This window comes from Impatiens glandulifera, chromosome 9 (assembly GCF_907164915.1).
Source record: "Impatiens glandulifera chromosome 9, dImpGla2.1, whole genome shotgun sequence".
Classification (NCBI taxonomy): domain Eukaryota; kingdom Viridiplantae; phylum Streptophyta; class Magnoliopsida; order Ericales; family Balsaminaceae; genus Impatiens; species Impatiens glandulifera.
The window spans coordinates 21,543,357-21,612,705 of NC_061870.1; the positions used below are offsets into that span (position 1 = coordinate 21,543,357).

At 30.5% G+C, this 69,349-nt stretch overlaps 7 protein-coding genes across 7 annotated transcripts; 4 read left to right on the plus strand and 3 right to left on the minus strand.

Annotated features, from left to right (window-relative positions):
* Positions 1 to 10,188: 10,188 nt before the first annotated feature.
* On the minus strand, positions 10,189 to 13,523 carry LOC124916006 (protein ROOT HAIR SPECIFIC 17-like). The gene is made up of 10 exons (XM_047456743.1): positions 13,423 to 13,523; positions 13,235 to 13,364; positions 13,106 to 13,150; positions 12,765 to 12,887; positions 12,182 to 12,270; positions 11,896 to 12,079; positions 11,627 to 11,808; positions 11,337 to 11,439; positions 10,707 to 11,038; positions 10,189 to 10,618 (listed from the first exon to the last, which is right to left on the minus strand). Exons 1-10 carry the CDS (start codon positions 13,521 to 13,523, stop codon positions 10,189 to 10,191), a joined length of 1,719 nt encoding a protein of 572 aa, XP_047312699.1.
* Positions 13,524 to 22,235: 8,712 nt separating this feature from the next.
* LOC124915201 (glycerol-3-phosphate acyltransferase 9) lies at positions 22,236 to 28,392 on the plus strand. The gene is made up of 12 exons (XM_047455876.1): positions 22,236 to 22,448; positions 22,566 to 22,623; positions 23,207 to 23,325; positions 23,546 to 23,639; positions 24,417 to 24,512; positions 24,592 to 24,688; positions 25,295 to 25,382; positions 25,455 to 25,551; positions 25,650 to 25,735; positions 26,333 to 26,452; positions 26,535 to 26,633; positions 27,992 to 28,392. The coding sequence occupies exons 1-12, from the start codon at positions 22,339 to 22,341 to the stop codon at positions 28,041 to 28,043; spliced, it is 1,116 nt and encodes a 371-aa protein (XP_047311832.1). The 5' UTR covers positions 22,236 to 22,338; the 3' UTR covers positions 28,044 to 28,392.
* Positions 28,393 to 29,670: 1,278 nt separating this feature from the next.
* LOC124915455 (isocitrate dehydrogenase [NAD] regulatory subunit 1, mitochondrial) lies at positions 29,671 to 32,209 on the plus strand. The gene is made up of 4 exons (XM_047456169.1): positions 29,671 to 30,362; positions 30,447 to 30,686; positions 31,523 to 31,601; positions 31,688 to 32,209. The coding sequence occupies exons 1-4, from the start codon at positions 29,865 to 29,867 to the stop codon at positions 31,960 to 31,962; spliced, it is 1,092 nt and encodes a 363-aa protein (XP_047312125.1). The 5' UTR covers positions 29,671 to 29,864; the 3' UTR covers positions 31,963 to 32,209.
* A 1,370-nt stretch (positions 32,210 to 33,579) lies between these two features.
* On the plus strand, positions 33,580 to 35,848 carry LOC124915217 (small nuclear ribonucleoprotein SmD3b-like). Its single transcript, XM_047455893.1, has 5 exons — positions 33,580 to 33,848; positions 34,957 to 35,009; positions 35,114 to 35,180; positions 35,344 to 35,400; positions 35,494 to 35,848. The coding sequence occupies exons 1-5, from the start codon at positions 33,690 to 33,692 to the stop codon at positions 35,563 to 35,565; spliced, it is 408 nt and encodes a 135-aa protein (XP_047311849.1). The 5' UTR covers positions 33,580 to 33,689; the 3' UTR covers positions 35,566 to 35,848.
* A 13-nt stretch (positions 35,849 to 35,861) lies between these two features.
* On the minus strand, positions 35,862 to 38,701 carry LOC124915216 (sorcin-like). The gene is made up of 10 exons (XM_047455892.1): positions 38,560 to 38,701; positions 38,405 to 38,463; positions 38,293 to 38,333; positions 38,179 to 38,210; positions 37,793 to 37,821; positions 36,998 to 37,034; positions 36,640 to 36,696; positions 36,484 to 36,560; positions 36,166 to 36,239; positions 35,862 to 36,092 (listed from the first exon to the last, which is right to left on the minus strand). Exons 1-10 carry the CDS (start codon positions 38,665 to 38,667, stop codon positions 36,073 to 36,075), a joined length of 534 nt encoding a protein of 177 aa, XP_047311848.1. The 5' UTR covers positions 38,668 to 38,701; the 3' UTR covers positions 35,862 to 36,072.
* A 15,944-nt stretch (positions 38,702 to 54,645) lies between these two features.
* Positions 54,646 to 57,960, plus strand: LOC124915378 (protein NLP4-like). Its single transcript, XM_047456084.1, has 4 exons — positions 54,646 to 54,800; positions 55,032 to 55,984; positions 56,068 to 56,115; positions 56,195 to 57,960. Exons 2-4 carry the CDS (start codon positions 55,193 to 55,195, stop codon positions 57,800 to 57,802), a joined length of 2,448 nt encoding a protein of 815 aa, XP_047312040.1. The 5' UTR covers positions 54,646 to 54,800; positions 55,032 to 55,192; the 3' UTR covers positions 57,803 to 57,960.
* Positions 57,961 to 62,125: 4,165 nt separating this feature from the next.
* Positions 62,126 to 63,346, minus strand: LOC124916007 (amino acid transporter AVT3C-like). The gene has a single exon (XM_047456745.1). It carries the CDS (start codon positions 63,344 to 63,346, stop codon positions 62,126 to 62,128), a length of 1,221 nt encoding a protein of 406 aa, XP_047312701.1.
* Positions 63,347 to 69,349: the final 6,003 nt, after the last annotated feature.

Consider the following 69,349-nt stretch of genomic DNA (forward strand, 5'->3'; position numbering starts at 1 on the left):
TTCAAAACATAGTTACATGCATATAGATCCCACAAATTTAATGGTTTTTTAGGGCATTCAATTAAAAAAACAGTAAATCTTATAAAGTAAAATTTACTAAAGCAAAATATGATTTTTATTCCATTAGAGGGAGTAAGAGGCCCGAATATGCTACGAAATCCCTATTCCCCTACCATAGAAGTAAAAAAAAAATTAAATTTTTTTTTAAAATATAATTGTTTTACCATTCCCTTTCCTGTGAGGGGAACAAAGAGAATCCCGTAACCAATCATCCTTTTTAAAAGAAGCTTCTAAGACTTGATTATCTTTGGGTTATTTTGAATAATATTAAATGAATCACTATATTTTTTTTATCATATATTATGATAAATTATAATATTAAAATATTTTTAAAATAAAAAATTATATATTTTTTTATTATATATTATTATTATTTAAGACTTTTAATTTCATCAAATAGTTTATTTTTATAATCTCAATCTAAACTAAATTATTTTAAAAAAATTGTTATTTTTGGCTGTCTTAGTAGACACAAAATGGATTGAAAATTTTGACCAAGTTAAGAATAAAAATGAACAAATAAAGGTTTGGGGTGAAAAATCATAAAAGTACTTAAAGTTTAAGGGTAAATTTGAGCATATATATATATATATATATTATTATTATTATTATTATTATTTTGTGAAAGCTCAATATATATAAACAAAAATGAAAAAAACCGTTTAAGTGCACAACAACGCATGACATAAATAAAACGGTACTTAATAAGATATTGAGCTCGTAAATTATCAAGAAGAACGATTAACTCCCCGACAAACTCTATTGGATTTTCTGAATGAATATCAGAAAGAATCATAATAATAACATTATGAATGATACGCATCGAACGATTACGATCATTGAAAGTTTGACGATTTCTCTCCAACTAGATAGTCCACCAAAAAATAATTAGGATGGTAACTCAAATATGTAGGCTTGTTATATCAACCACATCAATCCAAACTTTTTATCAACTACCAAAAGACTCGGGCATCACTCAATGAATCCTAGTAATACATCACAAAACACTACAAATACTAGTTACCCATCGACAATACAAAAGTAAGTGAGTTGTCGATTCAACCTCTTCGTGACAAATATGATTAGACATAATATAACATTTTTTTTATGCACATATCATCATTAAAAATTTCACTATAAATAACGCTTTATCCAAAAACGAGATATTGAATAAATCTTTAACTCTCAAAGTTTTTCCCAACAAAATTATATGTAATCATTTTAGCGAATAACTTGTAACAATTCTTCACATGAAACTATCTATATATTACCAATGCATAACATCTTGTTCAGACGCGGACGTTTGATTGTCATACCAAAAGTAAAACTCTATTATGGGAAGAAGTCTCCATAATGTTTAATATTCTTTTATATCATTTCGGCTAGCAAAACCACTAGACCGATGATCAAACATTTCCTTAATTGTGGCGGTAAGCATGAAAATTTGACTTACCCTCATTTTCAAATAATATTATTATTTTTGTAATAATATTAAAATAATATTTTGAATTTTTATATTCAAAATAACTTAAAAGAATTAAAACCTAATTAAGGGTTAATTATTATGATAATTAAACCATAATTAAGAAAATTGATAAAAATTCCAAAAATTAATTTGAGGATAAAATATTGTATTTATTTTACCCAAAGTAGACCAAAGAAGAGGTTAAAAATATTTAATTGTGATTTAATCATGAATTATGTTTAATTTATGACTTAAAACAATTAAATAAATACCCAAACAATTCTCAAAAATACCCCAAAAAATAAATTATGTTCATAATTTTTATTATGATTCTATAAATATTTTTTCTGAAATTTTTGATGAAGAAAAACATAAAAAAGGGAATTAAAATCGATTTTAAATAACTTTTTTATAAAAAAATAAAATAAAACTGATGATCATATGTAGCAGAAATTATTCTAATCTTTGCAGCAAGATCTTGGACTATCAGATGAGCGCTCATGCTTCATCCAACAGCCTAGACGCTCCCACGCAGCCCGCTGCAACGAATCAAGCGCGCGCCTACCGCACCGCATTAATTAACGAGATTGTTAACCCCGTTAGTTTAATCACTAACAGACCCAACGGAACCCCGCGTTCCGTCACACCAAGCGACGTCGTTTCGATCATCGTCTTCACGAAGGTAGGGGAGATCGTCGGAATCGTGATATCGCTAGACATTTCTTCTAGAAGGGATACCGAGGTCATTTTTATGCCTTATCCTCCCAAAATTCATTCATGTGCTCTCCTTATCATCGCCAGTAAGACGCCCTTATTCTCCAACCTTATCATATCATGGATAAGGCTGATAGCGAAATGGATAGAATTTAAGGATAAGCTCGTCGGAGTTCAAATTCGACTTGGATTGTATTCCTTGATCGACCTACCTGTAGTATAAATACTCCATTACTCTTCCACAAGCAAATTATCAAACATTTACAAAACAATACCCACTAAATCAAAGTTTGAAGAATCAGCCAAGAACTGGTTTTTGTCAAAACCTCCTCTAGCGGCTCCTACTTCGATCCAGGCTTTTGAATAGCTTCCAACACACATAGGGAGTGTTCTCCAAGTGTTGGTATGTATCCAGAACTCATGTATATCAATCTATAATTGAAAATTTTGAATTTGTTCAAATTTTCTTGTTTGATTGGGTTTGATCTGTTCTTGAGCTTGATCATGTAATTTCTTTATTTAGAATCATTCTATATATCATGTATGAACTTTCTGTTGAAAGAAATCAGATCAAATCAACCTAAATCAAGGATTTCTAAAATTTGAATTTGAAAACTAAATTTTTTAAATTTTGTGTTCTTGGTTTTGGGGTTTAATTTGGAGTTTTTTTATCTAGTTAGTTGTTATACATGTTTGTTGATATGTTATGATGGTTTTTAAGCAAGTGTAACAACGTTTTGATCACGTTTGATTAAACTGCATTTTTTAAAATTTAAGTTTAAGAATTGGATTTTTGAAATCTTGTGTTCTTGGTTTTAATCCGTATTTTTTTATGTAGTTAGTTTCTATACATGTTTGTTGATATGTTAGGATGATTTCCAAGCAACTATAATAACGTTTTGATCATGTTTGATCAAACTGTGTTTTTAAAAATTTTGGAGTTTGACTCAATCTTCAAAAAACTATTTTAATGTTTGAATGATGTTCTTGTTTTGTTGTGTTCAACTACATTTATCATTTTAAAGCCAAGAACAAAAATCAGACATTGAAATGGCCTAATTTGAAAATTCCCAAAACTTGACCTAGAAATGGTGTTTTGAAATTGATCTTTATAGAGATCTTAAAATCGTGACTTATGTTAGTGTTTTTGTTCTTCATGATCATATGAACTAAGTGTAACTTACAGATCATGATTTCATGATCTGAATCAAAAGTTAGGGACTTCTGAAATTTTGAGCAAAACAAGAACACTCGGTCCTAAGGCTTTAGCCTAGGACCAGTGGCTCTCGGTCCTGTTCTTCAGTCGTGACTGGGAAAATGAACCCAAGCCAAAACTCAGGACCGAGAAAACGAACCTGGAACCGAGAATCCTAGGATTGATGTTCTTCAACTAAGACTGTGGATTAGGATCGGTGTTCTTCAACTAAGACTGAGCACTCCCTTTAAATTATGACCGATGTTTCTAACCCTAGGACTGCACTCCCCTTAGCCTAGGACCTATATTTCTAAGCTTAAGACCGAGCCCTCACTTAGCCTAAGATCGGTAAACCTAACTCTAACCCTAGACCTAGGACTGAGAATTACTTAACCCTAGGACCGAGAACCTAGACCGGTAGACTTGACTTGGGATCGAGTCTCTTAGGTCTAGGACCGAGCATCTTGAGTTTGAGACTAAGCCTCCCGAATTCAGGACTGAGCTCTCTGGTCCCTTGACTCATACGACCTGAGCCTTAGCCTAGACCACCCCGGTCTTGATCGAGCCCGACCGAGCCTATATCGGCTAAACTGAACCCAGATCTGAGGACCGACTTTGGTCCTAAGGCCTATTTGGTTCCACTTTTCAAAATTCAATTTTTTTGTAATTTTGGAACCCGTATCCATTTTTAAATTATCCCAAAAGGTCGGAAAATGTTATCTTAATAGTTACATGATACTTCCTAAACCAATGTTTTGGTTAAGGTCCTGTTTGAAATTTATTTTTAAATTCTAACACTTTGCTTTGACATTTTTAGGTTTTGTTAACTTGATACCAGCACAACAAGTACACAACCCTTTTTTAATAATTTTGTATAATTATTTACGTATTCTAAATATATCATTGTTTAGAACCCATGGACTACTAAAATTGAATAAAGTGTTATAAATAAAAGTTTTATAATTGTTATAGTATTTTCTTTTAAAAATAAATGTTGTCATTTGAAGGGCGCGAATGACATGGCGTGAAAGCCATTTCCCGAGCATAACTAAGACACAAATCCTTACATAAATTCTGGTATAAATACATTTATACACGTATCATTTTATTAATTTTTCATAAAATTACTTGGTGACTCTGATTCTCAAATAAATAATCTTTTAAATTAATTATGTTTAATTAATTTAAACCGGGTTTTGGCCAAATTATTTATTTCTCCTAGATTATTAAAATTTGAACGAAGGATTAATTATTTTTACATAATTGATTTCCTACCGCTCTAGATATTTTCAAAATATTTTAAAAACTAAATGTTTGATTTTAAAATATGCCTAACACACAAACCAATGTTGAAATCATTGAACCTAAGCAAAGACTTCGGGCCCTCTCCTTATATTGTCATGTGTCCACAAGACACATGCTAAGTTATGTGGGATCCACGCTTGGACCTAACACAAGTGTCTGAGCCTACATGGGCAATGTTCTCTTCCCTTTATTTTTCGACGCCCATAGTGACATTTCTATATATAGTAATGGAAGCAAGCTCATGATACGTCGTAACTAGACTTTTGACACTAAACCAAATATCGTCCCAAAATCTAATCGAAATATCATTCCCCACAATAAATTTAGACTGCTCGCGAAAACTTTTTTCACATGGAATAATTTTCCTCCAAATATTACACCCCGCTGGATAAATAGACATTTTGGTGAACCAACCAGACCAATCATGACTATACTTATATCTAATTATTGATGCTCAAAGACTATTTGGCTCCGTTGAAAATATATATACCATTTGGATATAAGAGCCTTATTAAAATAAATAAGATCTCAAATATCCTAATCTCCTTGATCTCTAAAACATTTACCCTTATCCTAACTAACTAGATGACAAAACGATGACTTAGAAGATCACCATAGAAATTTACACATTATTCTCTTTATTTTCACCACCACACTCTTGGGAGAATGAATAACATCATATATGTGACCATAGATAACAATACACTCTTAATGAGGATAAACCAATCCCCTTTCGAGATTATTTTAATTTTACATCTAGATAGTTTATATTCCATTTTAATTGTCCTGCACAGAATAAGTAGTGGGAACAATATTTACTTACGTGACATTCATTCATTTGATGCAATTAGCTGGCTGTCAGACTGCACAGGAGAGAGTGAAGCAGAGTAGCAGACAGCTAGTTGATCATGGGTAGACGTATGCTAACTTCAAACAACGGCTGAAACGAGGCATTAGACGTGCTCCATTAGAATGCCAAGTCTAATGAAAGTTAGACGTCGACGTCTAATAGCGTGTTCCATTAGACCATCAAGTCTAATGGAGTTAGACTGCCAAGTCTAACTATATATCACTTCAGACTAATCTGAAAGAGTTAGATTGCCAAGTCTAACTTTACATCTCATTAGACCACCAAGTCTAATGGAGTTAGACCACCAAGTCTAATGGAGTTAGACCACCAAGTCTAATGGAGTTAGACTGCCAAGTCTAACTTTACATCCCATTAGACCACAAAGTCTAATGGAGTTAGACTGCCAAGTATAACTTTACATCCCATTAGACCACCAAGTCTAATAGAGTTAGATTCCCTCGTCTAATATCAGGATTCATTATACCACCAAGTCTAATGGAGTTAGACGACACGTCTAACTACGTGTCCCTTCAGACTAGTCTAAAGTAGTTAGACTTTCTGCGTCTAACTTTCATCTGTTAGACTGCACGTCTAACTACGTAGGTTAGACTGCACGTCTAACTACGTCTGTTAGACTGCACGTCTAACTACGTCTGTTAGACTACACGTCTAACTACGTCTGTTAGACTGCACGTCTAATTACGTATCCGTTAGACTGCACGTCTAACTACGTCTGTTAGACTGCACATCTAACTACGTATCCGTTAAACTGCACGTCTAACTACGTCTGTTAAACTGCACGTCTAACTACGTCTGTTAGACTGCACGTCTAACTACGTATCTGCTAGACTGCACGTCTAACTACGTCTGTTAAATTGCACATCTAACTACGTATCTGTTAGACTGCATGTCTAACTACGTCTGTTAGATTGCACGTCTAACTACGTATCCGTTAGACTGCACGTTTAACTACGTCTATTAGACTGCACGTCTAACTATGTATCTGTTAGACTGCACGTCTAACTACGTATCTATTAAACTACATGTTTAACTACATCTGTTAGACTGCACGTCTCACTACGTATCCGTTAGACTGCACGTCTAACTACGTCTGTTAGACTGTACGTCTAATTACGTATTTGTTAGACTGCACGTCTAACTACGTCTGTTAGACTACACGTCTAACTACGTCTAACTGCGTCTAATAACCAATACGTTTAATGAACCTGATTCAGGTTAAGTCTAACTTAGCACGTTTTGATGCACCTGCACAAAAACAATTAGACGGCTTAGTTTCATTCTTATTTAAGTTTTACACAAGTTCATCATCAAAATACCGTTAGTCAAAATGATTTGACCCTTAGTCAAAATAATTTGACCCAACAAAATTACTAACCATCAATGAGTCGTTGAATTCCTTCCTCGACTAAAGGTCTAATACTTTTATCAATTGACATAATAAATGTTGTTTTAAATTATTTCCATAGAGCCACATATCTTTCGTGAGAATTGAATCCATACCAAAATACGCTCTCATTAGGTTTGATTCCAAGACGCCCTTGATTCCACGCCGACGTCTAAAGGGCCCAACGTAACAACTTTAATTGAATCAAATCAACCTCAATCGCTCTTTTTTAGTTCTTAATTTCCGATGTATCCACAACTCTAGGGCGCACCTCCAATGTTTGAAATTTAAAAGATTTAGATCTGACATTAACCGATTTCATCTAGTTGACCCAAATAGACTATTTCCTAACGTCTACCACTACTGCATAGGTCTGAGCTTCAGCCTTACGAGTATCTAGTTATACCGCTTCGAGCCTAGTTTGTTATATAGATTGTGTGTTAAGTAGAGACATATTCTTTCTTTGATTGTTAACACGGAGTCTAGTCGATGGTCGATCCTTTTCTAGAATCCTCCATCTACCACTAATGACATTCATGGTACAACGCATAGCCTTCCTGGAACTAAATGCGGGAGACACCTTTAAGGGTTGCTGAAAAAGTCGATTGAAGACTAGTGTCCGATTTAAAAGAAAGTGAAAAGTCATTTTATCTTCATGGCTCCTCTAGTAGCTTTTTTAGCATCAAATGGTGTCTTGGTTCTATTTTCACCACTCAAATTTGAGTTGGTGTTGTATTTGTTCAATTTGGCATTATGTTTTACCAAATCGGATTTATCGTCTCGGATTTTTATAATCCAAATAATACAATCAGCTTTTGGTGGGTCTTTTGCTGCTCATATCAATCGAATATTTTAGTGATCTTTTCTATAGTCTATGTCCATCCTCTTCTTAGCAAAAAAATGGGATGAAGTTGTCAGATCTAGAGTTATTTCTCATTTGTTCAATAATGAGTTATCTAAACTAATCTTCTATTTGAGGACCTCTTACAGGTATCCTCACTTGTTTTTTTATGAGTTTCTCATTATTTTGACAATATATGTAGATGATCAGTTATCACTTGACAGAACATTTTTTGGCGTTGTTTATCAACCCACGGGCAATGATAATTTCCATTATCGTCCAGAATATTTGGTAGAGATTCTTCTAACATTGCTAAATTGATTTGTTCGACTTGCTCTATTTCCTTACTCATCCTTACGAAATTCAAACGAGATCGTCTTTGGAGTCACTCTAAAAAAATGCAAGATTAATTGATATCTTTGTTGTAATTTTAATTTTTTTTCAAATTTGATATATTATTTCATGTCTAGATTATTATTTAAACGTGTTGATTGTTTAAATGTTATATTGTATTAATTATTTGCAAATTAATTTTGTATATATAACTCCTCTTTAAATCAATGAACTCCTTATTCAAAAATAAAAATAAAAACTCATCCAAGACTATTAATAACATTAATGTTTATGTTTGCAATGTAAGAAAATTGAACCATGCACACCAAACAAGGCATATGATTTTTTAGGGTTAGTGGTTGAGTAGTGGGTTGGCTAAGTAACATCAACTTTTGTTTATATTCGACCTAAAACAACTCAGCTAAGTTTGATCTAAAAAGCACTATTAAATTTATTAATATATATTTTAAAATATTATTTCATTTAAATTAATATTATAATTAAATATTTATATAAAATAATATTTTTTAAAAATAACCCAAATTCCGTACCTGGTCTAAGTGTCCAAACAAGGTCATTATTTGTTTCTGAAATTCCCGAGCTCCTTTGGCTTTTGCAGCAGGTTTCAATTATTTTCTGTAATTAATAACTTATTTTTCTGTCAAATATTTAGTGATTGATTTTCGCTTGTGGCCAAGCGGATTTAAGCAATGTGTCGTGAATTTTATGGACAACAAGTACAAATTTGCTTTCTGAAAGTCGATTAAAGTTTTATTTGACTTGTTTCAAGTGGGGTTATTTCATCACAGGTTTCATCAATCTATAATATCCTAAACTAAAATATCACAATACATTTTTTTTTATATCTTGGTTCAAATCATTCACTTTTAACCATTATTTTTTTAAAAAAAGAACATACTTCAATTTAAACGTTTTTATTGATAATCGTTACCCCGTAATTTAATCTCATAGTCTTGACTCTTGTCATTAAATTACTTTTAACAAATAATTATTTTCAAATAACCCCTCCCCTGCAAGTCCTTTGGAGGTACATTATAATAGAGAATCTAAAATGAAAACTTATGTTCATCTTCTTTAACTTTTTTTTTCAAATATCTTATATAAATGTTGATTTAGATAATGTAATATTATATAAGAATTCCGATTAATGAAGACAATTGTAAGCTCAGTCAAAGATGGAATATCCCCTATAAAATTATTACAAAGAAAAGAATGTTCAAATAATTCTTGTTTGATGACTTGTTTGTAATTCAATTGTTTGTTATTTTATTTGTTCTGTAATTCAGTTGTTTAAAATTCTGTTTGAAATTCAATTGGTTTTTTCAACAAAGTTAGAGTATGTCTAGTTTTGTTTCTTGAAACTCATTTTTCATCTTTTGGAGTTTTTAATGAAATGGCAATAAGCGGTTTTTCAAAAAAATATATATAAATACTTTAATTTATTTTTTTTTGTTTTACTAATGTATATAAATCATTTAAAAACTTAACTAATGTCAAAAATCAAATCAAACAAGCTTTTGATGTAAGTTGAGAAAATAAAATGAATTAATTAAATTAAACATATATTCATAAATTGTAACAATTTTTCTTTTATTAAGGCCTAAAAGTATTTTCAAAAGTGGCATTATTCTAACTCATTAATATTACCCTTAAATTAATAAGCTAAAGAATAATATGGATTGAATTCCAATCCATTAACAAATATAAATTGGGATAGAATTCAATCCATACTAACCATGATTTGTATTTGGACCCCTATTTAGAATATAGAAACTAGCCAATGTTTGATAAGTATGAAAATAAAACTAATGTACATGTCCAAATATGCTCAAACTTTATATCCTATCTGTATATCCAAATCCAATGTCAATGCCTGTAAAGAATGAAACTCAATATATGGTATGAAATGAAAAGCATAAACCTTTACATCTTTTTCTCTACTACCTTTTGCTATATAGTAAATCTTGAATTTATGCCAAAAACCCAATCATATATACAATTAATCTGAAAACATTAACTCCGGTTCTGATTGATCGAGTTTCGGCACAATTTCCGTTTCCAACTCTGTTATATTGGAAGTTCCTTTCCCTTGATAATCATCATCATAATCTGTAAAAATCTCATCAATTGTTGCTTCACTATTATTGTTTTTCACTCTAATGTGGCTGGTAATGGCCTGCCTAGCCATATCTAATAATCGCGCATCCTTATCGCTCTCTGTTTCTCCTCCTCCGCATATACATGTTGTCGGGTTTTCATGAAATTCACCTCGTCCTACTTTAATCTCGTTTGGTTCACCCATGAAACCAATCTGATGAGTTTGTATTCTTGTTGAGAATTCTTCCCACGAAGTGTTGTGTTTAGCCATGAAAAGCTTGTAAAGCTTTTTAGCATTTGGACGAATAGTTGGCTTGTGCCCAAAATACCTCCTGCAGTTATGATTTTGGTATTCAAATGAATGATTTTATTTCATTTATACAGAATGAAAGCTAATATGTAACTATGTATGTATGTTACCTTCTACCAGCTAATATTCTTGCCATGTTGCCATTGTTATTTGTGACAAAGACATCGCTTTTATCGCAAACAATGAAGTCAAGTGCAGCCATTCGAGAGGAAAACGATAGAAATGGTTCCAATTCTTCCTTGCTGGCAATAGTTACTTTTGTATGAAAATTTGGGAAGAGTGCTTTCAGAGGTGCCAATGTTTCTTCACCGCCATACACTTCTCCTGATGCGACATACATATGGACATCCTTCCTGTATCCTAGAGCTCTAAGCATAAGACCAACTTCCTCTGGTGTTAGAGGGCATTTTCCATGCCTTCTTTCCTTTTCAGGGTTTTTATTCTGTAAACACATCAAGATAAAGAATTCAGAAAATGCTAGACACATACAGGGACTTTTGAATTTGGTATAAAAAGTATGATTGAACTTTTTTAGTGAAAATTTGTGTGATTGTGCTACAGATTTTTGTAATATCACACATTTTCAACCAAATGGATTTTATTTGGATTTTGTATCAATGTGACAAATACCAAAAAGGCTAAAGTTTCTGTATTTGGATCTGCAAATTCCAAATACAAAAACAAATTAAATCTTTCAATGTCTCTCACAAAATTTAGTTTTCAAAAGTTTTGGTCCTCACATGTAATGTTTTCCATCGCTTCCTTATAGTGCCCAATTCACTCCTTTCCTTTTCTCCCCCACCATAATAGCACCCAGAAAATGCAAGCATATCAGGTTCGAACCTACCATAACAAAAACAAATATATAATCTGCATAAAGAAGCTATGGGAGAAACTCTAGTTGCAAGTTGCACTAGAGGGAAAGGAAACAACATATTCAATCTTCAAAGAATATACATTCTTGAACATAGCCATAGAATTGGCCAAACTTTTTTTTTTATCATAAGCAGGTAGGTGAGAACAGGCTTACCGTAAATGGAGAGCGATGAAATGCTTGCTTTTCATCCTCATTCTTTCAACCAATTTCTGACCCATTAAAATAATAGGATCAGTGAACTGTAGAGCATGATAGTTAACCCTGCATCTCATTTTCTGTAAATCAGCATCCAAATGATTTGAAAGCCTGTAATCAAATTTACCAAGCTGTATAACCTACACGAAAGGAAACTAACACACATCAATATCCAACTCAGGAAAAAATTAACATTGAAAAAATAAAAATTATTGAACAATTCTTACTTGCTTCTTCTTAAGGATAGGTAATACACGTTTTTCATAGCATTCGGGTGTGCATTTCCTTGGAACACGCATTCTGTATGGTGTTATATTCTTCCCCTCTTCAAAAGGAAGCTCTTTGATGATCTTGACATCTTTGGATAGGTAAGATATAAACCAGTCAACATCAAAAATTTCTGAAAAGTTGCTACAGGTAGAAAATATGAAATATTAAGTGAATGGTATAAACTATAAGCATCAATTCAATCATAGAGAAAGATTAATATGTCATAGAAATATCATGAATGACCTTGCATCCTTCCAGAAAGAGTTCTGATCTAGCTTCGGGACAACAAGTGTGGCATTTAAGATGTAAGCAACAACAACTGCATCAGTGATCTGCATCAAAAGGTTAAAATGCTTCCAAATTTAGCTAATTGGAAATCTAGATTGCCTATCCAAAATTACATGCCATACAAGAACACAAAGCAACTTGGGGAAAACAGGTGAAAGGACCAATGTAAAAGATCTGTCTGCTAGAGAGATTAAACAACAAGAGGGAAATAGAAAATCTGATACAAAAAGTGTACCAAGAATAACCAATTCATTAGTATCCCCACGAAAATAGGATCTGTCAGGTGTCTTTGTACATGCCTATAACTGTCAGTAGATAGTTCATTCATGAATTAGATCAATCAATAAGTTGTTACTATCCAATGATGTTTACTTTGGGAAGGAGATGCAAATTGAAACCACACAAGAACATCCAGTTTGATAGAAAGTCCTAATTTTACACTACTTTTATCTTTCTTTCAGTATCAGCTCCAGAAAATTGAAATTGAAAGGAACCATTTGTTTTCATTGTAATTTTGTCAAATGATGAAAGTTGTTACCCCTGTACGTTGTTGATTTAAGCCACCACTAGTCGCAATCATCAAATATCGATTCGGATCTGTTTTAACTTCAGCAGCTGCAGATAACATATATATAGTTTCATTCAGATTCATACACTTACTCTGAAAACAAATAATCCAATACAGTCATATCAATTTATATATACACTTACTCGGAAAGTTATCGCTAGCATTGGAGCAACCATGAAACAAATGCGATCGACTCGTACTCCATATATCCCTCCCTAGTATCCCACTCTTCGTCTACACATCCAATACACGCAATCAGAGCCGATCAACTTCAACAGAAAAGAAGAAGAACAAGTTATGATAACACTAACCAAACGACTCTCCTGTCTCCGATCAACCTCAAATCTGTTATGCAACTGAATAAACATAGACGATAAATCATAAATCAATCAAAAAAACCGCAAACAGCAATGAATTACAAACGGAGAGATAAAAATTACCGAATAAGAACGGTGTAGGAATCGACGAGTTGAAATCGGAGGTGATAGAAACGATAGAATAGCGAATACAAAGAGAACTATACAACCGACTATAGCAGATATAAGCGGAAGGAGGTGACGAATACGGCGACTGCGAGGGAAGAATACAGTGCCATGCAAGATTCTAAAGTGACGAGAGAAACGGTTACCTTGCCAGCTCCGCTTCGATTTCTTCATGGAAATAGTCATCGATGAAGACATTGAAGCATTCTTGGCTGTAGTTGAAGAAGACGAAGAAGACGACGGACATGGCCTGGCCAGCAGCTATTATGCCTCCTCTGATATCATATTTTTGACCTTTTTCAAATTACGAAACCGTGCATTTATAAACGGATTTGGTAAAATGTATCCGATCCTAATAAATTTACCTACATCCCATAAATGGGATTCAGCCACGTCATATTTAAATCATCTTTACAGCTATGAAATTGTTCAACCGTAATATGACACGAATTTTACATGCTCAGTACATTCCTTGCCACGTCAGCATTGTCCACGTGGCAAGAATATATTAGCGTGGGGAGATGATTGGTCTAAATGTAAAGCGACTATTTGTAAGCTAGTGGAGGCTATATTACACGATCATTTTTTATATTTATTTATTTGTTGTAGATTATTTAAAAGAAATAAAAAAAAATTATAAATTTTATTGATGTTTAATTAACTTATAAAATATATATTAAAATTGAATTATTTAAAACTAATATGTTTTAACAAATAATAAAATTATGAATCATTATATTATTTTAAGATTATTGATTTATATTTATAATTTATAATTTATGTATAAATATATTAGTTAGGACTTTATTAATATATATTCCTATTATAGAAATTATAGAAAAAAATCTTTCTTGATTCAATTCCATTTATGAAATAGAGATGCATTTAGTTGGATTGGATAATATACTATTTATATCTTTATAAGTATTTAATGACTAATATTAAATATTATAATATATATATATATATATATATATATATAATTAGAGTCAAAGATTTTTTAAAATATAATTAGAGTCAAAGATTTTTAAACGTTAAAGTGAAAAAATAATTATCTTACATCATTTTTTTGATTTAATTAGTCTTACATAGGATAAATGAGTCAAGCTTCTTCTTTTGAATATCTCGATCAAAACTCGACTCGATCTCGGTTTAACAAACTCGAATTGAGTTAGAGTAGCTCGATTTTGTAACTCGTTTTATAAATATTATAAACATTTATATATATATATATATATATATATATATATATAAAAAAAAAAAAAAAACCGGTGGCTCACTTTTTCTAAGTAATGGGGAGGATCGAAACATACCACTGAAACCTTAAATATTTGTTTCATATATTCCTCTTTTTTACGTGAGTATCTTCCCTCAAGTTCTTCATCTTCTCCTTACTCTTTTTTTTCCTTACAATCAAAGTAGCAAATCGATCTTACGCAGGCTCGATCATCCACATTTCAGACAACTGAGTAATTCGTTCTCGAGTAAAATATATAATTTTAATTAATAAATTTAATTTTTGAATTTTCGAGTTTAAGTTCGAGTAGCTCAAATTATACCGAGCTGAATTCGAGTATAAATTTTGATACTTAATCGAGTTCGAATATATAATGCAAATCGAGTCGAGATGGAATAATACTTTAATCATGGATAATTATTGGTATTTCCTTTTCATTCTTCTTATTATTATTTGTAATTTTGGTGTATATCATAATTCATTTGACTAATTCAATAATTCATAGACAAACCTTACATTTCATTTTAGTCATCTTCTACCATAATCATTTAGACATGATCTTATATTTTATTTAAGAAGTTAGAATAATTGTATAGTCATATCTTTCATAAATTTTTAATTTCTTAGATAATACTATTTTCATTTACAATATCCTACTAATTAAGTTGTTATTTCATTATAATATATTATGGAAAATTGAGAGAATTAGATGTCAAATATACATTTCATTATAGTGTATTATGGTCTCTTTATAGAATTAGATGTCAAATATTGAGATACTACTAATAGTGAAGTTATATATTTTCAATTAATATATAATAATAAATTCTTAATAATTTATTAATCTCCTTGAATTAAAAATATTCTTGTGATAACAAAGTTACAACTTTTTTTTTTCATTTGATTGTCTTAAAACTTTTAAACTAGTGGTCTTTGTTTAAGTACTCTTAATTAATTAATATTACAAGCCTTTTTGCTATCTAAATTTGATAAAAGTGAAAAAAAAAATCATTTGGCAAAGAGTTTTAATCACAATAAAATTATGCAGCACAAATTTTATTTTATTTTATAAAATTCACATATTTTCCATTAAAAATTATTTGCACTTTTTATATTAAATGCAAATAAATTCACATTAGCTTTTTATTTTATTTTGACATTCTTCAAAATAATTGTAATTATGATGATGATTAATATAATTACTAAGATTACATTAACCTGTTTTTGTGAAAGGTGCTATCTTTTGGAAATATTCAATAAATATTCTCTATAAATTGTGCAAGGAATGTTACTTTATAATATAGCTAATTTTTTTCTTGTGATATAGCTAAGATCTTCTTGGTTATAATTACTATTGCTTAATATTTATTGATGAATTATTGAATTAATTAAAGAGATGTTATGTAAGTGTGAATATGTGATACCTTATTATGTATTAAAATCAATGTGATAACATTTTTATTTTACTCTTATATATATATTTATTTTACTCTTATATATATATATATATATCAGCCCGGACACTTTGAAAATTAAGCTTAATTAGTTAAAAAGTTGAATTTATATTGTTAAAATGTCTCGCGTTAATCGAATTTGGTGTTGAATTTAAAATATAAAGTTTTTACTTGTTTTATTAGGTTACAAATTCAAAACATACTTATAGAATTTTTAATTTTATTTTTAACCGTTTTAAGTTTATAGGCGGGTCAACCCACAATCTGACCCAAATATCCATTTATTCTCAAATATATATCCAAATTAACCACAACTTTCGACCCGGAAATCTAGACACTTTAAAAATTAAGCATCATTTTATTTGTATATATATAAAAAATTATTTGAATTTATTTTTTTTAATATCTTATTTGAATATTGATTTAGATAAGATAATTTATAAATTTAATTTCGAGTGTTTTCTAACAAAGTCTATTTTTAACTCATAAATTACAATTTTACAAATGTATTTAATTGTATTTATCAATAATAATTATTTACTATTTATATATTTTTCTTAGTTATAATTAGGAATGATTGCGGCTAGAATTCATGCAATTTTTTTTAATAAATTTAATTTAAACATATTACTTAGGTTATATTATATAAAAACCATACATCTGGATATATTCGTCATTGAAACTTAGGTTATATTCTTTAGATATCTGACTATATTCATCTTAATTATAATTCATATTCAAACATATATATTTGTAAGCTTATTTTAATCAGTTATTAATGAAACAAGATTAATTACAAAAGTACTAATATAATAATGGTTTAAAACATTTATTTTATCAAACAAATATGAAAAGATTAAGTTGTTAATATTTATTAAAAAAATAGTAATATATATCAGATTGGTTTGGTTATTTAAATAGAGCATATATCTAATGATAGTATATCAATTTTTAATATATCAAAACTCTATATTCGACTCTTATTTCTTATGGATTGAATGTTTTTTTGGTTCGATATCTATCCTAATTAAAATAATAAATGTAACTCGTTAAGAAAAAATATATTTACAATAAAAATAATGTTTAGCAAGAATTTTTTGAAATCAATAATTGTGTAGTTGGTAGAGATATAAACTTCTCATGAATGAACATGACAAGGACATGAACACCATTCAACCTCATTATCATCTCTAGAGTCAACTCTTAATTTGTTTTCTAATTTATCTAAAAAATTTTGTAAGATTCTACACTTAAGTTAATGAATGAATGTTTTTCTCATATTTTTTTTTATTTTTTGTTGGTATTAATTAATGATGATGATATTTTTATGGTTGTTGGTGTGGTAGCTTGGTTAGTTAGTTGTTAACATGTCTACTCAACATATAATTTATTCAGTTTGGGATTAGTCAAAATATTAATTAAGCTTTTTTTTTAATAATTGAGGGTCAAAGTCTATCAATTTTTCCTTTTTTCTTTTTAATTAGGTGATTGGATTAGTTTGTAACTCTTCAAAACAAATAATATAAGTCTTTATAATATTTCACTTCAATGTAATATTTTAAATGAAAATCGACATTAAAACCCTTTAGATCACGGTTCTTGTTATTCAACAACTTAGGGTAGGCTCAATGTCTTTGTCACACATGTCTTTAAAGATTATAAATTGTTAATATTAATTTAAAATTTAAATTGAATATGTTGATTAGGATCGTTCAATTAAAATTTATGTTATCAACTAAATTAGGTAAATTTTGAAATTCATAAAATTTTCAAATTAAGTAAATTTCAATGAAAATGTCCACATACCACCTAAGTTTTCCTAATATGAAATTTTCAAATTGAGACATAAGATTTAGTAAAGTGTTAAAATTCAATCATGAAACCTTAAAAAGAAGTCAGTTTGAGACTCAACCAAAATTTGGTTATACATTCAACATTTAATACTGAAATATGTTTATAATATGTTTATATGAATTTATATATTCATACTATGTTAGGTAAAGTATAGTTGACAATGATATTATGCAATTATTTTTAAGGTTGGATTCATGGTTCATGAATTAGTTAGGAAATAAATCATGTACACAAATTAGTTAAGAATACAGCTAGTAATATGTATAAATAGATGATAACTAGGCTTATATAGCAATTTTTATGTAAGTCTACATTATTTCATCCTCAAATTTCTCTACTTCCAAAATATAGAATTCATAATTAATTGTGAATTTGGGTACTAACATTTATATTAGAGTTTAATTAATCATCTGATTGCACAAATTTATAAAACACAATCATTACATCCACACAATTAGATGTGCTTGTAAATATTTGCATCAATAAAGAAAAAAACATGTTCAATGTGTAAAAGCTTGGATTTCGGATGTGCATGCATTTAATCATAAGTTGAGACGAATTCTCGTGATTCCAAATAATTGAGACATATATCAAAATTGGGTATAAATTTAAAAAAATTACGAAAATCACTAACTTTAAACCATTAATCTTTTTTGTTTCTTTATTTTCTATTTCGATATCTTTCTCAATTTCAACTTGTTTTTTACTCAATTCAAAAAAAAAAATCATGTAATCTTCTCTTTGGGGCTTTTTTAATAAGCTTAACATTTTTTGTAAAAGCTAATATTGAACTATGGAATATTCACAAGGACAATTAGCCCAATATGAAGAAAGACACAATAACCACCCATAATAGCCCAAACAAGGACAAATATTACAATAACTAGCACTAAAATTAGTAAATTTTATATTGTTTAATTGTTATAAGTAAATTTTCAAATTCTCTTTAGTTGAAAAGTGTAGAAATAGATTTGTAAAGGTTAGAGCTCGTTTTACAAAGAGTTAGTAGTTAAATAGTAAGTGATATTGTAATTTTATTGGGAATATTATGTATACTATTTGAGAAAACATTTTTTATTTGGAAGTTGAAATGCTATTTGGACTTGTAATTCCAATTAGAATGTCTGAAAGGAACATTTTTAATTATGATGTAAATTAATTATAATTTAATTTAAAATAAAATAGCTCAATATATTATACAAATACATGGTCGGCATATAGGTTGGGTCGACCTTGGAGTAAGTCTAACAAGCCTCGGGCTAGAGCAACGCATTTAATAAAAATCTAAGATAGTTAGTTAAATTTATTGTATATTTATATAAAAATATTCTAGTACAGTGGTTCAGTCTAAACTAAGAACTTTTATTTGGTTATGGATTCAAATTTCACTAAAACAATTTTTTTATCAATTTTTTTAACTGTTGGCTGGGGAAGCCCAAAACTCAGGACCGACTCTATATAGGGATGGCAATTGGGCGATTCGGAGTGGAGAATGCATTTACCACCCCCGTCCCGTTTTTTATTTTAGAGATTTTTTTAATACCATCCCCATCCCTTTCGGTTTTGAGGAATCCATGCGGGCACCGTTTATAATTTTTTTTTTAAATTAAAAATTATACAATAAAATTATATAAACGAATTTTTTAATATATTAAAATTTTATATTATTATAAATAAATAAACTTATAACTCTTATAAAATATAATAAATAAATATATTAATGATTTTATATATTTAATTGTGTTTATATTGTTTGGAGCAGAATCGGGATGAGATCGTGGCGAGTCGGGATGGGAGACACAAATATCATCCCGCCCCATCCCCGTTCAGTTTTGGGGAAAAACCACCCCAAACGGGATAATTCAGTTTGGTTATTGCGGGACGGTTTCAAATTGTCATCCTTACATTATATGGATGGTCAAGTGACAATAAATTGTTCTATGTTAAATTTAATCCCATAAAACATTTGGGAAGAATTTATTTTATTCTTGTAAGTGAAGAAAAACAAAGATACTCAAGAAAACAAATGGAGTGTTTGAAGATGCTAGTAACTTTTAAAACTTGGTTCAAAAGTTTTAAACATGAATAACATCCCTTATTATTTTTTTTTTTTTTTGTAAATGGTTAAGGTGTGAAGATAAATAAAAAAATATATTCTTCATTTTTCTTTAAAATAAAGATCAACCCATTTTAGAATATAGATGAATACATGATTTCCTTTCCACAACAAATGAAGAATTGCCACAAAGGAACAATCTTCCAATTTTTAGGCCCATGAGAAATTTTTGCACTCCAAAGATGTAATTCATGTGGACTTCTAGAGCTAGTTTCATGTGGGCTTTTTTATTTGAATTTTTTTAAACTATTTTATCCATTTTTTTTTATATAAATTCTTTATATGTTACATTATTGCCATTCTAATCTTCTAATTAATTTATCAATTAAAATATTTTACTTTATTTTTATTAAATTTAAGTTGTAAATATAAAAGGGCATTTTAGTAATTAAAAAAATTAAAAAATCTAAATAACCTATTTTTTATCAAACAAGAATTTTGGAAAAAAATTTAAAAAATCCTAAAAGAAACCAACATCAAACAAACTCCTGCTTCATATGAAAAATGTTCTATTGGGCTTCTTGGAATGGAAATATAAAGTAGTAATATATTTACATATGTTCAGACAAACATCATGTGCAAATTGTCAGGAGGTTATGGATAGAGAGTTATATTGACTTCAATTTTGTAAACTGAAGCATCAACCTCATTTAATAAGGAAATTAAATTGATGAAAGGATAATATTGTTATTTTATTTTCTTGAGATAGTTTATTCACTATTAAAAATATTGAATTCAAATAGGCAGCCAACATATTAACAAACACTATAAATTAAAACATGGATTATAAGTTGTCATGTTATTTAATGCCACATCTTCTTGTTGTGGACAATGCAAATGAACAATAACAACATATGATTCTAATCATGTCTCTTCATTAATCTACCCTACATGTCTCTTCTTTCTTTCAATCTAACATTGTCTAATATTCAATCAATTCCTCGCCCATTATATACAAACTTATTCCATTTGTTTTTGTACTAGAGTTTTCCTTCGTTTATGTGTAATTTATACTCTAAATCTCCCGATAAAGAAACATTTCATCTCTTATATACAATACAAATTAGTTGAAGTGTTATAAATTTTTAGGTGAAAATCTTCACTAGTTTGATATTTTACAAGTGTTTTTACACTTTTTGAAACAATCCTCTAGCCTCCACTTAATTTATGATGAAGGATTATTTGATTTAATACATTTATTTCACTTGATAAGAGAGTGGATAAACTTCACCGTTAACTAAAACTAGGAAGATTCTCGTGCGATTCACACGGATAAAAATATATTGTTATAACGTGTCGCGTTCATCAAATTTTGTGTTGAATTTAAACTATAAAGTATTATTAGTCTAGTTAGTTAAAAAGTTGTACTTGTTTTTTTGTTAAGTTGTGAGTTCGAAACATATTTATAGCATTTTTAATTTTATTTTTAACCGTTTTAAGTTTATGGGTGGGTCAACTCAAAATCCGACCAAAATATCCATTTACTCTCACGTATATATTCAAATTAACCACAGCTCTAAACCCGGTAATCCAAACACTTTCAAAATTAAGCATTATTATATATATATACTAAATTATTCTCATATTAATTCAAACATTAATTAATAAAAACATATTAATTTGGAGTTGTTAGTGACATTTTATATATTGAGACATTTCATTGTATCATTTTATTCTCGCTTAAATGTTTGTAACCCCATTTCATAATTGAGCTATATGTTTTTATTTAAGTTAGTAATTTTTTTCCGTCACAATCTCACTCAATTTAGATATTAACGATGAAAATCAAATATTACACATTTAATAGCTAATGTAAACTCTTTATATTAAGTTACCCGATGTCATATCCATTTCAGTCCGAAAATTGAATTAAAACTGATATTTTTAACTTATTTTTGTCACTAAAACTATCCACAAAGTTGTCCCCAAGAAGTTAAACATAATATATAAAAAAAGAGAAAAAATGAAAAAAATAGTTTTTAATTTTAAGTTGGCTACTCGGTGTAAGTCTGTTCGAACTAAAAATGACAATGGATATTTGTATTCTCGATATACGTGAGTACCCCGATGATTGGGTTCGGGTATTTTAAATCGGAGTCGAGAATAGAGAATGTAAGAAATCCAAATCCGATACTCGAAATATTAAATAAATAAAATTGAACATTATTAAAATTTGGGAAAAAATTACAGAACTTTAATATTAAAAATGGAGAGATAGTAGTCAAAAATTGATCTGGCAAATGGGGCAGATTTGAGTGTGAAACGTGTGAAGTGGGGTCATGGTGAATGGGTGAAGAAGAAGAAGATATAATCTTGTTCAGGTCGTTTGTTCCGCTGCTGCTGCTGCTGCCTATTGTTCTCTCCGGTCTTTTCTCCATCCAGATTTGAGCCAAACAACACTATGAGTAAGCTAATCACATCCAGTTCCGAATTGGATTTGGATCGCCCTAATCTTGAAGATTATCTTTCCCCTTCTGAATCCATCCAAGAGCCCCGAGGCAAACTACGATTGTACATCTTTTTCTCCGTCTTCTTTCTTTCTATCTATCTATCTATCTATCTATCTATCTATTGCTCTTCTCAATTCATCTTCTCATAACTAATTCACAATCTTACGAATTTCTTCAGGCGTGATTTACTTGACATTTCACCTACCTTGACTGAGGCAGCCGGAGCTATAATCGATGTAACTCTCCATTGTACCCATTTTTCTCACTTTTGTGTATTCTAACCCATTAACTGACTTATGATGATACCCACATGAATACAAGGTCTGCTTGCTTATCTTTTGAACCAATCTTCTTGCTTCTGAAATGTGTCTAGTTTCCTTGTTGCTTGGTTCATCTGTGAATTTCTTAAAGAACTTTGTTTTAACTAATCACCTGCGTTTCTGAGTTAGAAACTGAGAACAATTAGATAACATTTTCATCATCTCAAAATTGGGTTTTGTGGTTATTTCCCATTTGAGCTCTCAGCAATTATGTATCTTTGGCTGTTCTTTGTAACTGTTTCTCCCAGTCATCATTTTCATAGTGCATATTTGGACTGAACTTATCAATTTAAACCTTTTGTTCACTGATTTTGCTGAAATTAGTTATGTATAAAGCTCGGAGATCTTTATACATATATAACTTATCATGTGCTTTGTTGCTTCTCTTTTCTCTTTGATTTGTTCATTGTTCTTCCTTATAAAGTTGTGGCTGTACAATGTAAACAAATAAGGCACATTCTTGTCTAGAGAAAACTTAATCGATGTTGATTATGTGCAGGACTCCTTCACCCGCTGTTTCAAGTCGAATCCTCCGGAACCTTGGAACTGGAATGTGTATTTATTTCCCCTGTGGTGCTTTGGAGTGTTTTTTAGATACCTGATACTATTTCCAATGAGGTTAGATTTTTTAAGACCGACTTAAAATGAAAATTGTATGTTTTTATAGGTTTTCAGCACATGTTCAATGCAATCTGTTAGCATCATTATTGATTAAACAACTGAGGCTTCTGCAACCAAATCATTCTTATACACCCCAAATATTGCAAAACTATAAATATGGTCTTGATGTTGATTAAATTAGTGCTTTCATCTCATCTAACTCCATTTTTATTTGCAGAGTTTTAACACTTACACTAGGGTGGATTATATTCCTTTCAGCCTACTTTCCCGTGCATTTATTATTGAAAGGCAAACTCAGAAAAACATTGGAGGTGAAGTTGCTTTCTAATCTTTAATATTGTCCGTCACATATTGAATTCTTCTCTTTTGTGTAATGCTACTACTGTAGCAGTTGCGCTTACTAGTCCTTTCCTTTTTGAGTTATTTAAAACCAGAATGAGTTTGAGATTTCTTGCTCCCTGCATAAACCTTTTTCCTTCCTTTTTGGTTAGCTCAATGAATTGGTCAAGAGCATTGAAGAAGCTATATAAAAGAAGGGCAATTTGTCCCATTTATTATCAATGTACTTCTAATTGTTTTAGTGTTTACCTAATGAGATATTTTTGTTCTTATTTGTAAGTTTGAGGACCATTTACATCCAGTCACAATATCAATTATCATAGCCTCATTATTGATCATCTCCAATTTTTGTCATGCTTGAGAAATATTTTCTTAAAGGATAAAACCGTGTTTGAGAAACTGTTAGCTGATTGGACTATTTGGAAAAAGGAAAAAAGAAGAGAGAGAGAGAAGGAATGCCTCCTATTAGCGGGTGATATTGATACCTAGTTCCCATTAGTTTATTACTCTCTGATCTAGGATTTGAGTTATATTAGTCTGCAAGAAAATGAATATTGGTGTATAAGAACTATTTGGATGCTGTAAGTTCACTGCAGTTATATGGATCATTTTGTTATTGATATATATATTATATTTATTTTCTGATCAAGTAGATTTTTCTTGCTCATGTGAGATTCAGATATGATTTGCTCGTCCAATCTTATACCTATAAAACAAACAATTCAATTTTGGCCATCTTTTATGAACAGAGGTACCTGGTGGAATTAATTTGCAGCTTTTTTGTTGCTTCTTGGACTGGAGTTGTCAAGTATCATGGACCACGGCCTAGCCAACGGCCAAAGCAGGTAGATCATGTTTAGCTCCTTCTTTCTTTCTAGCTTTATATTTATATACTTTTTCTCTAATTGCCAATGATTGGAGCAGGTTTTTGTGGCCAATCATACTTCAATGATTGATTTCATTGTTCTGGAGCAGATGACAGCATTTGCTGTTATTATGCAAAAGCATCCTGGTTGGGTTGGTAAGTTTCTCAGCGACTACCTTGTATATTTGCTGTTATTATGCAAAAACTTATTCAGCATGAATCTGATGAGCACTTTACAAATATCTATGACCTTACTAAAAGGTACATTAGCATCATGTAACTGCAGATTATGTTAAACATAGCTCCTTAGTCTTGTCTACTTTCATATAGATATGTATTTTCTTAGCCATTATCAGGAGGACAATATTTTGAATCCAATGATTGGTCTATTGCTTGAGGATCTCATTCCCAAAATGAGGTCAATGACTGACCTCCCTTTTCCCTCATATAGCAAATGTCAGGATGGACACTATCTATTTCAGTTGCCCTTGTAAATTTCCCAAGAAGGGTGAAAACAAGGAAAGAATATCTCATGGCTAGTTATATCCTGCGGTTACAATACATGATTTATTGCAAATGCAATATTCCTACATAATCCTAATTAAACATTCCACATAGTAGAAAAAAAAATGCCCAAATCGTCTAGACCATGGTAACTATGGTTGAGTCAGTCATTACGATGTATAGAATTATGCCAGTAAACCAGAAAGGCTTACAATGTGAAACATCATTGTTTAAACATTTATTGTTTTTCATTTGCAGGACTGTTGCAGAGCACTATTTTGGAAGGTGTTGGTTGCATATGGTTCAACAGATCAGAGGCAAAGGATCGTGAAATCGTAGCTAAAAAGTATGTGTTAGTGGGAAGGAAAGGTTATCATGTTTTTATTCATAGGTCTTATATTTTATGTTCCCTTTTCAGGTTGAGAGATCATGTTCAAGGGGCTGATAACAATCCCCTTCTTATATTCCCAGAAGGAACTTGTGTAAATAACCAGTATAGCGTTATGTTTAAAAAGGTGACAGTTAGCTTATATTTTTTTTTCAGTAAACCATACATCTTTCTTCCTATATTTGAATCATAAAAATTGTTTGGTATATCTTATCTGTTATTTAGGGTGCCTTTGAACTCGAATCCACTGTATGTCCAATTGCAATCAAGTATAACAAGATCTTCGTGGATGCTTTTTGGAACAGTAGAAAGTAAGATATCGTGAAAGCTGCAGATTATTATTTTGACACTTGTCAGTGCACCATCAGAAGGCTAATGTTTAATAAATTGGGCAGGCACCAGATAATCTCATACTCTAAAGTATTACATGTACATTTTTATCTTCTTGTAGAAAACCCTATATCTTTGTGCATTATGATTGAAACTGCATGAAAGAAAATAAGCTCCCTAGGGGTCCTTATTTAAACTAAAATTCATTATAATGGCCTAAACATAATTTAATTTACATATTAAATTGCCTGAATTCCGTCTTGTTTGTAGGGCAACTGTGCATAACAATAATCCAATTAAGTTTGATTTGGATGTCCTGTATCAGCAATAAATCATCTGTTTAGGTCTTTTTGCTATTTGTTATCTCTATGAGCTTCTAACAGAATTTTGTGTTCTAGGATTGACTGAACTTAGACTTTGATTTGTTGGATCAAAAACTTGGTCAGATTGTTAACTACTGATAGTGAGATCTACTGTGCTTTTTTTGTGTGATTGTGATTATGATTCTCTAAAATAAGTATAGGTAGGTATTGTGGTAAAAAAGTTCACTGAAACCTAAAATTGAATCCCTAATGCAGGCAATCTTTCACAATGCATCTACTTCAGCTTATGACATCTTGGGCTGTTGTATGTGATGTGTGGTATTTGGAGCCACAAAATTTGAGACCTGGAGAGACACCCATTGAATTTGCAGAAAGGTGAAAATTATATTTCCTTGCATTCTCCAAGGAATTTTCAAGTTATTACAAATTTGCTGATGAAATTCAACATATGATGCAGGGTCAGGGATATTATTTCAGTACGAGCAGGTCTTAAAAAGGTCCCTTGGGATGGATATTTGAAATACTCTCGGCCAAGCCCCAAGCACAGGGAGGGAAAGTATGTAGATCATGACCTAATAATTGAATATTTTATTGTTCTGTTACAGTATAGGGTTCCTTTGTGACATTTCCATTCTGCAGCTCCAGTTGAATCATTGTCCTTGGTGCTATTTTCATTTATAATGCAGCTTGAGCTTTAATTGATTTTTATGCTTCTTTTGTTACTACTTACTAGTATTTACTTTGAAGATTGAAAACACCAAGGCCTTGTATGATATACGGTTATTTGAATAACCAAATAACTTTGTTTGATTTAGGGTATAGAAAATTAGGTTATTTGGGTAAAAAGACAATAGGAGTATAAATATATAATAATAATGATTTTTTAAATAGAGGGTATTTGGTTGATGATTTGAATGATAACTAAATTGGTGATTATATAAATTAACCCACAACAAACAAGGCCTTACATCCTAAAAGATTGACTAGAGCAATGATCATCAGAAACTCTTTAGGGACTTAAGTTCTAATGTAAGCCTGAGAGAGCCAGAACTTGTCACTTGTAGTCTAATATGGTGTATAGTATGTAATATTAACCAATTTGAACAGTGAACAGTAAGGTAGATGTAATTGAATATAATACTTTATGTGAGTGTTCTAATTTAAATATAAAAATGGTTATTGTTAATGATGTTGATTTATGTGCTTGTTTTCATTAAAATTTTGAGGAATGGAAGCGAGTTCTGCCACTAGAAGTGACGATAGAATCATACATTCGAGAATTTTTAGTTGTATATGTAATTATATTCACTGACAGAATATGAAATTTGCAACATCTAATCGAGATCCAGAAGAGTTGGAGTTTGGGGACACTAGATTTGGGGCTTATTTGAGATAGGTTGATTTGGGATTGAAGATTGTAGAAATAAGTTGGGTCATATGACCATTTTACCCTTCCTTTATATAAATTAGTAAAGAAGAGACTTGATGGGGTTTATGAATGTGTTAATGGGATCCTTGGTCTGTGCAAATTTTGATCTAACATTATGTTTCTCCATCAGGCTCACTTTGTTTGATAATATCATTAGCTTTTAATACTTAGTTTACGATTTTATAAGCTTTGTCGGCAGAATATGCGAAGTTATTGGAATATAATGTGGAATATTGTGTTGCAAAAGCTGAAAATATACATACAATTATAAGTTTTATTTCTCAAATTTGGCTAAATCTTATAACATGAAATTTTTTAGGTAAAAATTGAACCAATATTGCAGTTTAGCAAGTTTTTTGAATTTTGTTGTCATAATACAACATTATGTGATTCTTTTCATCCTATTTGATAGTAGACAATAATTTGTATCCTTGTTATGCTAGTTATTTTCATCTAAGGGCTCATTGATCACTTTGTTTGTGCAGGCAACAAAGTTTTGCTGAATCAGTGCTTCGGCGACTGGAGGAGGAAAAATGATGAAGATAAAAGAAAGTAAGATTTAAGGTTTTCAGATCGACTTCAGTTGTTATGCTCTTCCTTTTTTCATTCGGGTTTTTCTGCTTTCTTTTTCTTCATAATAAAATTAATAATTAAGCAAGAACCTGCAGTGGGTAGTTTTTTCTTCTTCTTGTGATCTGGGTTTATTTTCGGGGTGATGGTTAGCATTACCCCTTTAAATACATCGTTTTAGTGAGAACCTGGAACTTACAGTGGGTATTTTTATATTAGAGCAAAGTTTATTTTGGCTGATAAATTTTCTGTATAGAAGAAGCATTATGTTTCATGTATGTGGTTTTCCTATTTCATTCATATCAAAGTTTATCATATTATTTGTGTGGATTATGGTTTGGTTATTTGAATAGATTATTAAAACTATATATAGAAAGGATGTATTTAAATTGGGTTGGTACAATGGATTGGATTGTTACCATGAAAACAGTCCAAAAATCAAACTAATATCACAATTTGATGAAAAATATGCTTAGAAAAACACTTCTCTTCTTTTATGTGAATTATCTTCTCAAGATTGTTATTATTTTTAATTATTAAAAATATTATTTTGATCTCAAATTTATTTACTTATAAAAAATAATAATCTAATAAAGATCATAGTTTTAAAATACCCGTTCGAAACGGTTAGATGAACAGTCCGGCTTCTAACTTCAATATATTTACTTTTCAAATTGATTTCGGTTTAACCTGATGGCCCTAACCTAACTGAAAATTTCTGGTCATTGGCCCTAACCCTAACTGAAAATTCTAACCCTAACTGAAAATTTCTGGCTCGATGACCGTGGCCATTTGGAGCTCTCATTCGGTCAGATTTGTAATTTGGATAACTTTTTTTTCTCATTAATAAAAATTGGTAAGACCGTTTGAATCGATATTCGCCTAAAAGTATGAGTTTTGCGTATTTAAATTTATGAAGTTGCTTTAAAATATGTTTAACATATTATACCGTTTTTAAATAAAATTGTTTAGAATATAAAATTTAAAATTTGAACTAAAATTAAATTTTAAAATATACTTTTAAATATTTATAAAAAAAATTTATTTATTTTAAATTTTAATATTAAAATATATAAATATATTATTTATTATCATGCTCAAAAAGTTTGACAAGTCATCAAACAAGTATTATATAAGCTTGAACTCGAATATTAAACGAATTTGTTCAAACTCGAATCGAACTTAGTCAAAATCAAACTCAAATCGAATTTTAACTAAGTCGGTTCACATGTAACTTCACTCATTTGTTTGAAAAATGATAATAAATGTTTGATTCAAATTTATAAAATAAAATGTAATTGTTTTCTATTATTTAATTATCATACAATTTTTTATTTAAATTTTATAAAAATAATTTTTTTTGATTAACTAATAAAAAAATTACTATTTTTTTTTAGGAATTTTTAGATTGGAAATGAATTAAGTTAATATTAAATGAATTAAGTTAAATTAAACTATTCAAACATAATAATTATATAATAAAAACAGTTTTTATGAGAAGAAAAATAATAATCCACACCAAACAAGGCCTTAAAAGAGATGCTGGCCGCCGAAAAAGTTTGATTCTTTTCAACTGTAGGTCTGCAATTGGCTGCCTCTTCTTCTTCTCTATCTAGACAGACCCATTATTCTCGCCCCTTCATTCCTCCTTGTCTGCGCGAATGGCTTTTCTCTGTATCTGTTAAACTATCCAAACAACCTTTCGACAGATTCCCATTTCTACAAGGAAGAAGAAGAAGAAACCTACCTGATTCAAATCAAGTCAACGATCCATCAAATCAAATCAATATGTCTAGACGAACCCTACCTCTCCTGAAGCAACTATCCTCTCGTCAATCATCCATCCGTCATGTAACCTATATGCCTCGACCAGGTGACGGTTCTCCCAGAGCAGTCACTCTAATTCCTGGCGACGGAATCGGTCCCATGGTAACCGGCGCAGTTGAACAAGTAATGGAAGCTATGCACGCCCCTCTTTACTTCGAGCGTTACGATGTTCATGGCGATATGAAGACCGTTCCTCAAGAGGTATTCGATTCCATCCGCAAGAATAAAGTATGTTTGAAAGGAGGTTTAATAACACCTGTTGGAGGTGGTGTTAGTTCTCTTAATGTTCAACTCAGGAAAGAACTTGACCTATATGCTTCACTTGTTAATTGTTTCAATCTTCCTGGTTTGCCTACACGTCATAGTAATGTTGACATTGTTGTCGTTAGAGAGAATACTGAAGGGGAGTATTCTGGACTTGAACATGAGGTTGTTCCTGGTGTTGTAGAAAGCTTAAAGGTATATTTAATATTTGCCAGTAATCCATCAATGATGTTTGTTTGTTTGTTTGTAATTGTAACTAAGCATGTGAATGTCGAGTAGGTGATAACAAAATTCTGCTCAGAAAGGATTGCAAAGTATGCGTTTGAGTATGCTTATCTGAACAACAGGAAGAAAGTAACTGCTGTTCATAAAGCCAACATTATGAAACTTGCTGATGGTCTGTTTCTAGAATCCTGTAGAGAGGTTGCAAGCAAGTATCCAAGTATTCAATATGATGAGATCATTGTTGACAACTGCTGTATGCAACTTGTTTCAAAACCAGAGCAATTTGATGTTATGGTAAGCAAGACGATTCATTCTACCTTTTTTCATTGTTTTATAAGATTTAGGGCATCATTTTGAATTGCGGATTGTTGAGATAATTCAAGTGAATCCGATGCCAAATGGAAAAACATTATCAGCTAGCTTATTTGATGTAGGGTAATTTGGAAATAATCTGTTTATAATAGGGGTTAGGCTAGCATGATCCCTTTTTAAATCAGGGCATTCTCAGTGGGAATTGAACCTTTAAACCTTTGGTCTCTTAGATAAGACCCATGACCCCCTTTTAAATTAGGGTGGCCTTAGTGGATCTATTAGCTAAGACCCTTTCCATTTGTAATCTGGGTTATTTGGGTTCAAATGACTGGCTTGTTTGATATAGGGTTTTCTTAAGATAATATGATTTTGGGAGAAAATCTTGTTTGATGAGAAAGTGGATTAATTGGGTTAAATGACTAAAATATACTTTTGTGTTTAATATTTAGATTTTATAAAAAATAAAGTAGTGTTAATTTGTTATTCTAATCCATCATTTGATTGATGATCCAAACCCTTCGTCAAAGCGAAAATGTCATTATTTTAAAATGTAATAAAAAATTAAATTAAGGATAATTTGATATTTTGATTGTTTATTTGAAGGATTTGATTGAAGAAGTCATCAAATTCACATCTCATGTAAATTCACATCTAGAAGATGGTAGAAAAATATGTTTCTAAAGAATTCTTTGGACGGTTTTTCATATTGATTTAAATTCAAAAGGTGTTTTCAAGTGAACCCAGTATTTTCTTATATGATTATTGGGTATCGATGATGAAGAAGAATCAATCAATATGAGTTTGTATTTTTGTTGTAGGTGACCCCAAATCTATATGGGAATCTAATTGCAAATACAGCAGCCGGAATTGCTGGAGGCACTGGTGTAATGCCAGGAGGTACTACTAATACTACTACTACTACTACTTATTTTATAACCGCGATTAAATATATACAAAAATGCCTTTCTTCGATATGATGATAGGTAATGTGGGAGCTGATCATGCTGTATTCGAGCAAGGTGCGTCAGCTGGAAATGTGGGAAACAAGAATGTGGTGGAACAGAAGAAAGCAAATCCTGTTGCCTTGTTATTGTCATCAGCTATGATGTTAAGACATCTTCAGTTTCCTTCGTTTGCAGACAGACTTGAAACTGCAGTCAAACGCGTGATTTCAGAGGGTAAATATCTAACTAAGGATGTTGGTGGTGATAGCTCTACTCAAGAGGTTGTTGATGCTGTTATTGCTAAACTCGACTGAAAATTCCCAGGTTTGGTTGGTTGGTTGGTTTGGGTTGAATCGAATCCAAGTATCATATTTTGTTTTTGATTATTTTTTTCATCGATATTTTCTTTTGATCTGTCTGGGTACAGGTTAACCTTATTTACATTCATCATATTCTTCTCTTCTTTTTTTTTTTCTTCTTAATAACTAATCCTGGTTAGTTATGTGGCTTGGGAAACAAACACTTTTTCCATGTGATTCAATTGATTATCAGACTTCTTCACATTGTCTTGGGAAACAAATACCTTTTATTTTTCTTCTATCTAATAAGTATGTGGATTCAAATTATATCACATTTGAAAATGATGTGCATTGCGTTTAATGTGTCTAATAATTCTATTTTGAAACATTATTTCACGAGATGTTTGATCTTAGTGAGATTTTTATGGAATTAACCAGTTACACAAGATTTTCGATTATTCAATTTTTGTGACTTTAGCAACATACATTATTGAAATAGGGTAAATTTTTATCCCATAGAACTTTTACTTTTTTTTTTGGCCTGCTGATTTCTGCTAACTATTTAGCATTAGTACCATATTTTGGGTTTCAAGCTAATTCAATGAGCCATTCTCAACTAAACCCTTTAGTATAATGGTTTCCGTTTTCACTATCTAAATTAAGAGTCAAACAAATATCACTCTTTCATGTTTAAAGATTTTTAAATTAACATAATTAAAAAAAATGAGTTTACAATTAAAATGGTATGATTCTAAGTATTTTTTTAATGATTTTATGAGTTTATAAATTATTTCAATTTTATATAAATAAATTAGATTTGTATTTACAGTTTAAAAAATAAAATTATTAGTTTTTTTAAATATATAAATTTATGTAATTAATTTTATACTTAATTCTATATACAAATAGTAATAATATATAACTAATAAGTTTTTGAATAAATTTTTTATTTGAGTAGTTTATACTTTATAAGTGAATAACAATTTAAAGTAAATTATTCACCTAACTTTATTTACCTTAATTATGTGGCTAGTAAATACTCTTTTCCATTTAGTTTGAATATTTGATTTCTTGACAATGTCTTCATTTTATTGCATTACAAATTGTGTTCACTATAATTAGTTTGAATATCTAATTGATAAGTATTTTTAAAAAAACATATTATTTGTTTTGAATTATTAGAAAATTGAGTTATTTAGAAATATATATATATATATTAAGTGTATAAAATAAATTTAATTTTAAAAATATTTTATTTAATAATTTGAATAATATAAATGTTCAAGAGAATGTAAAATGTGATAATACATTATTTAAAATTAATCTTAAATTATTTGGGTGAAAGAGATTAAAGTATATATATATATATAATGAAAATAATACTTATTTTTTTAAATATTAATTAATAAATTGAATAAAGTCACTTAAAAATCTAGATTTTATTTTTTAAAATATTATTATTATATATAATATATATATAATTAATTAAGTATAAATTTAATTTTAAAACAAATAACATTAATTAATAATTTATTTATAAATTTATAAATATAGATTTATTTAATTTATTAAAAAAATTGTATAAAAATCAGAAATAATTAAATATAAGAGATAGGAAGGCAAGCAGGCAAACTTCTCGAGTGTTTTCATCAGAAACGGCATAAGTGTTAGAGAGGCCGATTTAGGGTTTAAGGTTTTAAGCTTTAGAGAGAGAAAGAAGAAAAGAAGAAGAGAGAGAGAGAATGAGCAGGAGCTTAGGGATACCGGTGAAACTCTTGCACGAGGCGACCGGTCATGTGGTGACGGTGGAACTGAAGAGTGGAGAGCTATACAGAGGAGGTTTGGTCGAGTGCGAAGACAACTGGAACTGTCAACTCGAAAACATCACCTTCACATCTAAGGTACCGATTTCTCTTTCCCGATCCGTCAATAGTTCAGTCCTAGTGTACACATATACGCTTACATTACATCATTTGTGCTTTTTTCTTTCTTTTCTAACTGCTCAATCGCCGACTATGTATTAGCTGTTCTACTTTTTTCTATTGAGAGATTCAAATGTCAACAGAAAATCACACTGATTTGATTGATTGATTGTAAGTAAGTACCAAACACAGATAGATATTGAGATAGGGAGATTCCATATTAACAGGATGTTATGTTCTACTTTAGCTAAATGTGTAACAAAGAGAGATTAGAATAAGAGAAGAACATGAGGATTAAGGTAGACAAATTGTGAAAGTAAATGAGAAAATGTTCATCAAGTAGAGATTGTAAATACATCAGAAAGTATCCTCATTATTCACACTAGGTTGTATTTGTATTCTCTCTCGATTATCTGTTTCTCAGTAGGAAATTAGTTCAACTGTTTACATTAAGCTCAACTCCTTTCATGGGCTTGTGTTTCTCAACTGATTGATTGCATAAGGTCCTTTGGGACAATTTAGGGCAATATTTTTATCTTGAATAATTTATACCATCCTTTCCTTCTTGTTCAGTACTCTATGAGTCTCGGATATTGTATTCTTTCTTTATTTGTGAAAGCTAGGATAGAAGGAGCAAAGTACCCCAGATGAAGAGAAAGGGATATAACCAATTTTTTGTTTTTAATAGTTTTAGTATCAGAGTACAAAAGAATCAAATAAAAATAATTGGAAACATTTGTTAAAGGAAAAACAAGACCTTTGAGACAGATAAAATCATCCATTTTGGTTACACAATAGTAGTGGCTCATTCAACTTCAATACTGTTCTTTTGGGACTTTGGTGATCACACTGATCAAGAACTATACCTTCTTCAATCAACACACACTTTGTCTCTTCACATCATTGTAGAAAAACTTGTTTGATGTTCTTTAGGTTATGAATCTCATTAAAGCATACACATTCAAGATATTGTCTACTTATTATTAGGTTTGGTAAAATAATTCAACTTTATAGTTGATTTTGTGTTGAGAAAAAAGCTTCCTCAGTTATAGTTGACACACCTGTGCTTTTTTAATTCTTTGGGTAGGATGGGAAGGTTTCTCAACTGGAGCATGTTTTCATCCGGGGAAGCAAAGTGAGGTAACGAATCAATTTTCTCTACTCTTGTTTGCAATGATTTATTATATTGTTATCAGTATGCTTGATAATGAATTCCAATAAGTAAACACCCTTTGACTGTGCAGGTTCATGGTCATACCAGATATGCTAAAGAATGCTCCAATGTTCAAACGCCTCGAATCTAGAATCAAGGTGCCCATACTTCTATCTTTTTTTTTGTAATGTTAGATTTTTGTTTCAAATTAATAAGTGAGTTTCCGTTAGGCCTAAAAATATTCCAACATGGATTAAAAAACATTGTTTCTTGAACAACTTAACAACAATTAAACCACGTTGAATTGGTGCAATGATGCAGGGTAAAAGCTCTGCGTTAGGAGTTGGCCGAGGCCGTGCTGTTGCAATGCGAGCAAGGGTAAGAAAACATCCTCTCTACTCTTAAGTAGTGATTGAAGAATCAGACATTCTAACCTATCGCAAATGTTTTTGGTGTTTGTTTTCGATATAGGCTCAAGCTGCAGGGCGCGGTGGTCCCCCAGGAGGAGGAAGAGGAATGGCACCTCCACCAGTAAGGCGGTGATTGTGATGTTTGTGGAGATATTTTTCTGAGTCTAATTATCTTCTCTTATGAGGCAAGAAAAAAAGATGGTGTAAAAAAACAGTTGAAGAAAAAATTAACATCTTTTTTTTACATTTGAGTGTTGTTTTCAAACGTTTGAAACTCGAGTTATGTGATAGCCTTTCCTTAAATCTCTCATTTCTAGTATGTGTTCTTTTTTGTTAAAATTCTCTTCAGAGTAATTGAATAGAATCACTACAATTCTACTACTTCTATTCATTGTATTTTTATTGATTGTTGCATATATTACTTTCTCATCAAACAAAGCCCTAAATAAAAATAAATGTTATTACACCACAATATCAAATTTAGGTTTGTGTAATAAATAAAGATTAAAACAGTACTGAAATAATTGCAAAGGATTTGACAATCAATTCATTCCTTATACAAATTATATACAAATCCCAACTTCATCTTCTTCTTCTTCAGCCTCATCCATATAATAAAGAAACTTGGCCATCTCACCTCTCATATTCTGCAATTAGCAGCTGCAGATGAACAAATAACAATCAAAAACAAGATTTAACATAATAACCCGATGATGAAACTTGTATTACTTACTGCAGTAGATAAATTGGTTCAAATCAAGTGATATCCTTCCTTGCTTGCTTGTATCAAATGAATTGAACATGTTCCTACAAATATTATTGTATATATAATCAACATTTTTATGTTTCCTACACACCAATTCCTTCAAATGCCAGAAACCCAAATGAATCTTACTAGTAATTAACCACTAACATAATGTACTCGTGTGATGGCTCAAACGATGAATTGCAAGTCACTTCCCTACTAAGTGGAAGATTTCTATTGATCTAATCAAACATACGACGGATCCATAATATTGAAGATAATCATATAAAAACTAAACAAACATACCTTGCAGATTGTACAAATATGCAAAGGGATATGAAGTCATCAAGCCTAAATCTTCCATTCTTCTTTTGGTCAAAACTCTGAAAAATAACAAGTGAATCAAATAATTGATAAGTATTATTATACCCTTCACTCCTATAAGCATACATGTTTTTTTACCTCACAAACAGTGTAAAACGCAGGAGAGTCCAGGGAAATCCCAATTTTCAGTAATGCCTATATTCAACAACAAAATAAACAGCACAAAATAATGGAGAACAAAATGTGAGAACCAACCTACTATAAGCATGGATTAAGGTGTTTTCAACTTTTTTCTTTTCTTTTTTTGAAGAGGCTAGCACAATATCTTCTCACTACAATCAAGTTGCTTTCAGTGGAATTGAACCAGAGAGCCTCTTACTACTCTGGATGAGTGTCCTTATTTTAGGCTCTATCTGAAGCAACAGGAAATAGAAAGCACAAATCCATGCACACGAAGGATTAATATGAAAATTACTACATACATAGTGAACAATACCTCATATACATCATCAGGAACAAGATATCCACGGCCCCTGAGCATACGAAAACAACAAAAACAGTTGTAAGCCTTAGTTGCATGTGGAACGTCTCTAATCTCATTTACTTGTAAATACACACGCTAAAAGCTCCTGTTTTCCTTAGATGCTAGCTACTCCTTGTCCTTGCACTAAAGTTCTATTCTCTGTTCTTTAGTTAAGTTGTACCTAGTCTAAAATCTAAATACAAGATTCGGGTCTTATTTTGTACAGCCGAGAATAAAATGGTGCAAAGTTCAAATACATGTCTGCAATTTTAAATGTAAATGTTGGCCTGACAGGAATACTTAAATTATAACTTATGAAAAAAATTAAAAATAAGATCAAATAGCCCCATGTGCGTATAGCTGAAGATGAAGCAAGCCTTTAAACTTCCGAAAGGATCATTTAAACCCCTCAACTCGTACATATTAGATCAAATAAGACCGTCATCATTTGACTACTATGTATTCTTTTCAAGTTCCCACCTGTTATGTATAAGCACCATCTTGTTATTCATGTGAACCTTGTAACATATAATGGGATACAAAACAGCCAGAATATATAAGCTCGTTTGATCCAACATGTACTAGTTGAGAGATCATATGACCCATTTAAAAGTTTAGAGGCTTATTTCATACTTGACCACACATTCAGATGGAAAATAGAATTTATTTTTTTCAAAAACAATCCTGCCTAATCAGCCATTTTAGAGAAAAAAAACAAATACATCATAAACATGTAACAGAGAAAATACTGATTGGTCACCAAATCACCTCTCTAATTCAGAGAAGCAGTGTTGAACCTGCAATAATGACAATTACATGAAATGAGATCCCTTATCAGTGTGTTACAGAGATCAACAAGACCATAAAATACAAATCTCAGAAACACTGAAGAACTAAAAGAAGTGTATATCAATATGTATCAGGCATGTGATGATTAATTAGCACTAAAAAGTTCAGTATTTGATATGATCCAAATGCAATATCAAAGGATAGTGAATGGTTTAGAACAACTTTAGAGGCCAGAATGAATGCACATGTGATCAATGGTTTATTATAAGCAAGGCACAGACTGCAGACAATGCTTATATGCAAAAAAGACCAGAAAGAGAAGACTAATAACACAGTAAAAAATTACCCAAAATTAAAAAACTGACCTTAATAAGAAACTTGTTAAGGGCATTAAACTCTGAAAATGAAAAGAAAGAGGGAAATTAGCAAGCAGCAATCAGGAGGCATAAAGTAAGAAAATTGTAGAGAAAGAAAGTTACCTCCGAAACTCATGGTACCATTCCTGTCAAAATCGTACATCCTAGGGTAGAAAAACAAAATTAGCTGAAAATAAAGACAGTCACGAGGAGTTTGGAAGGAAAAGAAGAAAACCTGATCATCTGTTGCACAACTGAAATAGGGAAGTCTAAGTTTCCGACAGCGAAAGCTCCCTGATCGATCGTGGTCGGAAAACACAAATACAAAAATAGATGAGAAGAAAGCAAATCGAGAAGAGACAAGGAGTGAGAGAGAGAGAGAAGAAGAACCTTGAGCTGAGGTGCAGTGATGCTACCAGTCTTGTCGGAATCGACCCTGTCGAACCAATCTCTGAGAATTGCCGCGTTCTCCATTGCTGGAACCAAATTATTATTCATGCTAACCACAAATGCCTTCCTTGTCTTTCCTTATTATTTCACCACCCTTCTTTATATATATATATATATACATCACCTAATTATTTTTTGTAACTATATATATTTTTTTTATATCAATTATTTGTATTTTATTTTAATATTTATACTTATTAATAATAATAAGGACTGGTCATTGGAGGCCCATGAAATGGACCATACAAATAAAAAGATTATACTAATCAATTTTCTTAATAAAAACTTTTTAATTTATATATTAAAAATATTAGTATAATTGACAGGAAAAAATTTAATTAATTCATAATATATATATATATTAATTAATTAATAATTAAAATGGGGACCTTAAAGGTGGTCCTATATGTTGTCACATCTGGGCCTGATAATAATAAAGGTCGGTCTTACGGGTGAGCCAAGCAATCCTCCTAGGTTAGTAAGAAAATTTAAAATAATAAAATTATTATACCAATGATGGAACCTTAGATGTAATCTTACTAATTAAATTATTTACGTTAAATTTAATACAAATTTATTAATATTTTTAATACAACCAATATATATAAAGTCTACAACGACTTCTTAGATCCGAACTTATTTGAAGGCGAGAGAGGTCATTGCCTCAGGACTCCGTTTATCGAGTGACCCAATTTTTTTAATATTATATATATATTATTTTTAATATGATGCAAAAGGTTCGTCACAATTTCTACCTGCGTAATATATTGGTTGCCGTTCCCAATCCCCATATGGCAATCTCATGACCCCAAATGTATCAAACAATTGCAATCATTCTCAATCTGATCATCCACTTCAAATTTTGTTTGATTCTTCAATTTATTAATCTTAAAGGCTAAATAAAGAAATATTTTCTCTTATAAAATTACGTGAATTTGGTGAAATGTCTAAAATATGTGCAGTTTTAGTGTTTTACTTGCATTAATAGATTTTTTCTTTTTTATATTATCAATAAAATTTTGGAATTTATAGGCGAGAACTCAAAATCATAGAAATTAATTATAATTGATGTTCTAATATATTGAAACAATCAAATCCTAGTTCTATACTTCTATTGCTCCATGGTATGAATAAATGTGTTGTTGAGTTAGATTGGGTTGATTAAATTAACATTGTTTGAAAAGAGATAGATGAATTCAATCTTTATTTGATGAAATTGTAAATTGTGACAATTTTAAAATCTATCAACTGAAAAAAAAATTGGTTGTAGTTATTGGAATTAATTTTGTGTAAAATGCCTCATAAACATTTGTCTAAAGCTCAAAAGAGAAAATTGAAACAAAGGGAGGAGACATTAATTCAAAATCAAACCGGATATTAACAAATATTTTAAAAAAATAACATAACAGAAAGAGAAGAATTATGAGATAGTTTGGTGATTGAAGAACAAAGTGTTTTGATCGACTACAACAATAGAAGGAGGGTTGAATATTGTTGTGCTAATTATCACTTTCAATTCGATTTTAATCTTGTTAGAGATTAATCTATTTCTATTATTCGACAAATCGCCGCAAACTCTTGAACGGTTTCAAGTGCAAAAATGTTTGTTAGATTTAAAGCGGCAGATGCAAGACGGTAAGATGTAGAAATGAAATAACACAAGAGTTTTATGAATGTTCGGAGATAAAACTCATACGTCACCCTTCTTCTGTTTCTAGAAGGATCCACTAGAAGACTTTGATTCATATAGCGTCTATACTAAGGCTGTCAAAATCTCAAGTTGGCTCTTAAAATTTTATGATTTTTACAATTTTAGATAAACTTAACGAGTTTGATTTTAAATAAACTCTTACGATTTTAAATTTATGATAATAAGATTTTACGATTTTACAAGTTTATAAATAATTTTAATTTTACGATTCTATACGATTTTACGTTAAAATAAATAAATAAAAGTTATTATTTATTTAAATAAATTAATATAATTAATTTTTTAAATATAATTTTTTATAGTGTTATTTACTTATTATTATTATTTTTTCTTAATTTTATATTTATAAATTTTTAAAATTAGTTAGGTATAAAATAATTAATTATATATATAAATAATAATAATACTATTTTTTCAAATTAAATTTTACGATTTCAAGTAAACTTTAGATTTTACGAGTTTATAACTAACCACTGATTTTACGTAAACTCTCTATTTTGACAGTCTTAGTCTATACAAACTCATTCAGAACTCAGAACTTAACAGTTGCATGTTCTTAACTCCTAGTTATCACTCTGATGAACATACAACTTTATGTTCAACTTATAACAATGAGTATACTCTCATATATTAAAATGCATACTTTTACAGTTAGAGAGAGAGAAAGTCAGAGAAGGAAGAATTACAATAACATCTAATTGTCAACTGTTTGGAATGTCAAAAAGTTGTTCGATAACTAACTTTCGTAACTTGTTCGTTGACTCTGTAACTAGTTCATCGTTGTACTCTAGAGCTCTTTTATATTGAAGTGTAGCAACGGTCGACTCTAATTCTTGGATTCGTGACTTGATCGGGAGGATTTGCCGTACCGGAAATCTAGGGATCCGTCGTTCACAAATTCAGGAATTCAACGTTGTACTTTGATGTCATTTGATGTTGAGATGTAGCAACGATCGAATCTGATACGTAGATACGTGTCGACATTCTAATAATTGAACACTAGGTGGAAGTTGTGATTAAGCTACTGGGAAGTCTGCTGATAACGAACGTTGTTGTTCGCTACGCCGATGAGCTATGCAGATAAACAAGCGCTTCTTCAGACGATTGTTGAAGCAAGGCTACTATCATGGCTTTTTCAGACTGCTGCTGAAGCAAGACGTTTGCTCGCACTTCTTCAGACTGTTGCTGAAGCAAGGCGTTTGCTCGCACTTCTTCAGACTGTTGTTGAAGCAAGGCGTCTGCTCACGTTTCTTCATACTACTACTGAAGCAAGACGTCTACTCGCGTTTCTTCAGCTCTGCTGTTGAAGTGAGACGTTTGCTCGCGCTTTTTCAGACCTACTGTTGAAGTGAGATGTCCGTTCACGCTTATTCAGACCTATTGTTGAAGTAAGACATCTGCTCGCGCTTTCTCAGCTCTGCTACCAGCGCTTCTTGAGTTGTACTTGCACATTCAATATTTGCACAACTTAGTTTTATTCACTTATTAATTCATCATCAAAACTATGTCGTATTAATTAAACTTAGTTTTATTATCCTAAGTTTATTGTAATTAATTAAAACATTTTTCTTATTTCAACTTAATTAATTACTTTTTTTTAATTAATTTTCCATTTTTCTTTATTTAACTTATTCTAAGAACAATTTCCCTTTGATGATATTAAAACTAAGTTAAGAATGGTGAATTAAAAGGTAAATAAGATATTTACATAAATATAAAATGTTCAAATTAAAGAAAAAATATCCCCCTTTTTTCTTTGTCTTCTTCCTCAGAAGTTTTTGCTATCGCCGAAGAGGAGCTTTTAAAACCTCCTCCTCGACCTCCTCCTCGACTTGGCTTACTTCCTGTTCAACTGCCCCGACCGCTACCTTCCCTTCCCTCTCGACTGCTTCCTTCCCCCTTTTTGACATCATCATCAATAGTTTCAATCAGTTTTGTTGCTACACCAGCATCTTCAATACACTCAGCTACTACATTCTTGAGGTGGTTAGATATTTCGAGAAGCTAAAAGTCGAAAGTATCCATTTTGCAGTCATCTCTCCGTGGAGGTCGAAGGCGTTCTTGAGTAGAGTAGACTTCATCCTGGTCATCGAATCTCGAATGATCAAATGTTGAAGTCCTCGATATATCTCTAAAGGCATTTTCCTGTGTCGAGGCTACATCAACTGTTGTCTTCGAGTTTGAAGCAGATTGCTCCTTCAGAGACTCCAACTCACTAAAGATTGTTGCGATACTTTGCTGCATAGGCGCAAAAACATCGATGATGAAGTTGCGGAGATCTACCGTTCCCCGAGATGATTTCTCAAGAGAAGAATGAGCCGAATATTCAAGATGGGAACCAACTTGGAGGGTGCGAAGAGGGGAGGCTCGAATAATTACCTCAATCGTAGACGACTCTAGATTTCTTTCAGAAGATGAGGCTCGAAGCACTTTGATCATTGCTCGAGGCACGCGTCTACTCCCGGAATCTCTTCAAATAAATCTTTGAGAAATCTAGTCACTTCTTCAAAGTGAATGGATTTAGCTGGGAGGGATTACTGCTTCGAAGATGAAGGGGTTTGATGTTTGGATTTGAGGAATGAACGCCTCTCTTCATACGTCTGTTGCTCCTTGTCTGATGAGATCGTCTGAACAGTAGGAGAGTGCTACTTCTCTGAAATAGGAAAGGAGTGTTGTTCAACAGCTACAATAGATGCATTCTTGGAGACGTGGGTAGAATACTGCTCAACAGTTGCAGAAAGCTCCTTCTCATGAGCAAGGGAGGCAGCTTGAGATGGCTTCTTCTTGGTAGAGGGGATCTGCTGTTGCTCAGCAGCTTCAGAAAGCGTCTACTCTACAGTAGGAAGGGGCTACTGCTCTTCAACTAACGGGAGTTACTGTTCAACAGCATCGTAGGGCAACTTTTCAATGAAGAGCAATTGCTCTTTGGCATCTGAGTAGTTCATCCCAGCCAAGGACATCTCCTTTTGTAGTTCAGCAGTCTTAGTCTTGGAGGATTTCGTGTCATGGATGAAAGACATGGTGGTTGAGCTGTAGAAATTCAAGATCAGTTACAAACGACTGTTTACCCTGTCATCTACCCAGGTTGTTCTCTCCAAAGGGCGTAGTTTGTCTCCCTCTAGCGAAGGATCGGGAGCAAAGCACCCCCTCTAGCAACTGCTGCTACCAGCTCTCTCCTCTTGAGAGCTTCTTGAATATCCAAGGTGCAAGTCCAAGTGAAGACTGATTTCTCCAAACTGAACAGCGCCTTGCACTGCTCAATCAGATCTTCCTTGGATGGCCTCATCGAATCTTTTGTGGAGCCTTATGCTGCTCCATTTATCAAAGAGTTCGAATATCTCTGAAGCATTTAACTCAACCTCCTCGAGGATGAGTTTGATTGATTGCTTTACAATCGAAAGAGGCTCAGGAACATGATCCACAAGGTCTTTACCCTTTCATGCAACTTCGGCAGGCTGATCAGCAGGGACAGGTTCCCTGCATACGATTCCCTTTGCAGCTTGAACCTGTCTTAAAGTAGCTGCTGGCTGAAGTATAGAATGTTGCCTTTGGAATTGCAGCTTCAGTTTGATCTGCTGCAGCAGAACCAGCAGCTGTCTAAACCGCTTGGTTTTCATCACTAAGAACAGGAACCTCAACAATTCCTGGTGCTTCAACCGGTTCCTCGCATAAATAATTAATTTAAAAAATTAAGATTTTTATATTTAATTTTTTATTCTCTTAAATATATATTTATCAAATATAGTATATATTTGAAAATAAATATTTTATTATTTTCTTTATTTAATTTATTATCGCTCTTATTATTATTTTAATTTTTTTATAAATAATTAAATTAAATAATAAAATATATATTTACAAATTAATAATATAAACAAATTATTAACGAAGATTGAAGAGATAAAAAATAAATTATAAAGAAAAGAGAAATAAATTATTAATGAATATGAGATAAATAAATAAACATTTTAAATTATGTTTAATCATCATGTCTAATAAATATTTCACATCATTTCTCTACATATTCGCTGCAAATCTTTTGCTCTCCTATCATTACTCTTTTGTTAATCATATCAGTAATAGTTGTATCAGAAGAAAGAAGTTTCTCGAAGTTGAAGTTAATCAAGAATTAACTTCGATCAACAACGTCACGGGATAGACTAAATGAGTTAGCAATGTTGTCAATTGAGAAAAAAATAGTAAGTCAATTAGATTAAAAAGATTTGATCAATATTTTTGCATCTAAAATAGTTAAACGATGATGTTTATTTAGTTATTTCAAATATTGTTAACTTTTTGTTTTTTTATTTATTAAATACAGAACTTTACTACATACCGAATTTTACGGCAACAAAAGTGCTAATTTTTTTATTTTTTTTTGTGTCAACCTTATGCGGTCTCTTAAATTTGGGGATAATAATAATAATAATATATTTATGTTAATTGAGTTAAAACCTAAAGCATAATAATAATAATTATATATATATATATATAATATTTTGGTTTTTAAAATTAAAGTCTGACACCAAGTTTGTAATAATTTAAGAGTTTAAGTAAGGCTTTGTTCGGATTGAGATTTTTGAAAAAACATAGAAAATGAAAAATGTAATGATTGATGATGATTTTGAGGAGGTGATGATTATTTTTGGTAAAAATACTTAAAAGGTATTGATATATATGAATAAAATAAAAAATAATAATTTAAAATAGAGGGTATTTTAATATTTTGGTTAATGAAATTGGTGATATGATTGTTGAGAAGTAATTAATTAAAAAATTGATTTTGGATAGATTTATTTTAAAACCTAAAAGAAGCAGGCTGAGACTTGTTTTTAATGAATTATTCTTACAAAATGAATTTAATTAGTAAAACTTATGACTTAACACCTTAATTTGGATTTGAAGTGTTTATGAAATGATAGTTGGACTTGGATCATAACCCCTGTAAGAAGTACAAGTAATGATTAAAGGACAACTACACAATCACAAACACACAAAAACATTGGGCCCATTTAGGTGAATTAAAAGCCCATTTTTTCGTTCACTTTTAAAATCTTACATTATATTAAAAATAAACAATATTTTATTTAGTATAATTAATCAAATATAATCTAGGAGGAATTAATTTAATCTATGCGGTAAATTAAGATGAATGGGAAGAATCGGAGCGTGACGTGGACTTACATACTTTCTTAGGTTTTAAATACTAATTAATATATTATTATAAAAAAAATTATTTGAAACTTTTATAAAATATGAATAATAAATTAATATAATTGTGATATTATATATTTAATTATTTTTATTATTATTTAGAGCTCCTAATCAACTACGGTTCAAAATTGACCACTAAAAAATTAAAATAAATAGCTATAAAATTAAAAATAAATAACTATAAAATTAAATTTATACATACAAATGTGATTAAATCTTTTAATTTAATACACTATTTTTATTTATCTAATTTAAAAAAAATGACAAAACTTGTCTTTATCCATAATTTTCTCGTTATATTTTTAAGCCCACTTTAATCATTTTTATGTTCACCCAACTCGAATTCCTAAATCTGTCACTCCATTAGTTTAAAACTTTCTATTCTAATTTGCCCATTATATTTATTATTTAAAATAATCATTCAAATATTCTAAATAAAATTACTCTTAATGCTAAATTTATTAAAAAAATTATTAGATAATGTGATAATATATTTTTAATAAGAGATGAGCTAAAAACTTAATAAATATAATGTAAAGAAATTTGAAGATATAATTATATTAATTGTGTATTATATTATACAAATAATTAGTAGAACGTCATGATACAATAGTAGGCTAATTAGTAGATTGAATTATCTATATATATAGATCATATATATTCTGTCTCATTGTTGGCCAACTGGAATATTCTTGATCCATTATTAACTATTTATATATAATAAATAAATTAATGAAGAATATTCAAATTAAGAAAGAGATTAAAATAAGATTGATGATGAATATCCATGATGGATCCTATTGGTATCTACGATCAATCTGATTGGTCATTTAGTTTATAACCTAACATTATTATTTTAATCTCAATTATTGAGTTTTGACTTTGATTTTTTATTTCTTTCTAATTGATCCTACATTATCAACTACTTATTTTATCAATTAAACGTAACTATCATTTTTTTTTAAATAAATAAACAAAGAAATACTCTTAACTCTTAAGTATATATTAATTAAATAAATATCATACAATACAACTAAACATATTATATATAACTCATTCAAAAGATATCTTATTTATAATTATTACTAAAGAATAAGGATAACATATACAATTTATAATCAATTAGATAAATAGAAAAAGTAGGTTTTGTCTCCAATTACATTCTTAAATAAAAAACTCATTTAAAATTATGTTATGTAATTCATGTGTTTTTTTATCTCAATTTATTATTTGAGAAGGCTATATGTTTAAATGAAAGCATTTTTATTAAAAAAATTATTGAAAATTTGTTTTTGTCATTTAAATTAATTAAATTGTGAGTAATTGTTTGTCGGGTTGTATCGATATTTGTAAATAAATTTAAATTGTAAAACTCCCAAACATATTCAATTAAAATCTTGTAGCAAATATATATCTAACTAATTAAATATATCAAAACAATGTGGTTATAACAGAACAATTTGAGCTAATTTGAATTAGCTAGAGAATTTGAAAGATAATTTTAAAAGAATGACGTGATGCAATTTATTTCGTTGAAAAACAACAAATTTTTTATCTGTTCTTTTTCTTTACACTTTATCATTTTTTCAACTAGTGATATAAACACGTCATTCATTCCCTCATTTCTTTTCTTAAATTTTTTCCCCTGTCAGTACTTTTTAATTATCTTATTTACAATATTTTTTTGATTATTATTAATTTGTTAATGAATATTAAATTAAAATTAACCGAAGAATCCCATAAGTTTCATTTAAATAAGGTGGGAGATGATTCAAATCTGACAAGGCCCATTGTCAGAGAAGAGAATGATTGGTTATCATATAATTTAAACAAGTGGCCAAATGGATGATGTCAACCTCAAAATTATCGTCATCATTCATTAATCTAATATTTAAATAAAAATACTTTCAGTAACCTAACAATCTAGAAATGACTATTTTAATTAATCTTACAACTTTTTATCTATTAATAAAAACTACTCTAAGTTATTATTTAAATTTTATATTACAATTTTCGGTTGATCACGTAACTCAGCTTCATCTCCCACTAGTTTTTTTTTTTTTTATTGATAATGAGATATTATTTAGTTTAATGTAAATTGTAAATATTTGTGACAAGTTGTTGGGTTAAAAATAGGCATTCTTTTTTTTTTCTTTAAATGTAATGTGAATATTAAATATTTTGAAAATTTAAGGACAAATTGGAAGCACAGTACCAAAGTTGATGTCATGACTAGTAAGAGTTGGCTTTTCCTATTTCCGTGGACCTTATACTTTTTGTGAGATTTCAAAAATGGAAAAAATAATTTGTCATTAGTGACTCAATGACATATTGGATTAGTGGGTAAGTTTGGATTTGAAATTTGATTATTTGTTTTAATTTATTATATAACTAAAATTTGTTTTTATAATGAAATTCAACTCAAAGTTATATATAAAAAATTAATTTAAAAATAATAAAAAAATATATATTAAATTGTATAAATAATTTACAAAAATAAAACCCGAATAAAAATATCCAAAGATAATGAAATTTGTCGAAGGTTACTACCAAAATGAAATCATTTGAGTTCATGGACAATGAGCGTTGAAGTAAAGTAAGTTGAACGATCCAATGAAACAATATCAGAAAAATTTAAACGGAAGTTAAAATCATCCTTAGTCAATAATTGGTAAACAAGGCTAAAAAAATTTCTTAATTTTTCCAATAGAACAATCTTTATATTATGAATTCTTCTCGTTACGATTTGATTGTGTTATGATATAATATATTTTTCTAACTTTTTCTTGTTTTTAGTTGAGTTCTTGTATTGATGACTGAGTTGTAACTTTGTTTATTTTTTTAACTATTCTGAATGATGTAATCTGTAAATAATGAAATATATATAGTATTTTTAATATTTTACACTTGTGGCTACAATATTAATAACATGAATTAATATCAATTAACCCATAATTTGAGACAAAACATGACACATTAATTTACTTTAATGGGCGATTAGAGTCAGCATTATTAACTTCTTCTTTCTTCTATATATAAAAAATTGTGTCAATTTAATTATAAAAGTTAGAGAGTCAAAATCAATTATAAATATGTTTGAAACTATAAAAATAAAAATGAATAGGCTTGTGGCCTGTGTGGGGTATGGCTCAAGTCACTAATACCGCTGACGTCGTGCATTATTTAATTAAATAATAGATCCCATTTCACTCATCATCGTCATCATGGTAGTTTGTCTTATAACTTGTTTGATATATCATATATTTATAAACTATTATCAATAAAACTATTTATGTATATTAAAAGTTTTTTCTCTTAAATATTTATGAGATTCTCATAAAATGGTCTGATGAGATCATATATTGGTAAAATACAAAAATAAAATAAATGGAGTTAAAAAGAATTTATAACAGACAAGACCTAAATTTATTAGGTAACTGGTCTGGATTCCATTAATGTTTAATGTTTTTGTGTGTATGTGTGTGTGTGAGAGAGAAAAAAAAGGGCAAAACCCAGTTATGATAATATTGTATGCGGCGAACAGATGCGGGCGGTGACGAACGGAGGAAGAGAGGAGCCAATTCCATGGAGTCTGGTGTCTCCCCAGGAGATTGTAAAGACGTTTTTCAAATCTCCATTTCTTATTTCTCATCTATCATTCCTTCTTGTGTGGACCTTGTAGGGTTCTCTTATGTTGTATTCAAACAAATATTTCATTATATTCAATGAATAATTAACCGACTAGACTAAACTAGTAACTCAACATGTAAAAGTGGAGTATTTTCAATATATAAAAAATTATATTTATTTCGAACCTAAATTCGATAAGTTTAATATTTACGGTATATCGAGATTTTGGTACACTATCAACATTATCTCATTTTTACTTAAATTTTTTTATTTTTAATCAAAGACAAATTTTGGGAGAATAAATCGATATAGTAAGAGTTTGGTCTCCAATCTTTCAAATAATGAAATAATTTGATGAGATTAGAGAGAATAAAAAAATATTTCGAGAATTGTTGTTATTTATTTAGTTATAAGAAATATATTTTTTTTAATCTATAATATTATTTCGATATAAATATTCATATCAAAATTTTGAAAAAAATCACATCCATAATTTCGATATCATTTTTTCATACAATATATTTTTATTGATAATTTTTTAACCTCAAATGTGGAGTGTTTCTACTCAATCAAAATAAATAAAAAAATCAACAAATAATTTAATGCTAGTATTCTATATTAATTTTTTTTAAGAGGATTAAAATAATTATTTTTATAATGGTATGATTACAAATATTAAATATATATATATATATATAAAATTATATATTTAATTAAATTAAGATTGTTTAATATAATTTATTTTCTTCTTATTTTTAAGATAGAATGGATTTATTTTATTATCTATGTTATAAGTAAATTTATATCATTTTTGAGAATAATGTAATAATATTATTAATATTTTATATTTTAATTTTAAATTATCAGTTATAATAACTAATAAGTTCTAAGTTAATTTATTTTAATTTAATATAAAATTAATTATTTAGTTAATATAATAATATCTATGATAATCATATTTCAAAAGTATATATATTTGAGCTGCTCAATAAAACAACTATGTTCTAAACTTTAATAGTTGGTTGAAAACTATTTCCAGATTTTTTAACTTATTTTATATTTTTTACTATTTCAAAAATATTATTTAATTTTGTAAAATTCAAACAAGGCAGCTTCATGTTTACAACTTATAAATTCACTGCGAATAAACATTAACCGAGTTATATTTTTACAGATTTAACGATGTAATCTCGGGAATGAACCTCGTAGCTTAACACGTGTTTGGTGGACACATGACAATATAAGAAGAATCGCGGAGTGACTCAAAGTTCGATGCGTTTTAACCTTGGTTTACATGTCAGACATCCTTTTAAAATAAAATATTATTTTAGAAGATATTGACAATACCCAAGTGTTTTAGAAATTAACTATATAAAAATAATTAATTTTATTCAAATTTTAATAATCCGAGGATTTTGACTTAACATCCAATTTAAATTAATTAAACATACTTAATTTAAGAAAATATTATTTATTTGAAAACAAATTCGTCAAATGATTTTAGAAAAATCAATAAAAGATACATTTACAAACGTATTTTATATTAGAGTTTTCATAAAGAGTTCGTTTATTTGTTACGCTCGGGAAAGACTGCGCTCGTCAAATGACAATTTTATTCATAAAGTAAAAATCTGGCTATCAAAATTTTTATTTATAACATTTATGTCCTTTAATTATTAGTCCGGGGTCCTAAATAAGAATATGTTTAAATTACGTAAATAATTGTACAAATTTATTTAGAATGACGTATCTACGATTGCGTTAATATAAAATTGAGTAAAAACCCTAAAAAATATCAAAAAAATTAGAATTCAAAAATAAATTTCAAACGGGCCTTAGCCAAAATATTTCTTTGGGAAATATCCCAAATATATTTAAATATCATTTCTGACCTTTCGAGATTATTTGAAAATAGATTAAGGTTCCAAAATTACAAAAATAATTTTGGATTTTGAAAAGTGGAACCAAACAAGACTTAGGACCGAAGTCCTAGGGTTTGGGTCCATTTTTACCGATCTGGGCTCGAACGGTTTCAGTCTAGACTAGGGTGGTCTGGATCGGGGCTAAGGGACCGGAGGGTTCAATCCTAGGTCCAGGAGGCTCGGTCTCAGATATAGATTCCTCGGTCGTGGACTTGAGAGTCTCGGTCCTAGGTCAAACCTCTCGGTCATAGGTTAGAATCTTCGGTCAGATCCTCGGTTCTTGCTCAAGAACAACGGTCATAAGGCTCAATCCTAACTCAAGAACATCGGTCCTAGGTCGATTTATCGGTCAGGACCGAGAATTCTTGGTCTTGTTCCTCGGTCCCAGTCCTACAAGACTCGTTCGAACTCTTGTTTCTTGTAAGTTGCAAATAACTCATATGAATGTAGGGATCATAACCCCGACCCTAACCCTAAACACGATCAATCGAACTCTATAACAATTGATTTTTCAAAATCGTTTTAGGGAAAAATTTAGGAACTTTTGATTTAGGCCATATTATGGCCTAAGTTTTGTTCCAACAACTTTGAAATGATGACTATAGTCGACAGACAACCAAAACAAAATATCAATAAAGTTCTTTAACAACTTTCAAAACTGAAATTCAAACTTATTTTGTTTCAAAATTTTAGTTGGAATAAATATAATCGGAATGTTGTTATTATAATTTGGAAATCATCCTCACATTTTACAAACATGTTAGATAACTATTCGAATTAAAATTCAAGCCTAAAAGTTCAAGAACACAAAATTCAAAATTTTCAAATCAAATTTGGGGTTTTTTTTATTTAGGTTGAATTGATTGAATCTCTTTCGACTGAAAACGTGCAAATCATCTAGGTATTAGTTTCAAACAAAGAAAACACACAATTGAACCTTAATTTGATCAACCTTATCAAACTTGAAAAAATCCAATTTCAAATCATAAATTGAATTATAGTGGATCTGGAAGTTTACCAACGATTGGAGAACACTCCAATGATATGTATAGAGCCGACCTCGAGTTTTTGGTTGGCACAACCTCGGTAGAAATTTTCTTTATTTTTTTTGTTGTTTCCCTATGTCTAGTTTAAAATTTTGATAAGAAAGTGTTTTTGGTGAACCAAATAAAAATTCTAAGTTTGTATCTTAAACCACTAAGCTATAACATTTTATATTTAAAAAGACATAAATTAATCTAAATATCTTATATATTTTATTAAATGGGCTGCCATAGGGAGTGGGCTGCCGGCCTAGACCGAGGGGCTTATTGGGCTTACCCCAGGGCCAACCCTAGATGTGTAGGAAACTTTCCCAATCCCTGGATCGAAGCTTAGCTCGCCGGAGAGTCTTACAAAATTTTAGTTCGCTAGAGTTCTTCAATTCTTCGAATTAAGCTGTAATGTTTGGTGACTGTTTGAAGGATCGAAAGAAGATAACCTAGAGGCTATTTATGCCAATCTAGGTCGGTTGTGGTGAACGAATTCAACTTCAATTTAGCCACTGAAGTTCTTCTTCTCCATTTCTCTTTTGTCATTAGCCACCTAGGTTAGTATAGGATTTGGCTTCTAGACCTAAGAGAAATGATGGCGAGGAGAAGACGTACACATGGGTGAAAAAACGAAGGGATAAGGTCGAGTATCGAAAGAAATAACTCTTCTGAAAGGTCGCTGGCGTCCGTCGCGGGCCTCCGGAGTTCGCGAAGAAGAAGAACAAAACAACTTCATTTCGTTTAATTGGCCGCTTCATTGGCGTTCCGTCCAACGCTGAAGCGTTCCGTCTAGCGTTTGGGCTAACGGGGTTAGCGATCCCGTTAACCGATCCGTTGTGGATCCGGGCGTGCGCGTGCTTGGTTACAACCGGTTGCGTGGCGTCTTTCTGGGTGCTGGATAAAAATCCTGCGCTGATCCGATGGCTAAGAATCCTGCTACAATGATTTTTTTTATTTTATTTTTGGTCACACTACATCATAAGTTTTTATTTATAATAAAATGGTTATTTGAAATTGAATTTTAACCTTTTTTTTGCGTTTTTCTTCACCAAATTATTAAAAAAAAAATATTTTTGACAACATAATAAAAATTATGTATATTTATTTTATTTTTGAATATTTTGGGTATTTATTTAATTATTTTAAGCCATAAATTATATATAATTTATGTTTAAAATCATAATTAAATTATTTCAAAAAATATTATTATTAATTAATAATATTATTTATAAATTAAGGTATGACAAATTTTTATGCTTATAAATATATACTTTTTTTTATAAGAATTTATTTGAAATTAATATTAGGTTGATATTATTTTAGTTGATTTTATTTTATTAATATCAAAATTAATTAAAAAAAAAAAAGTCCAATTTGAATTATTGAATTGATAAGGTATGATTATTCTTTTTTTTATATACATAATTTTGTTTAAAATTATTTTTTATATATTTATTTTTATTTGAAATAATTAGTTATTTATAACAGTAAAAATGAAGAACATAAATTTAAATATGAACAATTTTATTTTATAGTCAAAATTTGAACATGACTAATTTAAAACCATCCTTAAAATTAGAAAGAAGTTCTATTTCTCCTGTTTAGAATATAATTTATTTTGACTAATTAATTATTTTTTTTTAAAATTAAATTACATTTATTCTTACATTTATTTTACCTTAGGTAAGTCTTGTTTAACCGGTTAATTCAAGCATATTCTTGATTTTGTATTTTTTATTACAATATTTTATTTTATATTTTGTAATCTCTATCATATTATTTATATTTTAATTTTATGATTATCAATCATTTTTTTTAACATCAATATTATTTATTATTTAGAGATAATTTTAAAAACACCACACAAACACATCATATCCAAATATGGAGAAGGCTATGAAATGAAGGAAGACTTAAAAAAAATAAAAATATCATGTATAAAAGAAATTTGTGTCTATTTTTAACACAAATAAAACGATTTTATATATTTTAAATAGTTTTGAATATTTATAATATAAATTAAAAAATATATATATATGAGAAGCAATTAATATAATCCACTTAAATATATGATTTTACCTTAAATATATGGAAGATATTCATGAACTGCATGTAAGAATCCAGGCTATAGATCCATTTTATCATCAATAAACTAAAGAACCTTATCCACCTAACCTCCTTTTGATTAATTTAATATACCATGCTCTTAAAATTTATAAATTTTATGTAGATTCACTTTCATTACATAATTATATATATCTTAGAAAAAACTAATTTATGTCAGTGAATTATTAAAATACTAATTTTACTTTTCCTAAATCTTCTTAAACTTAACCCAAAAAAATAGAATTTATATAAAGAATTGTAGAGACATACTTAAAACATATTTATCTAAATTAAATAAAACAAATTGATATAATTAATATCCCATACGTCACGCGCGTCGCATCTCAGATTTCAGAATATGAAGAGGTGAGAGAATCTCATTTCTGCATCCCATTTTCCGCCATTGTTTCTCTCTCTTCCATAATCATCCAAGAAGAAGAAGAGAATTCCTTATCGTAGCACTTTTGATCCGGACCCACTCTTGAAGGGGATTGTGCAGCGCCGGTTCGCCATTGATATTGAAATGCATGAACCCCACCAACATAACTTTATTTCACTGCCAAAATAGTATGAACAATTTCTCTCTCCCTCTTTCTCTCTTTTAAATCATCATCATTACTATTATTAATCAACAAATATAGAGAGGGAAGATTACGTTTCAAACTCTAATCACTATTATTAACATGCTTTTTATGTGATTCTTTCTCTCTGCCAAATCAGTTACTCGAATAAGTTAGTTAGTTACTGAGAGAAGTTGCAAAGGAATCTTCTAACCTAATGCACCTGTGATATTTGCAGTTCCAAAGGATTTCTTCCGTTGAAATGTACGTGACAGCTGCGTGGATTTGGTTTTTGAAAGCAGAAGAAAATCATTCTTCCTGGAAATTTCCTCATCTCTTTTTCATCTTTATTCTTCTTCTCTGCTTTGGCTCCTGAAAATCTAGCATGTATTTACCGCCATGGAATTAGATCATGATTACGATCTCATGAATACACTCTTCCACAACGGATATTGGATAGAGATTCTTCAGTCAACTCAATCGGATTTCCATTTCCCTACCTTAAGTGATCTTAATCTCCCAGCTCCTTGTTACCTTCCTGAATCATCATCATCATCGGAGAACAACAACAACAACAACTCCAGCAGTACTCTGACTCTCTCAAACATGGATGAATTCGTCGGATCGGAAGCAGCGTTCACGGTTGAAGAAACTGACATGAGGAAGACGAAGAAGAAGAGATTATGGATGGCACCTACTGTAAATCCATCTCCAGACATCTCGGTGAAGAAGAGATTAATACAGGCGATTGAATACTTGAGAGAGTCTACGAAAAACAGAGATGTTCTCATTCAGATATGGGTGCCGGTAACGAGAAACGGCGAACAAGTGCTTACGACGAATAATCAACCGTTTTCAGTCAACCCTAGCTTCAAGAGTCTTTCTGATTACAGAGACGCATCCAGAAACTACCATTTCGCTGCGGAAGAGAACAACTCGAAACAGTCGCTCGGCTTACCTGGTAGGGTTTTCTTGAAGAAATTGCCTGAATGGACTCCTGATGTTAGATATCTTAAGATTGAAGAGTATCATCGTCTTTATCACGCTAGACAGTTTAATGTTAGTGGATCTATCGCTCTTCCAGTCTTCCAACGAGGAACTGGAAATTGCTTGGGCGTTGTTGAGATTGTCACCACTTCTATGCAAACCAATTTTCATCCTGAAATTGAAAATGTTTGCAGAGCTCTTGAGGTAAATTGAATTGATTGAATCTTGTTTTAGTTGCCATCAATTCTTACATAATCTCCATAACAGAGCATTTATTCCATCTTCAGGCTGTTGATTTAAGGAGTTCTAAGATCTTAGGACCTCCAAGGGTTCAGGTACGTGTTTAGATCAATTCCAAATCTGAAGAACATTGATTATTGATTGATTGATTTTCATTTTCATTTTCATTTTCAGGCATGGCATGAACACTATGAAGCTGTACTGTTAGAGATTCAACAAGTTCTTCGTGCAGTTTGCGATACACATAACTTACCCCTAGCTCAAGCTTGGGCTCCATGTATTCAACAAGGAAAAGGCGGAAGGAGACACTCCGACGAAAACTACACTTACTGTGTTTCCACCATTGATTCCGCTTGTTACGTCCCCGATCCTCGGTTTTCAATCTTCCACAAGGCATGTTCAGAACACCACCTGTTTAAAGGACAAGGAATCGCTGGAAAAGCTTTCACAACTAACCAACCATGCTTCTCCGACGACATCACATCGTTTAGTGACACCGAATATCCTCTCGCTCAACACGCTAGAAGGTGTGGTTTATTACGTGCTGCCGTCGCGATTTGCCTCAGGAGCATCCACACCGGTTCGGCGGATTTCGTGTTGGAGTTCTTCCTTCCGTCTAGTTGCATTGATGAAGATGAACAGAAACTGATGCTTACCTCGTTATCCTCTGTTGTACAAAATGAATGTCGAACATTAAGAGTTGTAATGGACGAAGAATTAGCCGAAGAAATTGTAATAAATCATCATCAAATGGAAGAGACTCCTTCAATTACTACTACTACCACTACGTCTTCTTCTTGGATAGCTGAAATGATGGAGGCTCAAGGAAACGGTAAAGGAGTATCCATATCGTTAGGTCCTTATCATCATGATCAAAAGGAGGATGAAATGAAACAAGAGTTTAAGATAACAACAACAGAATGGGAATCAGGCGATGCAGAGGACTTGCAAGCATTCAATCAGAACAACAGTTTTAAGAGAAGGAAGAAAACAGAGAAAACGATAAGCTTACAAGTTCTTCGCCAGTACTTCGCAGGTAGCCTTAAAGATGCAGCCAAGTGTATTGGAGTTTGTCCGACGACACTAAAAAGGATATGCAGGCAACACGGAATCACCAGATGGCCATCGAGAAAGATAAAGAAAGTGGGACATTCGTTACAAAAACTACAACTAGTAATGGATTCTGTTAATCCAGGAGGCGGCTCAACCGCCATTCAAATCGGGTCCTTCTACGACAGCTTTCCAGAACTAGGTTGTAATTCCGACGAGCAACAACAACAACAACAGCAACAAGAACAGCATCAGCAGCAACAGCAGCGTTCAAGCTCAAATTCAGCGACTGCGAGTGTAACAGTTAACAACGTAGGTTGTTCGAGTAGTAGTTCATTGGCAGAAGTACAGATTCAAACAACAGTTCCTCCTCCTCCTGATCCTGATCCTGATCCTCATCTTTCTCCACCAGCTCGTCCTGAATTAGAAGGGAATAGAGAACAGATTCCAACAGTTGGGGTAAAAGCAAGATATAAAGAAGATAATATACGGTTCAGCATGCAAGAGAAATGGGGATATGAAGATCTAATGGGAGAGATTGGAAAAAGGTTTAAAGTTGAAGATGTGTCGAGAATGGGATTGAAGTATTTAGACGATGATTCAGAGTGGGTTCTTCTTACTTGCGATGACGATTTAGAGGAATGTTTAGACATTCATAAATCTTCTTCCAAGACTGCTCGGACAACTATTAAACTATCCGTTCATGATCAGCCACCGTTCACCGGTAATTAATCAAACCCTTTTAATAATGTTTGGATTTCTTCTTATTTATATTTGCATATCATCCATCCATTGATCGATGGATCTCTCTTCTTGGTTGTGTATTAAAGTTTAATAAAATGTTTTGTAAACTGTCGAGATATAGAAAGCATGCTGAGATCATGTAACAACTGAAATCTTGTATTTATATATTGGAAGAATCTCAATTTTGTGCATAATTTATATCAAGTACTCAAATTTAGTTATTAACTATCAAAATTATATTTATATGTATTAATTTGATAAAATGAATTAAAATTTTACACTGTATTTTTTCTTTTTAACCTTCTCACTACTTTAAGAATATCAAAAAAAAAAAAAAAAAAAAATACTGCTCCATGGGTGCCTAAGATTTTTTTTAACATTTCTCTTCTTTTATCATGATCCATTCCTTTTTCTTTCTTATTTTATCTTTTCATCACTTTATGCTATTCCCTCGATCATCCAGTCCAATCCAGCTTTTAAAGTCTTCTAGTACCTCCTAGAGAAGTAGTAAGTATAGTATTTAATAAAATTGAAAATTAAAATTTAAAAGGAGGGAGAATAAGGCACTTATCAACTCATAATAAAAAAATTTGAAAAATCCTGGAAAATATAAAAAAAAATTAAAAAATTGAAAAACCTTAAAGAAGTGCTCTGAGTATTTTCTAAAAGAGAAATGATAGAGAGCGAAAAAATAATGACAAGAAAATGGATTGATTTTTTTTCATATTTTTAATTCACTCAAGAACAACACATTATTTTCCTACACTTTTTGTTATTATTTTCCGCTCTCTATCATTTCTCTTTTTAAAAGGAGAAAATCCCCAAGTCATGCCTATATGCATTTTCTAAAAAATAAACGAAACGTCGAAGTCTTCAAACAAAAGAAAGAGAAATATGATGAAAAGTGTTTTCTCAAAAAAAAAAAAAATTAATGTGGTCACGACCCTGAAATTGAAAATTTCAAAAATAAAATGATGAAATAATCTGAGACAATCTCTTTAGGATTATAGCCTCCGGGTTATCTATTTCTAGGTCTTTGTGAGATTTGTACACCAAATAAACATCGAAATATGTTTTTGCATAGAAGCGCCCCACCAAGACATTAAGTAGTTGCAAATATTAAGCAGTAAGTCGCTCATAGTGCAAATGACGCAACCTAAACCACCCTTATGTGATCCGGCGCCTTGCTCCCTGAACTACGCAATCACAAGACCTGTAAAATTGTTTAGACATCAATCTACTAAGCTGACGTAAACCTCTAGTTATCTCATGAAATTTGTCACGTAACTCGGACTAATTAGACAGGTACACTTGAACTAATTAGATACACACTCAGAACTACGATCGTGGGGTTAAGATGATGTAGTCTCCACTCGAGGAAGGACGCCAACCCTCTAGTTATCTACGCACTTGGTCTACGGACTATTGTGACATAAGATTAATATATTTAGTTTTCCAATCGATTCGAAAGACAATAAAAACCCCCTCGGATATTTCACGTAGTCAACTAACTATAGTAGCGTGAAATTAATGTATCTGTAAGATGTCCACCTACATAAGGACACAAACTTTTCGGTTATCTCGCATAACTAGTTTATAGATCATACAAACTTGAGATTAATAAAACGCGTTCATCGATTCACAGAATAATGAATTTTTTTGACTATATCGCACAACTTAATTTCCGAACTGTAATAGCTTGAGATTAATACATTGTTTTCATAACCTCGTAGAGTGTTTCGTAATGTCTCAATATCTATGCTCGAATTAGATACTTATGTTACCAACCAACACCTTGTCCAGAGTTAAAAGTTAACCCTACTACGTTTTAGGGATAAAACAATGCGAACATCTTTCAAGATCCAAACCCTTTGACAAGACAAACAACGAGCACAAAAATTGGGGAATCATCGATCATGTGATCGCCATGTTCTATCTATCTATCCTATAATATTTTTCTAAATAAATAAATAAAAACGAGTCTAAGTAAGATTATAAATCAAATTTTTTTTTGTAAACGTGGTGTCTATGGTGTCGAACTTGGCCATGCGTTTTCAAAACTAAGAAGTTAATTTCCAAACTTGGTTCAAAAGAAGCATTATGTAGATACACTCACATTTTACACCAAAATTAATAATTAAAATTTGGACTCATTTTAGTAAAAGAAAATTGTCACAAATAAACTAAACAAATTAAACTGATTTATATCTTTTAAATTAACCTGTTTTTTTTTGTTTTACATATTAAAAATAGTTAAACGCCAAGTCAAATGGGCATAATCGTAGCATGCCACGAAGCTTGCATGCCACCTAGACTCAGGGCCGTCTCGTTCATTTTGGGGGCCTGGCCGATCTAAGATTTGGGGCCTAAATTTGAGAGAGAGAGCCGAGTAGAAAAAACATAAAACCTAATTTTTTTTATAGTAATACATACAAAATTTTTAGAGAGAGAGAGAGCCGAGTAGAAAGAAACATAAAACCTAATTTTTTTTATAGTACTGCATAATTTTATTTTTTTGGGCCTTCTTAATTTTGGGGCCATGGGCGGTGGTCCATCTTTCCCACCTTAATAGCCTGCCCTGTCTAGACCCCAAACGAAACAAGTCCTTCCAAAAATGATACTAAATGACACAAGATATAGAGATTTGGGGAAAGTTATCTTTTAAAAAAAGAGAAGAAATATGACAAAAGAGAAGAGAGCTTGATTGTGAGTCTTTAAGGATATATTTTAGAGGCATGAGGAAACAAGAGAGAGGAAAGAGGACAATGAGGAGCTAGAACAAATCACTTTGTTGATATTGTGACGAGCATAATTGAAAGGGGACTCTTAGCCTCCTTCCGAAATTACTTGACGTCTGGTCGACCTCGCTCGAAGATCTCACAGTCGTAGAAGATCCGTTAACGAATTCTCAATCTTTATTGTTGAAAAGGTTATTTCTTCAGCATGTCCATGTGTATGTCTAAATTTAATTCTATTATTTTTATACATTGTACTATGACGAATTTCGACGCATGTCTTAGAACAAAATGATACAAAATTAGTCACATGTTTAGATTTGGATTTACTTTTAGACGCATACAATTAGGATTTGATAAATAAATAAGGTTGTTTAGAATAATATTCTTTCAAATGAACAAAAGTTTAAAGTAGAGACGGTATGTGACAGACATGTGAAACATAGTGTGGTAATCATTTCTCACGTGTAACCAAACACCGAACCAAGAACATAATCTCTAAAATGCGTTTAAACACGCAAAATATTTTTCTTTACTAAATTTCTTGAGTAGTAATTATGTGACGACTATAAAAAAAAAGTCAAAACTAGTATAAATCGACGTTTTTAAATGCATTTTAGTCAAACATAGTATTTTTGATTCCTCGTCCCACCTCGAGAGGAATGTGACGCAACTATCAAGTATGTTAAATAACAAATTTCATTCATAGAAGAAAAAAAAAATTGATATAAACAGCTTATAAGTAAAAAAAATAAATTCTTCCTAGGAGACCAAATTCATATCCTTGGTTAAAAAATAATTGAACTAATTTAACGTATAAATTTTAAAATAACCAATAAAAAAAGTATGAATCTAAATAATATTATTTTTGGGTTAATAATTTTTTTTTATATAATGATTTGATTTTTTTTAAATGTATAAAAATTCTTTAATTCTTACATAACTTATAAATAATTTATGATCATTTTAATGATTTTTGTTTTTTAAATGCATACAAAAATATTTTTTCACTTGAATTTTTCAATGTAAATAAATTTTAAATAATTGACAATTTCATTACAATTTTGTCAATTTTATCAATTAAATTATCAAATAGAATATTAAAATATTATTAATTTTTAAAAAATAATTAATATTTTTATAATCCCAATCAAAGGAAAGTATGACATCTAAAATCACTCCTCAAATCTATATCTATATTTTAATTATAAAAAAAATTGATTTTTTTTATAATAATAAGTCCAAGTTATTTTGTTTTATCACATGTTTATTTCATTAATTAAAATATTAAAATATCTATTAAGTTAACATGGTATAATTCACTCCAAAAAAATAAAAAATGATATGAGTTAAGTGGGATATAAAAAATATTATACCTACTAGAATAAAAATCATTATGAAAATTCATTATGAAATATAAATTATATAAGATTATAAACTTATACCAATAATAAAACAACAAATTCTCACAATTATCCCCAAAATTAATATTATTTATATATATATATATATATATCAAAATTTATTTAAATAAACTAATAACAAATCTAACTTATAATAAATTATTTACAAGTATCTAGGAAAAAGACCGAGATAAAGAAGACCAAGTCCCGGTTATACAAACCGTGATCCCAAGAACCACAATCGTAGCGTCCGCCAACGCTCCTCTCCAATCCATCTCATCCTTAAACGCCAAATAATGAAACAACGCCGGCAAAACAAATCCCAAAACGCAACAAATACTACTCCCAACAAACGACAAGAAATCTGAAAAGTTAGGAATATAACTCGCCGCCAAACAAATCAACATAACAAGCAAAAACCTAATCCACAAACAATATTCCCCATTCCAGAATCTTCTTTCTAAAACCTCATAAACAGGATTCATCATCAATGGTAGAGTAAAGAACAAATTCACACACAAACCCAATCTAATCATAATACTCGTAATCCCATTCCCCATATTTGTTGTTATTATATCGCGCGTTTCAGCTCCAAACGCAAAGTATGACATAATTCCAAATAACCCATATAGTAATGAAACCAATCCAATCGTTATCGCTAGAACTTTACTAAACTTCCTTTTATCCTTCATCTCAAATTCAAGTGGTAACGCCATTGCTGCACCTTCAAATGAATACATAGCAACACCCAATCCATACACAAAAGTAGATAATCCCCCGATTGCGTTTTCAATTGGTAGATTAACACCGTTCGATAATACCATCACGTCGTTTACAATTACGTCAGTCATCGCAATGATTTGGACTAAATCTGCGAAAATGCTTAATGGAGCTAAATGGGTTAAAGATGGGATTGCATTTAATCCTAATTGAAATGGGAAAAGACCCCATATGTAATTAGTACTTTTCAGTGTATTTGATATGAAAATTAAATAACCAATGCAGAAAGATGATTGAGTAAGGACGATCATGATATCGACGGCGAATCGGCCGGATGAACCACAAATGGCGAAACCCAGATCGCCGAATGAGTTTAGATTGGTGTTGTTTGGGTTATTGTTTTGAAGATGGCGACGGGTGAGGATTAGAAGCATCATGCAACGGTAGGAAAGAGAAGCGACGGAGAAGATTAAGATTAGAGAAGTTAACCAACCGGCTTTCATGAAGATGTAAGGTAGACCAAGAACACCGGCGCCGACGATTGCGATGAAAATATTTCCAAATGCTTTCAATGTATTTGAACCATTAGGGTTTGGTTCAAGGAGAGGATGAGTGAAAACGCCGCCGACGGCGGCAGCGCTGGAGGCGGCGCCGGAGGATGGTGGTGAATTCATAGTATCTGTGAAAATGTCAAGGATATTGTGATTATGGTTTAACAATTTTATAGTAAACTTATCAACATTTTATTACTTATTTTATTTTAAGATAAATAATATTTATTATAAAAAACTTTTATATTTCTTAAATTTATATTTGATTATTTGAATAACCTACAATTTAATAAAAAAACTATTTGTTTACCAGAAATTAATTATTGAAATCAAATAATATTTGTTTTTGTTTTAAAGATGGTGAGATTTTAATTTATTACTAAATTAAATGATGTTTTAGTTGATGTATATTTATAAAGATTATATTAAATCAAATCATTCATTCAAAGTTAGTTTTTAAAATATTATTTGACATAAAATTTAATTATTTAAATGAAATGATTAAAAGATTTTATATTTTAAAAAATAAATAAATATATTTAATAATATTTAATAGAAGTCTTAAGAAATTATCTCAATAAAAAAATTGTCTACAGGATGTTATATATATATATATATATATATATATATATATATATATATATATATATAAAGTGACATCAATTAGTAAGATTTGATATTCCAATTTTAATGTGCTACTTTATAAATGTGTTATATATATATATTAATTAAACAAATAACAAATCAGTCAAAGTTAAAAAAAAGAAAAAGGGAAAAAGGATGAGATATACGCGTATTTAGTTATTGTGAAACATTAGTATTCAATATATTGGAAAGTTTGAAAAAAAAAAAGATTAGGCTTTTTTTTAAGTTATTTAAATAACAAGAATTTGAAAAATAATGATAAATGATAATTTTGATTAGGAGTTAAACATTTTTTTTTACAATGATTTATATGTATTAATATATAATGATAAAATAAAAAATAATAATTTAAAATATATGTATTTTAATTAATAAATTAAATAATATAATAAAATAAAGAAACAATGAAATGATATTTTTTAAATTTAGGTTATTAACTAACCTAGACCAAATCCGATTTATCTATACGGTCAAAAAGTCATTCTGTTTAGGGCATATTTTATGATTTATTTAGTATTTGAAAGTATTTTATTCTCATTTCCACCCATTCAAATTTTAGTAGGTGTTTTATTTTGTTGGGCTCTCACATCTTATTTAGTTATATATGATTTTTTTGAATTTCATAATTTGAATAATATTTTTAATTTTTGTGAGTCATTTGTTGCTCAATTATGTCAATTGTCTTGTTAATATTTTGTTTGAGTTTATGCAAATCTTTATTAGTAATAAAAAAAAAATAAAGTTGTAAATAGTTATTTATCTTCTGTTCAATAAAAAAATTAAAATTAATTTTTCATTTGGAGGCTTCTTATAAGTATCATGTTTCTTATTATTTTAAGTATATACAATAAAACTCTATAAATTAATAATGTTGGGATCGGGATATTTTATGATTTGGAGAGATATTATTAAATCGATAAATTAATAATTTATTAATTTAAAAAGGTTTTACGTATGAACTTTAAATTTTAAAGTTTAATGTACTAGTTATAATGTATATTAGTTAGAGATGAAAAATAAATTATAAAAATAAGTTTCAAGGCATGTTCACAAATTAATTAAATTTGTCAAATTCATTATTTTTGAATAAGTAAAAAGTTAGTTTATGGTACTAAAAAATCGTTAGTACATTAAATATGGTTAGAAATTGATCACTACAAAATGTCTATTGATTTTTTTTAAAAATTACATCAATTATGACTCCTAAACTAAAAGGTGTTCAAGAATCAGTCATGGCCAATCAACAACAAAAAAATGTTATGCGAGTATAAGAGAGATCACCAAAGATGCACTTAACAAGATTTTGTGCAGTGGGTTGACAAAACTTTCAATTTGAGATTTAGTCAAGAAACAATATCAAACACTATAAAGAGATCATCAGAGTTTCGATCAGCTAACTTTGACAAATGTGGATCTTACAAGCATCACAATCTAACCAAGTACCCGGACATGGAGAAAGTTGTTTATGAATGGTTTCTCTAACATAAAGAGTGTGTGAATATAACAGAAGAGTTAATCATAGAAATGGTGGTTGAGGCGCTGAAGCTTTTGTATCCACAAGATTCTTTAGAGCATAAACTTTCACAAGGTTGGCTTGAGAAATTCAAATTAAGGCATGGTATCAAACCACATCGTCGTTTCAGAGAAAGTAGCTTAGTCGACACACATGACATGAAGAATAAAATTGGAGTCTAAAAAATTCCTATGAAAGATGTTTTCAATATGGATGAAACTGGTTTGTTTTATAGGTTACAACTGACATTCACTTGAAACAAAGCAACTTGACGGTAGAAAACATAACAAAGAAAGACTTACAATTATTATTTGTAACAATGAGGATGGTTCAGAAAAAATTCCTCTATGAATCATTGGTAAATATGCAAAGTCACGTTGTTTTAAGAATATTAACATGAATAGCCTATATTGTGCCAGCAAAAGAGCATGAATGATTGGGTTGCTTTTCGAAGAATATGTTCGTTGGTTGGATGAACAAATATATGGTAAAAAAATCTCTTGGTAGTGGATAATTGTCCAGCCCATTCAAATAATATAGCCTGAAGCGTAGCATACCAAAGCACGAGGAGCTTGTCTTATACCATAAATAGCCTTTTGAAGACGTCATACATTATCTGGAAAGTCCATGTGATGAAAATATGGAGATTGTGCCATATATCTACATTACTTACATCTAATTGATGTATTGGCCACCCTTGAGTGACAACTTGTGAGAAAATAATCTGGATTTTTTGTGGTTTGGCAACATGACTAAATGTGTCTACACAATTGACGTCTGGTTGTTGATGAAGAAACATTTAACAACAAGTCATGCTTTGTAACGTTCAATTGAATCGTCTATTTTTGCTTAGTTTTGAAAATACATTTGCAACCAAGAATATTTTGGTTGGACGCTTGAGGAACAAAGGACCAAGTCTTATTATGGAGAAGTGTGTTAACTTCATAAGTCATAGAGGCACACCATATTAGATTTTTATTTGAAGTGGTAAAACAAATAGGTTGTGTAACAAAAGAAGAAGTTGAATGAGTAGTTGGAGCTTGGAACCGAGTGGAGCAATTTAAAGCTCTTTGAGAGGATGTTATATTAGTATTTGACTCTATAGAAGTCGGTTCAATGAACGTATTGGATGAAGGATCGACATGAGGTTCAAGCTATGTAAAGTTATGAGGTACTACTATAAAAGGTGTTATCGTAAGATTAGTAATGGTATGTGCCATAGATGTTGGAGACAACTTAAGATTAAAGGTGTCTAAAACTATCATTGATGAGTTTGAAATATTTAGAGTGATAGTGGTGGTTGTGGCCTCCACGGAAAAATTTATTCGTTGGAGGTGACATGTCAAGATATAATTATACGACCAATGGAGATATCGAGGTACCGATATCCTTTGTGAGATAAACGGTAGGCGAGAAACACATATTGTGTTGATTTGAGTTAAAACGTGTGTTGATTATATGGGCGAGTGAGAGAATAACATGCACATCCAAATGTTTTTAGAGATTTATAGTTAGAAAATTCATGAAATAATACTTTATACGGAGACTTTTGCTCTAGAACCGGTGTAGGAAGACAATTAATAAGGAATGTTGATGTTAGAAAGACTTCATCCCAATAGTCGTGAGATATTTTTGACTTTGTTAGTAAAGTTAAACTTGTTTTAGTGAGATGACGAAGTTTGCATTCAGCTACTCTATTTTGTTCACTTGTGTGTGGACATGAAAGACGATGTTAAATACCATTATTTTCGGTAATAGTACTGTTTAGGTTCCGATATTCACCATCCTAATCTATTTATAGTACTTTTATTTTCTTACTAAATTGATTTTCAACCAAATTTTTTTAATTTGGTAAACATGCTTAGAACGTCATATTTTCGTGCAAACAGATAAAGCCAATTAAATCAATTGTAGTCATCCACAAAGATGACAAAGTAACGATAACCAGTGGTAGAAATAACAGGAGCGGGTCTGGCACAGCGAAAGTGCGCAAAACTGATTTTGAGAAAGGTAACTTGTGTGCTTTCTATTACTACAAGAGTCGCAATTAGGAAAACAAACTTTCCTCCATAGAGGGAGTTTAAATCCAGAAATTGTAAATGACGTTGTGTTGTGGATGTAGAAGGATGACCCAATTGATTATGTCACATTGTAGAAGATGATCTTGTACTCAGGAAAACTTTGTGATTTTTCATAGTGTCTAATATTTTTTAGAAAGTTGGGTTCCACTTCTCCTTTGAAGTACGATTAATCCCCATGGGTTAAGCACATATTTCACAAACACACTTAACCAATTAACTAGACGAGCAGAACTTATCGTCTAACGGGCTCGAATTCGAGACCTCGAGGAGACCGAGGATATCCACCTTGATCACTAGGCTAGAAGAGGGGATATAGTGTATGATGTTTGATTAAAGCAATATAGGTCATCCTTGATTTTTCCACGGATCAGTTCAACCTTTGTAATCCGATCCTTTACAACCCAACATAATGGATGAAATTCAAAGAAAACATCATTGTCAATTGTTAAACAAGTTACACTTAATAAATTTAGTCTAATGTTAAGTACATGTAGTATTTTACAAAGATATAATAGTTTTGCATGCTTGGAATGTTGGAATTATTTCCAATATTTGGGTACATATATTATTTAATAATTGTATATTAGTTGTTATCATAATAAAGATTAAAACCCAATTAAAGTGATCTATTAAAATATAAAAGTTATGGGCTTATTTAGACATCTATAATAAATATGGGGACATATTTGTGTAGAAGCAGAAATACCATTTATTATTTCGTTGATGGGCTGAATAATAAATGGGTATATTAGGACTAGGTCCCCAACCCATATAGATAGTCTACCTATTTTGTTTTCTCTCATCAGACAAAAGGTTTCAATTCATCTCTCAAGACACAAGACTATCGATAAAGGGTTTGAAGACTTAAACCCCCACCCACATCAGACATTACGATCCAGGTCCAGTTCTAGAACATGAAGATCCAAGATCAAGAAACAATCCAAGATCAAGAGAAGATCAAGAAGAAGAGAATAACGAAGAACGACTTAATTGACCGTTCTTCATTCAAGATTCAGATACGTTTCCGCAATTACAGTTTATCTCAATTTATTGACATAGAGTACTAAAGAATATAGAACTAAAGAATAAGATTTAGATTAAAGATTCTAACATGGAATAGTTAAAACACAAGTGTTTAAAATGCATAACGGCATACCATCTTTAATAATAATTTTTCCGTACCTGAGAGTGAATATTGAGATTATTGAGATCTACAGGCATATGATTTATGCTCCTGAGTCAGAGTACCACTCTTGATCAGATGTGGTAGTGTGTGAGGCCAACATTACAACTGGTACATTTTACTTTGATTTATAGCGTTCATAAAAATCGATGGCATAATTACGATTACATATTTGACAAATAACATATACTATGCAATTTTCAATCTTGTGTCACAATTTATCACATGAATTACACTTTGGACTATTCCGTTATTTCGATTTATATTGCTTTGGGGGCTTGGGCAGTGTTGTTAATATCGCGAGTCAACTCGTAAATTTGTCCGAGTTTGTGTTTCTACCTAAAGAAATCGAGTCACGAGTCACAAAAAAATCACAAAAGTATAAAATTGGCGCTGACTCGCGTGTTGACTTGGTCAAACCGTTGAAAATGTTTAAAACAATTAAAAATCGTTATGTTTTATTATTTTACTTTTTCTCATTTTCAAATATCAAAATTTAAACAAACATTACCTCAACTACTTAACGAGGACTCCTCGAACTTTTTCAAAATATTTTGATCTTTTGTTTAAATCTGAACTTTACAAATAGTAAGCATCTTTTCTTTCTTTTCATTATTGGAAGAAAATAAAGAACTAGAGTGCTCTTCTTCCTTTCTTCTTCCAACATAGGTAATATCTTCTTTTTTTTATCTTTACTTCTTTTT

Coding starts and splice junctions, on each gene's coding strand:
- LOC124915201 (XM_047455876.1), top strand. CDS start 22,339: ATGAGTAAGCTAATCACATCCAGTTCCGAATTGGATTTGGATCGCCCT. Junction 22,449..22,565: donor CCCCGAGGCAAACTACGATT/GTACATCTTTTT, acceptor GAATTTCTTCAG/GCGTGATTTACTTGACATTT. Junction 22,624..23,206: donor CAGCCGGAGCTATAATCGAT/GTAACTCTCCAT, acceptor GATTATGTGCAG/GACTCCTTCACCCGCTGTTT.
- LOC124915378 (XM_047456084.1), top strand. CDS start 55,193: ATGGAATTAGATCATGATTACGATCTCATGAATACACTCTTCCACAAC. Junction 55,985..56,067: donor ATGTTTGCAGAGCTCTTGAG/GTAAATTGAATT, acceptor TTCCATCTTCAG/GCTGTTGATTTAAGGAGTTC. Junction 56,116..56,194: donor TAGGACCTCCAAGGGTTCAG/GTACGTGTTTAG, acceptor TTTCATTTTCAG/GCATGGCATGAACACTATGA.
- LOC124915455 (XM_047456169.1), top strand. CDS start 29,865: ATGTCTAGACGAACCCTACCTCTCCTGAAGCAACTATCCTCTCGTCAA. Junction 30,687..31,522: donor CAGAGCAATTTGATGTTATG/GTAAGCAAGACG, acceptor TTTTTGTTGTAG/GTGACCCCAAATCTATATGG. Junction 31,602..31,687: donor CACTGGTGTAATGCCAGGAG/GTACTACTAATA, acceptor ATATGATGATAG/GTAATGTGGGAGCTGATCAT.
- LOC124916007 (XM_047456745.1), bottom strand. CDS start 63,346: ATGAATTCACCACCATCCTCCGGCGCCGCCTCCAGCGCTGCCGCCGTC.
- LOC124916006 (XM_047456743.1), bottom strand. CDS start 13,523: ATGTCCGTCGTCTTCTTCGTCTTCTTCAACTACAGCCAAGAATGCTTC. Junction 13,151..13,234: donor TCCTACACCGTTCTTATTCG/GTAATTTTTATC, acceptor ATGTTTATTCAG/TTGCATAACAGATTTGAGGT. Junction 12,271..12,764: donor TAAATCAACAACGTACAGGG/GTAACAACTTTC, acceptor CTTTTGATGCAG/ATCACTGATGCAGTTGTTGT.
- LOC124915216 (XM_047455892.1), bottom strand. CDS start 38,667: ATGAATAATAATTTGGTTCCAGCAATGGAGAACGCGGCAATTCTCAGA. Junction 37,822..38,178: donor TTAACAAGTTTCTTATTAAG/GTCAGTTTTTTA, acceptor TCATTATTGCAG/GTTCAACACTGCTTCTCTGA. Junction 36,240..36,483: donor ATATTTGTACAATCTGCAAG/GTATGTTTGTTT, acceptor TAATATTTGTAG/GAACATGTTCAATTCATTTG.
- LOC124915217 (XM_047455893.1), top strand. CDS start 33,690: ATGAGCAGGAGCTTAGGGATACCGGTGAAACTCTTGCACGAGGCGACC. Junction 33,849..34,956: donor ACATCACCTTCACATCTAAG/GTACCGATTTCT, acceptor TTCTTTGGGTAG/GATGGGAAGGTTTCTCAACT. Junction 35,401..35,493: donor CTGTTGCAATGCGAGCAAGG/GTAAGAAAACAT, acceptor TTTTCGATATAG/GCTCAAGCTGCAGGGCGCGG.